At 44.7% G+C, this 72089-nt stretch overlaps 1 protein-coding gene across 1 annotated transcript; it reads right to left on the minus strand.

Moving 5' to 3' along the window:
- Nucleotides 1–3947: 3947 nt before the first annotated feature.
- On the minus strand, nt 3948–46694 carry LOC144506156 (cell surface glycoprotein CD200 receptor 2-like). Its single transcript, XM_078231996.1, has 6 exons — nt 46553–46694; nt 43535–43855; nt 18776–19045; nt 15803–15841; nt 12452–12547; nt 3948–5250 (listed from the first exon to the last, which is right to left on the minus strand). Exons 1-6 carry the CDS (start codon nt 46623–46625, stop codon nt 5153–5155), a joined length of 897 nt encoding a protein of 298 aa, XP_078088122.1. The 5' UTR covers nt 46626–46694; the 3' UTR covers nt 3948–5152.
- Between the last annotated feature and the right edge of the window lie 25395 nt (nt 46695–72089).

Below are 72089 nucleotides of genomic sequence, written 5' to 3' on the forward strand. Positions count from 1 at the left end.
GTCACTCAGCATAAAAATCAAAGAAAAGAAGAAAAAAATAAACTCGGCATTCGCACAGTATTTACAATAGTGTATTTTTAATCTTACCATAGTGCTAGACAGTACTGGAGCTGTTAATTCCTGTCATGTTGCAATGTACTTAAATTCAGTTTTAAATATTCTTTTGCTTAGCAAAGATAACAGCCTTGCAAGAGGCATAATCATCTTCAAGTGACCCATACAAGATCGTGAATACAAACACACTGTAAATGCAATGGTGAATGAACATTTCAGGATGAATTCACAGTCCAGCTGTAATGTCAGTGTGAAGCAGTTTGGCTTTGCACCAACATTGCAGAGGCAGTGTAATTGCAAATTGAATTGGGCATCAGAGCTTAAGATAACAGTGGAAGGAAGCTGATTAGGACTGTTTGGAGGCAGTATTCTCAATCTGCTTTGTCTGTGAGTCGGTTTGGGTTTTAGCACTTAAGATTTCTTGTTCAGCATTAATGCAAAGTAATTTTGGTTTTGCGTTGATGTGAAGCTTATGGAAATGGATGCACCCTAAGCGAAGAATGGTTAAAATTCACATTTGACAGCAAATCAGTGAGACAATTTACATCAGTGCTGTGATACAAAGGTGATGATGTCCTGAAACGTTAACATGGTTTCTCTCCACAGATGCTCGCTAACCTGTCAAGTATTTCAGCATAGTAAGAAGATAAAAGCAAACTACGGCAGATGCTGGAATCTGAAACAAAAACAGAAAACGCTGGAAAATCGCAGCAGGTCTGACAGCATTGGTAGAGAGAGGATTGAGCTAATGTTTCGAGTCAGGATGACCCTTCATCAGAGCTGCGAGAATGTTCTGTTACTATTTCAGATTATCAGCTTCCACAGCATTTTGATTTTGCTTTTTTGATCTTTGACTCAATCTGACTCAATTACCACTCCACCAGAAGTTACAGGCCATTATTTCACTGTATTGCTCCCTATCGAAATGCATCGAGCAGTGTAAAGTTCTTGTACTTGCATGATGGAAACAAAATATGCTCATCTCAGCACATTAGATCAACTCAAATCATCTCAGCACCCTTTTCTGTGACATGATAAGTGTTAATTACTGTCAGTTAACACAGTTGGCACTGAAACATACCAACCAACTTAAGAACAACTTCTTCCCTGCTGCCATCAGACTTTTAAATGGACCTACCATATATTAAGCTGATCTTTCCCTGCACCCATGCTATGACTGTAACACCATATTTGGCACCCTCTCCTTTCCTTCTCCCCTATGTACTCTATGAACAGAATGTTTTGTCTGTATAGGGCGCAAGAAATACTTTTCACATGTATCCCAATACATGTGACAATAATAAATCAAATCAAATCAAATTACAAATGTGGAGTCTCATTCCTCCAGGTTTTAATTGTTGGAGATTTTTTAAAAATCCAGATTTTGCAACAGTATCAATGGTGAAATTTGTAATGATGGCGAGACTGTCAGAATAATTGCAACTGTGAAACTGACAACAGCTTCTAACATTCACCCATGTGCAGTTAAATACGGAAACCCCAAAGCTACTGTCAGTGGCTCCTGCTCCTCATAAGGGTGCACTGTTGAAGTCTCCACCAATGAAAATCCTTAGAAGCCATTTGATTTGAAATGAACTTCCATTTCCATGCCATTTGTATCACTGTGAAACCCTTTGAAGATGTCACATTTTGTTGAATAGGTTTTTAATGGTGTACAAAGCCACAGTTACAGCTGCGCAATCTCTCTGACCCTCTGGAATGGCACATTTCTCCATTTTCACAAAATAATTTCTACACATTTAATATAGAATCATAGAGTCCCTGCAGTACAGAAGGAGGCCATTCGGCCTATTGAGCCTGTACTGGCCACATCCCACCCAGGCCCTATTCTCCGAACCCCACATTTACCCTGCTAATCCCCCTGACACTAGGTTCAATTTAGCATGGCCAATCAACCTAACCCACACATCTTTGGAATATATATTCCAAAATTTGCTTATGCTATTTTAGCTTCTATCTCAATCCCGCGGGTACCCGCAAATCTTCTGGCTGGTCTGGTCCGGAGAATTGCGTGTTGGCCATTTCGCAGGATTCGCGCATATGTTCCCGATGCATGCGCATCTCCCAGATCCAGGGAACAGGCGCAGTCGGGACTGCGCTGGAAACCAGCGGGAAGAGAGGTAAGTGATTTAAATCTGTATTAAATATATTTTAAATGCAGTTTAAATGTCATTATCGGGCCTGGCAAGTTCCGTGCCTGGCCCGATAGCATCTCCCACCCCACCAGGAGTATTTCACTCTAGTGGGGTTTAGAGTTGCTCTCCACATTGGGGGAACTAGCGGGAGACCCTGCCGGAGTGAAGGGGGGGCAATCAGGGCCCCCCAGGGATCAGGCAGCGGGGGGGGGGGGGGGGGGGGTGTCCCCTGGGCATGGGCACCCTGGCAGTGTAAGCGGCACTGCCCAAGGGGCAAATTGCCCATGCCGAGGGGGCACCTTGGCACTGCCTGTCGGGCATCGGGCAGTGGCAAGGGAGCGGGGCCTATTGTGGGCGGGGCCTATGGGTGATTGGTGGGGGTGGGGAGTCCCGCTGCCACTGTATGAGAATTAGTCTGGGTTGGAGGGAGGCCAGCGATCGGGGCGGGCTGGGGGGGGGGAGGTCTGCCTCCCGTCAGGGGGGCCTGCCTCCGGGGTTGTGTTTAGTGGGGGAGGGCCTGATGTGGTGGGGGAGTTTGGGGGATTGCCACTGCTGGGGTGGTGGGCTGGACATCGGGGCGCTCCAGGACTGTGGGGGGGGTGGGGGGGCGGTGGTCGGGCCTGGCCTGGGAATTGTCATGGGGGCTGTGTTCAGGCTGTTGGTGGGGTGGGCTGGAGGGGCAGCACTGCGGGGGTCCCGGGCTGGCCAGCGATTGAGCTGACCAACAAATGGAGAGACTGACCAGATTGGGGCCACTGCGCATGCGCAGAGTTCCAGAGCTGTCAGATTCTGGCGTGCATCGGCCCCGCCTCCCCCCAGGTTTTCAATGATATTCATGATTGGGACCTCTGCATTGCACAGAGTGGGGAGATTCAGGTCTGAAGTTGCACTGAAAAAACAGTCGTGATCTAGACCAGTTTTCTCGCCAATTCAACACTTTTGGGAGAATCGGCCCCGTAATTTCTAATTTGTTCTATGTAAATGTTTCAAAAGTTATGAGGATTAGTTTGATGTTTGTGATGATTTTTCAAAACAATTGACTGGTTAGTCTGCTTGGTGAATCACTGTTGCTGGATGCCGGAAATCCCCTTGGGCTGACACAGAATGTGATTAACACTGGGAAAGGTGAAATCGAGATGTTTGTGGGCAGCATTGATAAAGGTCAAGGCAAGTCTTGATGCTCCGTCACTGACCACAAAATGGGGCAAATGCAGTTTTAGCATTTGTATAAAGGCAAAAACTGAGGATGCTGGAAGGGTCATCCAGACGTGAAACGTTGGCTCTATTCTCTCTCCACAGATGCTGTCAGACCTGCTGAGTTTCTCCAGCATTTTCTGTTTTCGTTTTAGTTTTAGCATTTCATTTTTCTCTTTTTTTTTCTCACTCAATTAACCTAGTCTTTATTCCCTCTCTTTATTCCTCTTCCTGCATTTGAATTGACAATGCATTTATCTACTCTAACTTACACTTCCATGTTTGAACCTTCCATTGGTCATTCCACATTCCTTCAGTATGACTGGTTGAGGAGCAACACAGTAGCTTGTGCTGTTCAGATAGGTCTCGGATGTTCTGTAGAGGATTCTGCACCTTTTCCCTATCACATTGACAGTAACTTGCGAGGAAATGTAGCAAAACATTTGAGTAAACAAGAGCAAGTCTAAGTAACAATGATAAAAATGTTACTCTTAAGTCCTGTTCCAGAAAGATAAGGCTGAGGTGTTCTTATGAAATTCTTTTGTCTACTATTTTAATCATAGAGTCTTTACAGTGCAGAAGGTGGGCCATTCAGCCCATCGAGCCTACACTGACAACAATCCCATCCAGCCCCTATCCACGTATCCCCATGTAAGTGAAGGCACTTACTGAAATATTTGGCACTGGTTAATCACATCATTAAAATAAAGAGAAATTTAATACTTATATGGCATCAGTAGTGAACAGAGAAAACCTCCATTTTTGCACTGAAGAACCCAGTGCCAAGGCTGAAAGACATATTAAGCTACAGAAATTCAAGATAAATTAGAAACACAATAAGTTGGGACAACCATAACCAATGTTCCCTTTCAGTGTATTATCGTGAGTAATTTCTTGAATTGCACATGCCCTAAATGTTTTTGCCCGGTTGTGTATGTTGGCAGTTTAAAGGGGTCAACTTTTGTGTGGCCTCTGGAAATACTTTTGGGTTGTTGCATTGTTTAAAGGGAACATTGACTATAACCGAACAAGAAAGGGACACAAAGAAAGTATTAAGGGGTCCAAAAGGAAATATGAACAAAAACTTGGAAGAGAAAATTGTAAAAGTTTAATAAGTATTTAAGAAGAAGAGAGAAGTTGGGTGAATGTGGGCCCATTAAATGAATAATATGAAAATAACAGTCTTGTTAAATAAATTATTTTGTCTTGACATTAATCCCCCCTCAACTGGAGAGCAAGGATTAGTGGGAAGTTTAAATATTGACAAATTGACCCCAAGATCTGGCCCTCTGGGTCATACAGATCCTAGCAATAGAGATCTCAACTTAGTACGTTTAGTTTTTCTGTTATTTAAATTGTTTCTGTCACTGCTTACCTGTTTGATTTGCTGTAATTATCCAATTTATGTGGAATACTGAGGTCTTTTCATTTTCATTTATTGTCGCATGGCATGTGGGCATAATTGGCAAAACCAGCATTTGTTGTTCACCCTTAATTGCCTTGCTGGACTATTTCAGAGAGCAGTTAAGTCCACTGCATTGCTGTGGATTCCAAGTCACATGCAGGCCAGACCAGGTAAGGAGAATAAATTTCCTTCCACAATGTTCATTAGCTTTTACAACAATCAATTATGGTTTTTTTTGTCACTATTACTGAGACTAGCTTTATATTCCAGATTTTATTAATTGAACTTATTTTCCACCAGGTGCCGTTGTGGGATTTGAGCATTAGCCTGGACCCCTGGATCACTAGTTCAGTGGCAGTTCCACTACACCACCCTTTCCACTCTTCCTGTTAACATTCTGATAAATTGGGTCTTCAGGATCTTGGGTCTGTTTTCTTCTTTCTGTTAAGAAAAGGAACAAACTGTTTATATCTCTTTTATATCAATATTTGCCAGATATGCCCAAAAAAGGTAACACCCAAAATTAATTTAACAACCACTGGAAATGCTAAGCAACATATTGATGGCACATTACTATTGCAAACATCATTGTACATCACCAATAAACAATGACGAGTGTGGAGATAATACTGCCAGATGCAAGCTTTGAGCTGTTGACTCTATGGGCGGATCTTACCAAAAAATAGCAAAGTATTAGGGTCTCTCTGAAAACCGATGTGTTTTTCTCCAGAGAAACAGATCAGTTTTCTCTCCAGATCTTCTGACACTTTGTCAAAAAAAACACAGCTGAGTGTATTTCACGCTGTCGTAGAATCCCTACAGTAAGAAGGAGCCCATTCGGCCCAACGCATCTGCACCGAACACAATCCCATACAGGCCCAACTCCCGTAACCCCACACATTTACCCTGCTAATCCCCCTGAAAATAGGGTCAATTTAGCATGGCAAGTCAACCTAACCTGCACATCTTTGGACTGTGGGAGGGAACTGGAGCACCCAGAGGAAACCCATGCAGACACGGGGAGAAAGTGCAAACTCCACACATACCGTGACCGAGGCCAGAATTGAATCTGGGTCCCTGGCGCTGTGCAGTGCTAACCACTGTGCCACCGTGCCACCAACATATTGAGGGGAGGGGCATTAACATGTTGGTAAAGCCGGCTGCACTGAGATTGGGGTGCCATTTGTAAAGGGCCCCTGATCAAAGCAGAAATAACCTCCCAGCCACCTCAACCACGGAGGTTTCAGGGGCTCCCCCGTCTCCCATTCCTGAGGTCAAAGCCAGCCTCTCTCCCCCCATGCTCAGAGCTGACATCTATTATGGGCATGAACCTGATTACATCGCTGGTGAGGGACGGTGAAAATCAGAAATCATGATCTCACTGGTGAAATTCGCGATTTCCATGTTTCACCAGATTCTGAGCCCCTGCCACCAATACCTTGGACTGAGAGCATGGGTTCTAGATCGCCCCGTATGTCACGGAATGAGATTTCCAGACACAGCGCCCGACTAAAAGAGGAGAAGGAGATGTTCAGGGCTTGCACTTGCATATGCAATAGGATGCCTAATGCCTGTTTGATGAGCTCTTCTTGGGATTGGGTTGCCTTGTATGCAACTGTTGTTGGGCTTACAGCATTCAGCAAATGTTACCAACATGTAACCTGACCGGGGGTCCTTAAAGGGACCACTAGAAGTTGCCACCAAAAGGATAAGCTGTTTGAAAACTACTTTCCTGAATTTGGAACCAGGAAATTTATCAGTTGTGGAATAAAACAAAACATCGCAGGCCAGTGGAAAGTAATTTTCAGGCCTGAGACTTGTGCTTTTTCAATTTAATAGAGGAAATGATATTCATAAGCAACAGACAAGATGAAACGAGAGCTGCAGGAGACCTCAGATTGCATTTCTGATTAAATGTCATCAACTTGAAATGTTAACTGTGTTTCCCTCTCTACAGATGTTGCCTGACCTGCTGAGTGTTTCCAGCATTTTCTGTCTGTAGCTCATATTACAAATTCTGAGATCCATCAACCCTGGATCTCTTCTTACTTCCTGTGACACTGGTTGCATTTTGTTCTCCAGCTGAAAGTCAATTACATCATGCTGGGCCTTTGGTAACATTTAATCTTGGTTTACAGCAATTTACGTCAGCTCAGCATTCCAAAAATAATTAGCTTCTATGTTATCAGTGGTTGAAAGTGATCGACCTTACTCATCTAGCGCTATTGTGGTCTTAAGACAGTAATACAGATAAGCTTATCTAGAAGGATGCTTCAGCAACTCAAAATAACAGACACCTACCCTTAAAGCTCTAGCTATACCAGCTAGAGTCTTGAATATCTGAGTGGGTTTTTGGACATTTTTGAGGATGCCATTGTCAGCAGATTCTGGAAAAGCTGTCTGTTTTAACAAAACATAACCTTAAAAAAAATGGATTCTTTAATTGAACCTTTCCTGCCTATTTCTACAGTGTCTGTAACTTCTGACAAATTCCACAGAATGTCGGTGATTTTATGTTCTTGTCTATTCTAGGAATCTACCCATTGGCGTTTAAAGATTCAAAAAACATGGTCTCTCCAGATAAATGACTAAAACATGGCATGCATAGATTAGACGGTTATCAGGTACATGAATCCATCCTGTGTTGGTCCAGTGATAGGGATGTTATTCTTGGATTCAAAATCTATGGACTAGGAAAATGGAAAACATATTCCAGATTGCAACCAGTAATCCCTGAGGACAAGATCAGCTTAGTTGCCTTATGAATTATGGTGCCAACAATCTCACATATTGGTTTAGGCATGAAGAATGGTCATTGTTGTAAAGTAGCAGAGAGTTACAGATTTGTATTATAGCATTGTAACTGACTTGAAGAAAAGATGAGAAAATAGGCCGTGACCTCTGAGCTCCAGGGCTTCAAATTGGGGTGACTACCCCAAAGAAGCGATGGGGTACCCCTCCTGGAAGTTCACAGGGAAGGGTTTGCAATTGCCCAGAAGTGAAAACTTCCCCTGGGCAATTTCCCTGTCCTGGGAACCATCCGAAAAATGTAATTAACATTGCAAACTTTGGATGAATCCGATTGGGTTACATCAATAGTAATCCAGCATAGGTTAGAAGAGGGAGGCAATGGCCTAGTGGTATTATTGCTAGGCTATTAATCCATAAACTCAGCTAATGTTCTGGGGACCGGGGTTTGAATCCTGCCATGACCTCTGGCGGAATTTAAATTCAATAAAAATAATCTGGAATTAAGAATCTACTGATGACCATGAAACCATTGTCGATTGTCAGAAAAACCCATCTGGTTCACTAATGTCCTTTAGGGAAGGAAATCTGCCGTCCTTACCTGGTTTGGCCTACGTGCGACTCTGGAGCCACAACAATGTGGTTGACTCTCAATTGCCCTCCAAGGGCAACTAGGGATAGGCTATAAATGCTGGCCAGCCAGCGAAGCCCATGTCCCACGAATGAATAAAAAGAATTAGAACTTCTTCTAACTTCTGGGTAACTATGCACAGACCCCCACACAACCCCTGGTCACCCTGTCATAGAAAGGATATTATTAAACTAGAAAGAGTGCAGAAGAGATTTACTAGGATACTACCGAGACTTGATGGTTTGAGTTATAAGGAGAGGCTTGATAGACTGGAACTTTTTTCTCTGGAGTGTAAAAGGCTGAGGGGTGATCTTATAGAAGTGTATAAAATAATGAGGGGCATAGATCAGCTAGAAAGTCAATATCTTTTCCCAAAGGTAGGGGAGTCTAAAACTAGAGGGCATAGGTTTAAGGTGAGAGGGGAGAGATACAAAAGTGACCAGAGGGGCAATTTTTTCACACAGAGGGTGTTGAGTGTCTGGAACAAGCTACCAGAGGTAGTAGTAGAGGCAGGTACAATTTTGTTTTTTAAAAAGTGTTTAGACAGTTACATGGGTAAGATGGGTATAGAGGGATATGGGCCAAATGTGAGCAATTGGGACTAGCTTAGGAGTTTAAAAAAAAGGCGGCATGGACAAGTTGGGCCGAAGGGCCTGTTTCCACGCTGTAAACCCCGATGACTCTATGACACCCTGACTACTCCCCCTGATGGGGCTTCCCCCACCATCCTATCCCCTCAGAGGTCTCTCCACAACCCCCAGTGGCTCACCCCACTCTCCAAGGTACTGCACCCCTCTACAGAAGCTCCCCAACTCACAGGATTTCCCCATCCCCATGGGAGCTCTTCCCTCTCCCCCTCCACCCCCAAAGACTGATGCAATCTGACTCAGCCCCACTCTCACCTCCAACTGCCATGGACCCACCCAATACAACTCTCACCCCCACCCCCTTCAGACCTCACCTGACCTGATTCTACCCCCAACCCATACCCCCACCTCAGGCCCCACCTAACCCGACTCTCACCTCCACCCCCCCTCAGGCCCCACCTAACCCGACTCTCACCTCCAACACCTGCCCCCACCTCAGACCACCTGACCTGACTCTCACCTCCAACACTCACAGGCTCGACCTGACACAACTCTCACCCCCAACCCCAAATCTCACCTCCGGCCCCACCCAAACCTGGCTTTCACAGCTAACCTCCCCCTAATCTAACCTGACCCTATACTCATCCAAATGCACCCACCCCAAGACCTCACATGACCCAACTCTCACCCCAAACCCTTACAGTCACCTCAGGCCCCACCCGACCTGACTCTCACCTCCAACCTTCACAGGTTTCACCTGCCACAACTGTCACCCCTAGCCCCCTCAGGCATCACCCAACCCGACTCTCATCCCCACCCTTCCAAAGGCCCAAACTGATCTTGCACCCTGTGACATAACTGCTCTTCAGTGCTGGGGCCTGGGAATGTGCTGTACTGCTTGAATCTTACCTGGCCTGGATCGGAAGATCAGGCGAGACAAGAAGGAAGGAAAATCAAGGTAAAAAATGAGGAACGGAGTGAGTTCAGGCCAATTGTAGATTTTCCTATCGAAACTTTCCTGCAAGTGCAGTGTGGCTGGAATATAATCAAACAATCTTTCTCATTGCCCCCACCTCAATTTCTTATAGGAACAAAATGCCACATTGTGGGTGTCACCCAATAGATATTACCGTTGATATCTGATTCTCCTGTGTTTTAGAGGAATATAACTTTATGTTCGCGATTAAAGTGTCAAATCTAAATTAAATGAAAACACTTCATTTGTAATCTAGTAACAACCTTAAACTGAAGGCAAATTAAATAAATTTGGGTTAATTATGGTGACAAAATAACCTGTGTTTATCTTTCAAGATCAGAATTGGAAGTTTGAAAGCACTGAAAAATATATGACCCATCTCTGGACCTCTTGGTAGAGCCAGGGAGTCTGGAGAGAGAGAGGGCAATTATATCCATTAGTGATATAAATTGTTCATATGGCTCTCAGAATCAAGTAAGTTGTTTTGAAAGTAAGATAATTAGTTTACTGTCATGGAGAATGGGGTTGGAAGATTTCCCTAGCTTGGAGCTAGGGGAGGAAATTCTACAGTAACCCTCATGGTGAAAGGTTGTTCACATGGTGGCAGGCAGCAGCCGGCACTGAGTGAACTGAGGAATCTACAGTCAGGAAGCTTTAACAAGAAGCTGGTGGGTAACTTAGCCAGATGCTAATTGAAGGATCCCCATAAAATGTGTATCTCAGGTAGTCGCTGGAACATTGGGGTGGCACAGTGGTTAGCACTGCTGCTACCACTACCGGGTACAAATCCGGCTCCAGGTGACTGTGTGTGAAATTTGCATATTCTCCCCGTGTTTGTGTGGGTTTCTTCCAGGTGCTCCGTTTTCCTCCCACACTCCAAAGATGTGCAGGTTTGGTGGATTGGCCATGCTAAATTGCCCTTTGTGTTCAAAGATGTGTAGGTTAGGTTGATTGGTCATGCTAAATTGATCCTTAGTGTCAGGGGGATTAGCAGAGTAAATGCATGTGTTTATGGGGATAGGGCCTGTCCTGTTGTTGTTGCAGGCTCGATGGGCTAAATGGCCTCCTCCTACACTGTAGGGATTCTATGATTTTATTCTATGAACTCAGAGAAAATTCTGGCAGACTACGCCATATCTTTGGGTTGTCTTGGGAAAAGACTTTTATATTCAAGACTTAATAATATATAAAGGAATACTTGGGAGCGGGGATGTAAAATGGGAACTGGTTTTATATTCATAAGTCTTGACAAACTATAGTGTTAAATTAGTCGTGCTTGCTTTGTTTAATTTTTTAAGTGTTATTTTTTTAAAATGTGAAATCCTGTGGCATAGCTCTTAATTATTGGGCGTTAGATTTCTCATCAAACATTCGCTACTAGGATTGTAAAAATATGGCAGTCCACAATTGGGTTTAAGCTTCACAGGGTGGAGGGAATCCAGTGCCTCGAGGGACTTTCATACAGCAGCTAATTAGCAAAAGATTAAACAATTTCCACGCAAGCTTCTGTCATTGGGCCCCGAGGTGCATTCGGAACCCAATGATAGGAGGTTGTCCGAAATGGTGTCAAAGTAGTGTATTTGTTGGCTATTGGAAACTGGTGTTTTCTTTTAACTGAATCTGTGCATTTAAAGTTGTAGTTGCTTAATTTTAGTGCTGCCAGCATGAAAAGTTGCTGCGCTTATCTTTGCTCTTCTAGTTTTGCTGCTGATGTGCCTTAACCAGTGAATGTGATTCAGGACCAGTGTTTCAACTCAAGTTTGCTTTGTACTTTATATGTTCAGTTATTTGGGTGTGCTTACTTCCAAATGTTTTTTTAGTTGTTGCAATAATAGTCAGCTGACAACTTTTCCATAGATAAAAATAATTCATATCGGTTGCCATTTTTTTTCTACAGTCAGCAGCTGTCTTATTGTTGTTCCCCATGATTTATAGAGAAATGCAGTGTTTTTAAGTGGTTACTTATCTATGCACCTGAAATTGACTGCGCATAGGCAGGAGGGCTCTGATCTTGCTAGATTAGCTCATTTGATTATACGTTGCCATTTGCAATGTTGTTAAAAATATCACAGCTTGATTCTAGTTAACAATGCGATGTATCTACTCATTGCTGAGTTAGAAAGCTTGTGCCACAAAATTCAATTGCAAAGCAACCCAGGGGGCTATTTGGTACCAAAATGGTGTCTATGCTGCCTGCAAACACTGCTGGTGTGCGTCTGCCAGCTAATGTTTTGGGTAGGTGGTTCGTGCAGGTATTAGGAACGTGCCTTGGAGTATGCTGATCATGGTAATAGCCAGTATAATGCTGATTTCACACCAACAATGACACTTTTGACGTCAACGCTCTAGTTCATGCCGCTAACACCTTGCAGAGATGAACATGTGTTCAAGACCCCCCCGGGCAAGTGGCAGTGGTTCTGTGGAGCATGGACCTACTGTTCTCTTTGAGAATGGCAGCGTTTGTGATCCTGCTGCCAGTGTCCTTGTTGTTATCTATCAGTCAGCCAGCTCAGACTGCGATCACCCAAATCTAAGGCATGTAGCTATTCAACTGTTGACTGCACATTGTAATGAGTTTACGTGATGCCTGCATCAGAAGAAACAGACAAGGCTTAATCACACATTGTGATCCCCATGATGATTTTGGGGGATTATCTAATTTTTCCCCCTTAGTGTTGTAAGGCATTTTTTTGTGCTTACCTGACTTTGCCATTTTTTTCATTTCTTTCTTGACAATCCAGATCACCAATATAATTGTCCCAGCAACAGCCAAGGCTGAAACACATACTATTAAAACTGCCAAATAAAGAAAAGATGCCATTAACTTGCCCAGACTAATCACAGAAGCAAAGTACTGCAATTGTTGAAAATCTGAAATAAAAGAGGAGTTGCTGGAAATATATAATAGCTGAGACCCTGGACCACTCATTAATCACCTCCAACAGCCCCTTCCCTTTTCCTACAGTACCTTCTTGTGGCCTTTTGTTTCCTCCCTCCAGAGCTTGAAAGACTCCTTCCAGGTGATACAGCAATCTAACTGTACTTCTCTCAATTTATTAAGCTGTATTCACGGCATATGGTGTGGTCTTTCCTACACTAGGGAAACCAAACACAAATTGGGTTCATGCTTCGCAGGACACTTCCAATCAGTCCACAAGCTTCTGGTCATCTGCTATTTTAATTCTCCATTCCACTCCCACTCTGTTCTCAGCCTGTTACACTGAAAGCTTCAAAGAACTTCAAGTAACAGCATTTCATGGGTGGAAGTTTCCCATCCTGCCCACCACAGGAATCGTAGCGGGCAGGACATGGACGACTCAAAGGTCCGTTGACCTTGGGCAGGAATTTCCGGCCATGGGGCAAGCGCGATCTGAAAATCCAGTCCATGTAGCCATTCAATACTTGGCAAATTTCTGGGCTCAACACTGAGTTCAACAATTTCCGATTATAATTCTTCCTCTATTGCAATTGTTAATTCTTACGCAATTCCAAGTTACACCACCTCTAGTTTCATCTTTCATTCCACTGCCATCTTCCTTTGCATTGCACCATCCTTTTGTCATTTAATTGTTCCTGCCTTTCACCATAATACAAACCTTCTTTGTTACTCCTCTTCACCAAACTGCCCCGACCTGCTTCTTTCCCTGCCTCTGTACTTCCTTACAACTTGTTACGTCTTTTTCCAGTTCCACAAAAAAAATCATTGACCCGTAAAGTTAACTCTGTCTCCACAGATTCTGCCAGACTTGTGGAGAATTTCCACGATAGTAACAGAGCTGTTCACCAGTTGATATTAATTTAACGAACTGGACTTTCATCCTTGAAGTGGGTATCAGGAGTTGTGGAAACTCCCAACTTAGCCGCCTGCCTCGGGAGGTGGGGGTGTGGTCTTCAGTTGGGCCAACCAACGTGGGAAAAAGTTTGGAAGCAGCCCCGGGACTGTTGGATGCATTTAAAGGGCCCACCCTGGTGCTGTGGGACTTCATCCCAATTGCACTAAAAATTGAAAAGGCCACCATCCCTAACCCTCAATCCCTTCACTCTCTGCACATTCCCCATGCTCTATCCATGCCATCTCATGCACTCCATCCATTCCCAATGACCCCAAAATTCTCAATGCCAAACTACGCCTCCATTTACCCCCAATAGTCTCTCATGCTACCCATGCCAAAGTATGCCCTCAACCCACCCAGCCCCACATGCCACCCCATTCAAAGCTATTCCCCCCACTCAACCCTATGTCTTCTCATGCCCTTCCTGCCAAGGTATGGTGATTCCATGTTCGCCCAGTTATTATACACTGTATAGAGCCAATGAATCCTACACAGACGATAATATGTGCAAGAAAAGCTTTAAAAAAAGTCATTCGTTGATAACTTTACACTTCATTTAAAAAAATCGTTTTTTCCATAGAACAATTAAGGGTCAATCATCCAGGCCCTTTAAAGTACCAATAGTAGAAACAGCAAAAGCACTTGAAATGTCTTTACCTTATTGAAATGAAAATTATACAATTGACAGCATAGATCAGAGTGCCTGAGCTGTCAGTCAAGCATTGTTTTCCTTGGGGCTTAGGTTTCTCAGTACTCTAAAGGATATCTGGCCTCATTATGCATTCTTGGCTGAGAGCCCAGCCCTGAACCAGCCTACACCCTTAAAGGACAGTGTTAAAGATCGGAAACCACTTGAATGGGGTCAGGAATACCAGAATTGTATCCTGGCCACCATTTGTAAAGGTGATCCACGTCTTCCTGACTCTGTGAAAGTTCAGCCCATCGTGCTTTATTATATTTATTATCATCCCTTAATGAACAGACAATTCCTTTTCATTTTAAATGTAGTTAAATACTAGCAGGGCTATTTCTGATCATTTGTATGAATACATTATCAAAGCTCACACAATAACATTTGACTGACAATTAAACTGTTTTTTTAGTTCAGGATTCCCCCCAGAACCCATTCATTTTAATAAAAATTGGCAAATGCATGGCATGAAATCCCTATCACACTCCTCTGATCTGTGTGTGAGCCGTTCCCCGTGTCGAAATATTTAGGTTCTCCACTTGCAGCAAACAAAATGGTTTGAGAAATTCTGCCTCATTTTCACAAAAGAAGGGAATTACAGACATAATAGATTTGTTAAGATCTGTTTTAAATTATGCTTGATATCATTGCTGAACTAAAAAATTGGGAGAAATTAACTGCCTCCTGACATGATTTACATAAAACACCCACATGAGCATTGAGCCCTGTGGACAACAGCGAGAACTAATTGCTCTGATTAACTTGATTAAAGACCAATCAATAACTCTGGCATTAACAGTATTAATTCCTGACAAGACCATTGTCAACAAAATCAAAACTATCAGGTAAGCTCAATCATTCTATGCAGGTTGATTAGCACTCTGGTTATTCCTGCTTCACATTTATTTCCATAAAATTTGTTATTGAAATCATATTGAATAGGAACTTATTTTGGACCCTGGTTAGGAGCTAATGAAAAACATTTGGAAATATTTTCATAGAATGAATCATAGAATCCCTACAGTACAGAAAAAGGCCATTCGGCCCATCGAGTCTGCACCGACCAAAATCCCACCCAGGCCCTACCCCCATATCCCTACATATGTTTTACCCACGAATCCCTCTAACCTACACATCTGAGAACATCAAGGGGCAATTTTAGCATGGCCAATCCACCTAACCCGCACATCTTTGGACTGTGGGAGGAAACCGGAGTACCCGGAGGAAACCCACGCAGACACGAGGAGAATGTGCCAACTCCACACAGACAGTGACCCAAGCCGGGAATCGAACTCAGGTCCTTGGAGCTGTGAAGCAGCAGTGCTAACCACTGTGCTACCGTGCCACCCACGGAAACAAAAAAAAATCTCTACTATTATCTGAAGATACGTTCTTGGGTAATTTGACTAGTGAATTTTATTTGCAGTGTCATCATCTTGACATTTTCTTCTGTAGCCTAGGCTGTGAATCGATAAAATATAAGAATACTATAATGAATGTAATTATTAAGTAATTTTAAAAAAGTACCAGCCTGAAGCCACTTTCCAAAACTGGTGGAGGAGGGACCTAGAAAAGAGAAAAACATGTTAAAACATATTGTCCTGGTATAAAGGTTAAAATATTATTTCGAAAAATAATTTCCACATTTTTGGAAAAAAAATCAAAAGTTGCATTTATGTAGTGCTTCTTCACAGCCCCAGAACATCCCAAAATACTTTACCGTCAGTGGAATATTTTCCTCGTATAATCATTGTTGTAATGTAGGAAGACAACAGTCAAGTTACACAAGGCAAGGTCCCACAAACAGCAATGTGATAATGAATGGATTATCTTTTTCTTTGTTTTAATGGTTGAGGAATAAATAGTGACTAGGACACCAGGGAAAGCTCCCAGGTCTTCTTCAAAATGGTGCTGTGGGATTTTACATCCACCTCTGAGGGCAATCGGGGCCGTGGTTTCGCATGCACAGCAGCTACAGCAGCAAAATATTCCCTTAGTACTGCAGTGGGAATGTCAACCTGGATGTCAACCTAAGATGGGACCTAACTTCATAACCTTCTGACTCAGAGGGAACAATTCTACTACAGAGCCATGACTGACATTGGCAGTATGCAGTGGAATGGACTTTTAAACGTGTCCCAATGAAACTAGAACTATTGAACAGAGGACATGTTTTATGAATCAGACGAAGAGCCTCTTTTGCACTGTATGATTCTATGATTCTATTAATGAATTTCTGATGCCACTACACCAGAGAAAATCTCACTTCCTGGTAGTACGTGGAAGAAATGCAACCACCCACTACACACTGAATAAAATGCCTTAGATAAATGTATTGCATCAAAATTGTTAAAGTGTACAATGAAGGTAAAATATTTTTATAATCTATCTCTTCATAGCTGTGTGTTGGCTGACTGTTGTGTGTTGATACACAGAGTATCACCCACTGGGTAGCACAGGCGATCTTGACATTCAGTGAAGAGAACTCTTTATGTAGTCAGTAGGTTAAAGTTGGAATTTTTGGAGCTGCATGATTCCACCATGTTACCTCGATACCTCAGGGAAGCCAGCAAGCTTGTAAAGTGAGCGATCCTCTGCATGCGACATGCTACAGCTCATGAACTCAGGTGCAGTACAAGAATGGCATTTGTCATCTGGCGAGTGCAGGCCCTTACAGTTCCATAGCCTCTCCCCCACCATTACTGACTGGAAAGATCCAGTAATATACAAGACAATGGTGAACTCCATCTGTTCTCAGGAGGCTAAGGAAATTTGGCATGTCCACTACGACTCTCAACAATTTTTACAGATGCACCATAGAAAGCATCCTTTCCGGATGTATCACAACTTAGTATGGCTCCTGCTCTGACCAAGACTGCAAAAAACTACAAAGGGTTGATTTGATTTAATTTATTATTGTCACATATATTGGTATACAGTGAAAAGTATTGTTTCTTGTATGCTAGAGAGACAAAATATACAATTTATAGAGAAGGAAAAGAGAGGGTGCAGAATGTAATGTTACAGTCATAGCAAGGTTGTGGAGAAATTTCAACTTAATATAAGGTAGGTCCATTCAAAAGACTGATGGCAGGAGGGAAGAAGCTGTTCTTGAGTCAATTGTGACGTCAAACCTTTGTATCTTTTTCCCAATGGAAAAGGTGGAAAAAAGTATATCTGGGGTGCATGGAGTCCTTATTATGCTGGCTGCTTTTTCGAGGCAGTGGGAAGTGTAGACAGAGTCAATGGATGGGAGGCTGGTTTGCGTGATGGACTGGGCTTCGTTCACGACTCTTTGTAGTTTCTTGTGGTCTTGGTCAGAGTAGGAGCCATACCAAGCTGTGATACATCCAGAAATGAGGTTTTCTATGGTGCATCTGTAAAAGTTGATGAGAGTCATAGCCTCCTAAGGAAGTAGAGGTGTTGGTGGGCTTTCTTAACTATAGCGTCGGCGTGGAGGTACCAGGACAGTTTGTTGGTGATCTAGACACCTAGAAGCTTGAAGTTCTCGATCATTTCTACTTCATCCCAGTTGATGTAGACAGGGGCATGTCCTCCACCAGGCTTCCTGATGTCGATGACGATCTCCTTTGTTTTGCTGACATTGAGGGAGGGATTATTGTCGTTGCACCAATTCATCATAGCCCAGTCCATCATGCAAACCAGCTTCCCATCTATTGACTCCATCTACACTTCTTGCTGCCTCAGAAAAGCAGCCAGCATAATCAAGGACCACACATTCCCTAGACATATTCTCTTCCACCTTCTTCTGTCAGGAAAAATATACAAAAGTCTGTGATTGTGTACCAACTGACTCAAGAACAGCTTCTTCCCTGCTGCCATCAGGCATTTGAATGGACCTACCATATATTAAGCTGATCTTTCTCTGCACCCTAGCTATGACTGCAACACTATATTCTGCACCATCTCCTTTCCTTCTCCCTTATGTACTCTATGAAGAGTATGCTTTTTCTGTATAGCAAGAAATAATACTTTTCACTGTATCCAAGACATGTGACAATAAATCAAATCAAATTGTCAATAAAATCTGTGGGATATTCAATGTAGCTTGCAGCTTTCTTCTTGAGTGTTATGCAGCTAATGGCTTGTTTCATGTAGTGTGGTCTGCTAACACAGTTCCTCAGGAAGTCAAGTGACACAAATTGTATATGCATGTGTTTCCTCCCTAAAATATAGCTCAATGCTGAAGTTATAGTGTACGAGTGGGAATGCCCCATGAAAATTTACCACCAAGATATTTAAACAACAAATTGTTCACTATAATATCTCATAAAACATTTGCAATAACAAAACTCTGGAGTAGAGGATTCATTTATCTAAATAGCTACAGAATTCTTTATTGCCTCTTCAATTTATATTCTGCTAATTATATTATCTATGGAAAGTCTGGTGTATGTTGCAGGAACCTTTGCAAAACCAACCATTGCATTTTCTCATGGGCAGAAGGTCTAGATTAAAAAGATTAGAATACAAACGTACCAAGGGAAATGGTAAGGTTCTGAGCTGCATTAAATGCCGGGTGGTTTACGATGCAGGTTTGCTGTTTTTCAGTGAAGTTGATGGGTGTATGGTAGTGACTTTCCACAGTCACGGTACCATCAACATTGTTCACCAAAATCTGTGTGGTGTTTCCATAAGTATTCTCTTTCCAGGTAATAGATGCGGCTGGTTTGCTCTTTGCAGCAGTGCACTGAACCTTCTTCACACCATTTGGTAAGGAATTGAGATTCAATGAAATAATTGGTGGAGCTGTAAAAATGAGATAAAAACTGTTAAGAAAAAATATGAATGATGTAGTAAGCCCAGCAACTGAGCATTTTTAGTTTGTTTACTTCATTACTTTGGTCTGTTGGGAAAATACCTTGTAAATTGTGTTATGATCCCTGTAGAGACCCATAACTTTTAAAAAAGAGATTTGAATTTCCAATGACCAACTTAAAAGAATCACATTACATGATTTCTAGTTTTAAGACCTTTACTGTCACAAAATAAATTGACCATCATTGACCAAACATTACTTAGCAGGCAACAAATACTCTAAACTATGTACAAATATTCCTTTTTAGTTTCCTAACAAAACCGATAAACCTCGCGGCAGGTTTGTACATTATGCCACACTGTAAGCACAAATGCAGTCTTTACAGAAACCAATCCAAAGTCACTTCCAGCTTCCAACAGGTTAGATTTTCTCCAATTTGCCATGTAATATTCAATGACCATTAAGAGATGTATCCCCCAATCTTTTGAGAATCCCTGAGTTAACTTCCAGCAACAAGGTCCACTCCGGTGGTTCCTTCTACTGGTCATGCCAGGGAAAATCTTCCAGTCTCCTTTAGTTTTCATGGGTTATGTCTCCTTGGCCAGAGAATATGCTCCCGCCCACATTCAACTCGGTAGCTAACAGAGAATAGCCTTTTATTCTTTTTATTCACAACAGTTTCTGTTTCTCCATCTCTTTCTCTCTTTCTGGGATCTCTCCCTTTCTCTCTTTCTGTCCATGATAAGTCTACAATAGCCAGGTCAACTGCTTTGCCTTTAGGCGGAATTACCCCAAAATCACACAGATTGCTGGATCAGTGAGAAAAGCGCTGTGAAACTCGTTAGCTTTACAGATGCCTTTCTTGCCTGGTTAAACAGCATTCTGAAATTTCTAAGTGCTGGTGAGGATTACGCAGCCAGCTGGTTCAGGGCCTAAACATGCCAGCAAAACCAGGATTCTGAAAGCAAGGCACCATTTTTAAAGGGGACTTCAATCTCAAAGTTACATATAAGGCTAACCTCCCCTCCCTGCTAGGATCCCTGCTAAGCAACAGGTCACCCCCCGCCCCCCCCCCCCCCCCCCAATATCAACATCAGGGCACCCCCACCTTGCAGTCATTGGGGCTCTCCCCTCTACCCAGCCCCCACCACACATAAGGGGACCCCCTCCAATGGAGGAGGGTTACTTGACCTACCAGAGGCCCCTTGGCACTGCCCTCTTCTTGTTCCAACTTGGCACTACCAAGGTGCCATGGAGTAATGCCCAGCCTTATCCTTCAGCCTCCAGGTACCTCCGCACCCCCGGCATAGTCATCACGACTGGCGCTAGTGTGATGTTGTGCCGCCGGGCGAAAGGGTTCATCGTGAACGGTTGCTACAGCATTAAGCCTTTTTGATTATATTAAAATTTATTTAAATTCATGGAAATCAGGTTCACGCCCTCACTCTGTTCACACCCAATTTCTCTCAGTAATTTTTCTTTTTGTTTACTTGCATATTATCTGAAATAACATTTACCCAGTACTTTACCCAGCACTTAAGTAGAATATACTACTTAAGTAGTATATTTAGGACAGGTATAAAGAGGTTATAGAAATAAATCTGAATGGCTCTACGAGGCAGAAATAAGAATGTCACTTAAATGTACAAGTGCCTGAGATCAAGAAAGGTTCAACCACTGACCAAAACACTACCACCCTTGCAAAGGTGAGCTTAATCGGAATAGATGTGTGAAATGGAACAGCTATGAATATCCAAATCTTCTTTTTCTTAACAGTCCTCTTTAGCGATCCCTTGGAATCGAGGAGGGCTTGCTTCCACTCTGGTAAATAGTTCATTGAATCATAGAATCCCCATAGTGCAGAAGGAGGCCATTTGACCCATTGAGCCTGCACTGACAATACTACCCAGGCTGTATACCCGTAACCCCACATATTTATCCTGCTAATCCCCCTGACACTGAGGGGCAATTTAGCATTGCCAATCTACCTAACTTGCACATCTTTGGACTGTGGGAGGAAACCGGAGCACCTGAAGGAAACCCATGCAGACATGGGGAGAATGTGCAAACTCCAGACAGACAGTCACCCAAGGCTGGAATTGAACCCAGGGGCAGCAGTGCTGACCACCATGTTTCCCTGCTACCATGGGCCGTTCTTAATAAATTGTTTGAAGTTAAACTATATTGACTATCAAAAGTCTGTCAGAGAGAATCAAAATCTCATCAAGGTTTGGTAAGACTAAAAGCATGGTATGAATAAAATTTCACTAATGCTTGGCGATGACTTCGAAACCGAGAGTTCTACACTTATACCACTCTTTAATTCCTAACTTTTATCTTGAATGACCTGGCTGTTATGTTAAGCTTATGTTCCTTTGCTCATAGCTACCCTCACCAGCGGAAAATGTTGGCAGCCTGTTCTACATCTATTCTGATTTTTATTTCCATTACTATCATTGCTTTGCACAAACACACAAAGTTAGGACCTCATCCTCGGAGATGCAGATTGGCAGCAGCCAGATGAGACAAGTGGGAAATTGTGTCCAATGATGATTACGTTTTGGTATTTTAATCAGATTAACCTGATTAACCCTATTTAGTTATCTGTGGAAATGAGTTTTTGAATTTTTGAATCCATTTGTTCCATTCTGTCCTTCAATACAGCAAAGTGGGTGGAGGCCTTGTGGTAGGTTACTGAGAGGACAGGATATCCATCCTTTGCAATCAACTTGATGGATGGCTCTGTAACAAAGAGTTACTGATTCTTTGATTAAATGTAACAGCTCTCTCTTATGATAAAAGTTGGCGATTTCATGTTCAAAAAAGGAAGCCTCACATATAAGTTCCAGATGCTGATGCAGGTTTGCCATTACTAACTTAGTGATGTGTGGTGCTTTTTTATTTTTCTGTACCCAAGGAATATGATTTGACCCAAATTTTATAGGATACCAGAGAATGTGCTAGGAGGTGGTGTATGAAAAATGGGGTGCGCTTGCAGGAATTACAGCTTTTGCTGACAGCAGCAAGGAAGATGGTGAGCAGCTCACCTATACTCAGGCCAATTGAGACCCCTAAGTAGCAAATTAAGGGTCATTTAATGACCCTCTCCCCACTGCCACAAGTAATTTACCAGACATAGGTGGGCACTTGGCCACATGCAAGCTCTTGGTGGGCATGGGGGATTTGTCTCTCCTCATCAAGCATCCAGTAGCCCATGGTGGTTCCCCCATGAGGTAAGGGCTGCCCTTAAGGTAGCAACCCCCTCATTAACAATCACCCATCCCTTGACGGGCCTCCTCCATTGTTGATGATCCTACCTGGCTGCAGTCCAAGCATTGGTCACTGTTGCTATTGGTTTTGCTGGCCTGAAGAGCTGCCGGCCATCTGATTAGCTCTCAACTCTTGGAGGCAGGACTTGGTCCCTTAAAGGGATGGAGCCCTAATGAGAGGCTGTTAATTGCCTGCTGCATGTAAAATTGACTCAGGGCTCCCCTAACCTGTCAAGACAGAGTTGACCCCATATTGTGGATGGGAGCACAGCCATTTAGCAGTCAAGTAAAATCCATTGCACCGATTCTCCTCAGTGTAAAATTGATTTGCAGCTTATAGTTTACATTTCAAGATTTGTTTGAATGTTGATTCTTCTAATAGAGAAGCACAGGGGGACTAATGTCAATTTAGTGAGCCAACTGCGATAGCAATTGTTTCTGTTTGACCCCTGGCTGATGCTACATTATCAGATGTTGAGTATGTCAAACTACTGGCCAAGGACGAGGAAATCCTTTAGGGCTCTTCAAGCCCTTTTATTTTTCTGAATGTGTGAGAGCAAATAATGTGAGCATACAGCCCAATGGCAAAATAACATGTTGGAGAATGGATGATTTTGATTAGGGACTTGGCAAGATGACACCCAATCTCCTTGTTTCATTCATTTGAATTCTGCTGCAAGGACCCTTAGCCTTTGCAGCACCATATGATCTTTTACTAACCCTTCCAGCACAGCATATGGCATACACCTTCATGACAAATTCCCACTGTGTGCCAAAAACAACTAATTCAGCATTCTCCTGACATAACACCATCCCATGAGCTGGTGTGACACCAAACAACCAAATTTGGAGCATATAGTCCATTGGATGAATGGGCATGGCATTGTGAGAAAAAAAATCAGTGTTCAGCAAGATGGAACTCGCGCCAGAGGCACTTAAAGGGCCGGTCAACATTTTCCAGGTTGGATAGTTTTGTCTTTCTTCAACTTAGCCTGAGTTTATGGAAGCATGATGCAGGATTTAGAGTTACATTTTGGAGGTTGGTGCTTATAGTCGGGGAGGGCAGACGAATACCTGACTCAGGTATATTGTTGCACTGACTGGGTCACGCAACACAGGACACAAAGAAGGAAAGCTCTGCAAGGGTGGAAGAGGAGGAGGAGGGCTCTCCATCAGTGGTTTTCAGAGAGTAGTTGCCCAGGAGCTGGACACTAAGCTGTGTTACCTCCTGCAACCTGATCTGGAGCCTGTCACAGGGTGAGGATGACCCTGCCAGTGGCTGTCAAGATCATCATTGCCCTCACCTTTTACACTTCCTGGTTCTTTTAGGTGGGCTCGGGCAACATTGCTATCATTCCTCACATTATTGCCTATCGTTGCATCTGGGAAGTGACAGAGGCCAAACACACCAGACAAGAGGAATTCTTCATCATTTCACTCAGGAAGGGTAATCGGGTTAAAAGTCACAATGCTTCTCAAGTTGACAGGATTCATAATGGTACATGATTCAGTTTGCACCCATGTAGCTCTGCGGACTCTCCGTGTCAATGGGGAGAGGAACAAGAACCACAAGGAGTTCCATTCATAAATGTGCAGCTGTTTTGTAATCATGCCAAGACCTTCATCCCGGTGAATGCCTACCATCTTGGCCGCATCAACAATACAGATACCCTGCACCAATTGGCTTTCCACACTGTCTTTGGCCCTCCCAGAACTAGAGGCTGTCTGCTGGGGGCAAGGGCTATCCCCTCTCCATGGGGGCCACAGGCTGACCCCCTTATACCATCCTTTCATTTGAGCTGTACAGGCCTTCAATGAGAGCCACTGGGAACTTCATGGAGCAGGCAGTCAGATACCTCAAATAATAGTTGTGCTGCCTTGACTGCCCTCAATGAGCATTGCGGCACAATCCTTCACAGTCTCACCATAATGAGGGAGCAACCATTACTACAGCAATCCAGAGGGGGATGAACAGGGAACAAGGAGGCATCCTGGATCCCTTGTAGCTGAACAAGCCATGAGTTATGAGGCTCTGCTTCTATTCAGACAATTTCTCCAGACCACATGGACTCACCAATCTCTCCTACCCCATCCATCTGAGATTTTAGGTACGGGGCAGGGGATTTAGAGGAGATTTGAGGCAAACTTTTTTGCCTAAACTTTTTTGGATAGTGGGGAGCTGGAACTCGCTGAGAATCCTCACAACATTTACGAAACATTTAGATGAGCACCTGAAATGCCATAACATACAATGCTATGACCCTAGCGATGGAAAATGAGATTAGAATAGATAGGTGCTTGATATCCAGTGTAAACATAATGGGCGGATGGGGCTCTTTTTGTGCTGCAAAATTCCATGGCTGGAATGTTATTGCCATTCACACCGGCGGGATTTTCCCATCCCGCCGCAGTGAATGGAGATTTAGCTGATGTCTGTGGTTTGAATGGCTGGTAAGATCGTGCCCAATGTCTCTATGCCTCATCACATTATCCTCTGGTTCACTGTCCAATAATAAAAGCCATAAACAAAAATCTTTCCATATCACCTACATTCAATTGCACAAACAAAAATTAAATATTAATCCTTGTTCATTCTCTTAGTGTTTTCCTTATGGGTGCCTCTGCCTGGTCTTAGTAGCCTACTCAGTGCTACCCCAGTGGCAGCAACATGGTTGGTAGGAGGCTAACATTCAAGTAGTCAAGCAAGATGCCCTCAAGCAGCTCTGTGCCTTTAAGGCCTAGCTTTGGACTGCTACACCACAGCACAGTAAGAAGTCTCACAACACCAGGTTAAAGTCCAACAGGTTTATTTGCTACCAAATAAACCTGTTGGACTTTAACCTGGTGTTGTGAGACTTCTTACTGTGCTTACCCCAGTCCAACGCCGGCATCTCCACATCATGACCACAGCACAGCCATTGTCAATCTGGGCTGGTTGGCTGAGAGTCAACAACAAGGGCACTGGTGGAATGGCATTGCTCAGAGCATGAATACTGTCACCCTGACAGGAGACAGAAGGTTGATTCTGTATGGTGCCACTGCCACTTCCATAGGTTGGTACCTTCACAGTCCTAACAACCGTCTGAGATCTACAGCAATAATCTCAGAAGTCTGAGTCTGTATGGCAGCAAGTTGGTCTTGCTTGGCAACAAGAATGAATCTCATGCCCTCAGAATGAGTTCCCACCACAACACTGAGCTGTTGGGCTGGATTTAACGCAGTCATTTGTAATGGGAACCATGAAGGCCAGGCCATGCAATTGACAATAAAGTGACAAAACCTCCACTGAAGTGGAGGGAGGCTGGGGTTGACACAGGCTTCGTGGCACCGAGACAGGAAATCAATTGGGCTGATTAATGAGTCATTTGATGTCCACTATTTCTGAGCCCAATGCAATTCGTTGGTGAGTCAGGAATTAACTGGGAGCCACATAGCTTTTCCAAACTTCCCAAAGGTTGTCCAGAAAGCACAATTGGGTTTGCCTGTAGCCTCATAGGGAAGGCCGCTCAGTACCTGTTTGAGGGATCCAACATCAGGAAACAGTTTGTCAGCCACTATACTGCTCTTATTCTTTGACTGTTGTGACCTCTCTCTTGTGACCCCACAACCAGAATTCCCCATTCTGCCCTCACTCACCTCTGGCCTGGGATTGCTCGGCAATCCTGGTCCTCTGATGGTTGCATTGCTTCTGGCATGGATACTTCAAGTTTCTAGCCTCAGGTTTGCTGACCAGAAAATCAACTTAAAACTTCGATTTCAGTACCTCTGTAAAAGTTTGACATCAGTACCTCTGTAAAAGTATAATATCAGTACCTCCATAAAGCTCCAATATCAGTACCCCAATAAAGCCCCAACATCAGTACCTCCATCAAGTTCCAATATCAGTACCCCAATAAAGCTCCAACATCAGTATCTCTATAAAGCTCCGATATCAGTACCTTTATAAAAGTCTGATATCAATACCTTATAAATATCTGATATTAGTACCTCTATAAAGCTCTGATATCAGAACCTCTGTAAAAGTCTGATATCAGTACCTCTGTAAAAGACTGATATCAGTAAGTCTGTAAAAGTCTGATATCAGTACCTCTGTAAAAGTCTGATATCAGTACCTCTGTAAAAGTCTGATATCAGTAAGTCTGTAAAAGACTGATATCAGTACCTCTGTAAAAGTCTGATATCAGTACCTCTGTAAAAGTCTGATATCAGTAAGTCTGTAAAAGTCTGATATCAGTACCTCTGTAAAAGTCTGATATCAGTAAGTCTGTAAAAGACTGATATCAGTACCTCTGTAAAAGTCTGATATCAGTACCTCTGTAAAAGTCTGATATCAGTAAGTCTGTAAAAGTCTGATATCAGTAAGTCTGTAAAAGTCTGATATCAGTACCTCTGTAAAAGTCTGATATCAGTAAGTTTGTAAAAGACTGATATCAGTACCTCTGTAAAAGTCTGATATCAGTAAGTCTGTAAAAGACTGATATCAGTAAGTCTGTAAAAGACTGATATCAGTACCTCTGTAAAAGTCTGATATCAGTAAGTCTGTAAAAGTCTGATATCAGTAAGTCTGTAAAAGTCTGATATCAGTACCTCTGTAAAAGTCTGATATCAGTAAGTCTGTAAAAGACTGATATCAGTACCTCTGTAAAGGTTTGATATCAGTAAGTCTGTAAAAGTCTGATATCAGTACCTCTGTAAAAGTCTGATATCAGTACCTCTGTAAAAGTCTGATATCAGTACCTCTGTAAAAGTCTGATATCAGTACCTCTGTAAAGTCTGATATCAGCACGTCTATAAAGCTCCAATATCAGTACCTCTGTAAAAGTCTAATATCAGTATCTCTATATAGCTCTGACATCAGTACCTCTGTAAAGTCTGATATCAGTACTTCTATGAATGTTCGATATCTGTACTACTTGGGTGTTTGAGTTGGAACTAAGGCATTAATTATTTTTATGACCTAATTTTTCATGACTTAACTATCTGCTATTTATTTGCAATATGGGTACATGAATTTGAATAAAAAATGCCAATTGCACTATAAGAAGAATGAATGTTTAAGGATTATTAATCTTGAGGTGAGTGGAGATTGAGTTTGGTGTCCACTGAAATCATTAATGCAGTGATCCTCCTACTCCAGTTTTTTTTGGTTAATTCTGCTCCCAATAGTAGCAGACACTCAGATGTGTTGACATACTCTCATTTGCGCTAGCAGTGACTCACTCAGGGTGGCAAACTATTTGCTTGTAGTGATAGAGAACAATCTTGTGTTGGCAAGCAGCCTACACATACTGGCAGTCTGCGTACCAATAAAGGCATATGACTTACTCATATTGGCAAACAAATCTCTTGCGTTGGCAGACATCTAATCCTGGTGGGTGACTCCCTAACTCATTTGTGCTGGCTTAGTCCTTCAAACTGATGAAATTTGGATACACTGCTTAAGTAGAGTCCTGTTAGAAACCAGCCAACAAGAATGCAGAAAATTGTTAAAGTTAATATTTCCAACAAATATTTCTTATCTAAATTATGGCTTTGTCCATTATGATGGTGTGTCAGGCTCAGTGCTTATATGCCTTACATTTAAATTTGAGTAAATCTGGCGGGATCTTTTGGCTGATGGTGACCCCCTTGTGGCATGTTCCCCAGCAGTGGAGTGTGCGGGGAACGCAAAAACCTGTAGATGTCGGCAGGACCAGAAGATTAATGGCGGAAAATACGCCTCTGCTGCCGGAAGATATGCCAGTGGGTGCTGGAAAATCCAACCCTTTATGTTATCTGGAAACCTTCAATGATAACATAGATTTTATTTTGTAAAAACCACAGGATAGACTATCGCTGTAACCAATTGATTTTTCAATTGGTCTGTTATACTCGACCAAATAAGCCTTGAAGAAGAAAATTGAAAATGTCCCTTACATGCTACGGGAAGTTGCTGAGCCCAAGAACAGTAGCACAGTGGTTAGCATTGCTGCCTCACAACACCAGGAACCCGAGTTTCATTCCCGGCTTGGGTCACTGCCTGTGTGGAGTTTGCACGTTGTGGTGAACCATCGTTGGTTCCCACCAGGTAGTACTGAGCCAGGGTCTGGCCAGTACTATGAGTCTGTATATATGTTGCTGTTGGGGTTAGGGTTGGGTTGTTCTACATGTTACTGTTGGGGTTAGGGTTGGGCTGTTCTACCTGTATTATAGTTATTATGGTACATCCCAGTCGGGCTTCGCCTCCTGGGAGAGGTATAAAGGTCACTGCTCTGTCTGGGACCCCTCAGTCTGGGATCGTGTATGATATATGGTAGCTCCATTGTAGTAGTTAATAAAAGCCTTTATTTCCTCGAGCATCTTTAGCCTTGTGAGTTATATCGCGCGTCACGTGTTCTCCCTGTGTCTGCGTGGATTTCCTCTGGGTGTTCCGGTTTCCTCCCACAGTCTGAAAGATGTGCTGGTGAGGTGCTTTGACCTGAACAGGCGCCGGAGTGTGGTGACTAGGGGAATTTCACAGTAATTTCCTTGCAGTGTTAATGTAAGCCTTACTTGTGACTAATAAATAAACTTTTAATATTAAAACTCTTCTTGGTGAGTTTGATGGTGAGTGTGCTATCTATCAGGCGGGAGGATGCTGAGTGGGGCCCCAGTGAACAGGCTTTCTGCCCCATCGCTAATTGACACCCTTATGGGCAATTAGCACCTTCTTTCCACCACTGCTAGGGACGGGGTGGTTCACCATGCATGACAAGCAAATCACTGCAGGGTTGCTTGTGGGCTCGTACCATGACCCTTTGCTCCAAGGCACTGTGCACTTGATTGAGGAACGGGGCACTGAGAGCCATCCTCTATCTGCCCTTACTGTTGGCTTCCCGTGAACCCCATCTTGCAACACCCCTCCAGCCATCATTCACTTCTTGACAGGGATCTTGTGATGACACTACACCTCGGGTAGGTGTTGTACCAACTGCAGCCACCACCTCCCTGGTGGCACTGCCAGTCAATGAAAATATCCCTGGGGTCCTTGATCTCAAGAAAAACCCACTGCTGTTGAGTTAAGTGTCTAAGTGGTACATAATTTGGTGCGTCTTCTCTAAAAGCGGCAAAGTATGGCTTCTCGCCAGCTTTCCAGCTATTGGGTGTGACTCCTGTTGCCTCTATTAAATCAAGGCCCCTGTTTCTAAGGCATTGATGACAATCATCCATCCTGTTCTGGTCTCTCATAAACCATTGCCAGAGACACAGAAAAGCAAACACGACTTTCATGTTCTGCATTTCCTACATCTGATTTGAATTCACTGTTGTCTCTCGATGGGGCAGATAGCAATTCAGGCAATGGAATTGAACTTTGTGCTGAAAGGCTAGACAGACTTGTAGCACACAAATTGCACGGAAGCCTCATGTAATGAACCTTGTTGGTCGCTGCATCGGAAATCAACAGCAAGAGGGAGGATCCCACAACTTAATTCACCACATCCAGTAATAAAGGTTCAGCTAATGGTGGTGAAGCTTGGGTAAAGTTTCATGTCTGACATTTAATGTGGATTTTTTGGATTGATTTGGAAGATTTAATTTTTAATTCCTTAGAGGTGAGAAGCTCATGTTGCGAAATTGGTACGGTTTTGCAATGTGCATTTGTGGTTTGCTCATTACATTTGTGAGGACTCAGAAAATCCATCCTGGAATGTAGTGCAGTTTCATCAGCTTTTATACATCGAGCACTAACTTCAGTGTCAGCAATTGTTCTAATTCTCCATTCATAATCCTCATTGCTGTAGCAAATGGTGGATAAATGGAGTTGATATACAGATCAGCCATGATCTAATTGAGTAATAGAACAGCTTTGAGAGATTGAATGGCCTACTCCTGTTCCTGCGATTTCATTTTGTATGCAGCATATCTACTTTTTTGTTTCCAGATATTTAAAATTGTAACTTCCACATTCTGTTTTCGACACACAGAATTAAATTCACGTATGGTTTTATATAAGTGCTTTCCTTCAGGGTGCAAATAGTAACGGTACAGATAGGTCAGTTAGATTGATTAAGGAGAGTTTTCTAAAATATAATCCCTAAACCCAACGTCCTTTGATATGTGCATTCTTCTTGCAGTTCCTTTGTAAAGGTTACTTACGTACCCCTTGGTTTATTAGTAATCAACTTGTGTTATCTGTAAAATGGAGACATTCTTATCTGCAAATTGCATAGCTGTTAAATTTAGATATGAAATGACATTTATTTTCCCCTGACAATTCTGAAAAGTGCCAGAAGGATGCAGTCCATTTTAGGTGTTAATTGGCATTCTAATGAAGCAATATTGAAGATGGCAGCACAGCTTTTTCTGCATTTTACTGGCTGTAGAATTAATAACCACCAGTTTGTTTCTATATTTTTCAAAGTAGTTCCGTCTTATCGTCATCTCCTTTAAAAATCATACCCATGAAAGAATTATGATCAACTTTAACATCCATTCTTTCCAGTACATTTTTTTTAGGTTTATTGAACTTTCAATCTCATTATAATAACAAAGATACTGCGAGGAGAGAAATATCATTGCTCATGCAGAAGTACAATCAGACTAGCATACAAAATCACTTGCAAGGCACATGGCTAATTAAAGTCTGTATAACCAATTTTGCAAATGCCTCCAGTATGCTATCTGAAGACATTATCCAAAGGTTTGTCTTGCCAGACAAATAGGGGCCAGGGAAAATGACAGTTATACTCAAGCAGTCTGAGATTTCCTGGAAAGATGATGCAGGGAGCAAGTAAAGTTTGAGCCCTATTTTCAAATGGCAAGCTTAGTTATTTTCTGGCGTTTTTTTTAATTCATTCATGGGACATGGATGTCGCAGACTGGCCAGCATTTATTGACCATCTCTAGTTATCCTTAGAGGGTAGTTGAGAGTCAACCGTGTTGCTGTGGCTCTGGAGCCACATGTAGGCCAGACCAGGTAAGGATGACAGATTTCTTTCCCTAAAGTGCATTAGTGAACTAGATGGGTTTTGCCTGACAATCGGCCATGGTTTCATGGTCAGCAGTAAATTCTTAATTCCAGATATGTTTTATTGAATTCAAATTCCACCATCCTGCCGTGGCGGGATTTGAATTCAGATCCTCAGAATATTTGTTGAGTTTCTGGATTAATAGTCTAGCGATAATACCACTCGGCCATTGCTTTCCCTTAGTTTATTTTGCTCCTTCATGAAATGTATAAGAGGTTGCAATATTCAACTGATTTACTCCATAATTAAAGCAAAATACTGCGGATGCTGGAATCTGTAACAAACAGAAAATGCTGGAAAATTTATCAATTTTGCTTCCAATTTCCACCCTTCACATGGTCCATCTCTGACACTTCTCTTCCTTGACCTTTCTGTCTCCATTTCTGGTGATAAACTGTCCACTAGTATCCATTACAAGCCCACCCACTCCCACAATTATCTTGATTATAGCTCTTCACACCCCACATCCTGTAAGCCCTCCATCCCATTCTCTCAGTTCCTTCGTCTCTGTTCTGATGATGCTATTTTCCAAAATAGCAGTGTTGTTATATCTTCCTTCTTCCTCAATCGTAGTTTTCCACCCACTGTGGTTGACAGGGCTCTTAACCGCATCCAATCCATCCCCCGGGCCACTGCTCTCACCCCCTCCCCTCCCTCCCAGAACCCCAATGCAAATCGGAGGATCACCTCATCCTCTGATTGGCCACTTTATAGCCTTCCAGACTGAACACTGAGTTCAACAACTTCAGAGCATGAACTCTCTCCTCCTTCACCCCATTTCCATTTATTTTATTTCATTTCATTTCGTCTCATTTATCCATTTTATTATTCTTCTTTCTCACTTCCACTTCTCCATTCTGGCTCTCCTTCTCCCCCCCCCCCCCCCCCCCCCCCCTCTCTTTTAGGGCAACTGCCACATTCCTCAGACAATCCTTTAACAATCTGTCCCTCTGTTCTGCCATTCACGTGTTCTGATCACTTTAAGTACACTGTTAGCACCTTCTCAGCCTTCTGTATCCTCATTTACATTCGCTTTGTCCCATTCCAGGACCAAGCCCCCCCCCCCCCACCACCCCTATAAATCTCTGCTGATTCTCTTTGCTCTCAGCTCTAATGAAGGGTCATCGAGACTTGAAACGTTGACTCTATTCTCTCCCCACAGATGCTGTCAGACCTGCTGAGATTTTCCAGCATTTTCTGTTTTAACTCCATGATTAACTTCAGGGATCAAAGCATTTGTGGACTTTTAAAAAATATTTCTGGATATAAAATAACTTTGCAAAATCTGTGGCATATCCCAGAGAATACATTTCTCTTGATATTATTTCCAATTCTACATTCTGGAGTTAAAGTACTTGGAGATGAAAATCTTTAGGTTGGAAACATGCTGTGCTACATGAAAAACAAATATATTGACATTGCACACTAAAGAGCTGTCTATACCTGAAATCTAACATCACAATTCTGTTAAGGATGTGGGCCAAGACTTTTCTTATCAGATGTTGGCAAGCTCGCAGTCTGTATCTGCATTTACTGTTCATTGCCAAGCATTTGCTTTTTATTTGCACATATTTCCCACACATTTGAGCCTCTTTATTTAGCTATTTTCATGACATTAATGGAGTAAATTTTCACTTTTACCACCTGGACATAAATATTTGGTGAAGGAAAGGAGGAAAATTCAAGTGAGCAAGGCTACACAGCAGAAATACAATGCACTGAATTGTTCTGCCAGTGAAATTAAAGGACAAACATCAGACTCCTTCGGGGGAAATTAGTCTTCATGGAAGATCCTCCTTCCTGCTCTCTCGTAAAATTTGAATGCCCTGACAGTAAATCTGAAATATTGCCCCATTTCTTTTCATTGCTTCAAATGCATTTGTCGGTCATTTAAAGGAAACAGCTGTAAAGAAGGGGAAAGAAGAGCAAAAGAGGCATTGAGTGTGGGTAAGATGAAAGAATGAAACAGATCAGAAGGATTCAGGGAACAAAATGAGAGTATCAAACAAATAGAAGGTGTTGTATGTACATAAATACGCTAAGTGCTGTCAATAAACATTTTGAGGTAGAGGCATAAATTGCTAAGGGGAAATGATAAAAGACATCAACATGACCATGGTAAGGTTCAGACAAGACTGCAATGTGAGCATTACTGGTTCAAAAATATTCATGAGGCACAGAGTAGGAGAAAAGGGAGAAACAGTAAACCTAATGCAGTGTTGATTAAAGATTCCATTAAATTACTAGAACATGAATATTGCTGCAAAAAATAGATTTTTTTGGTCGAAGCATTTCATCTTGCACTCATCAGGACAATTCACAGGAATACTAATGTCAGAGGAAACAGCTAATTTATACTGCCTGAGAACAGAGTGCTGATTGGTTGGCCCGTGGACTCTGATTGATAGAGACATTGCCATGGAGAATGCACCAGTTGATGGTGACTGACAGTTTACTGCCAAGCATTGTTTGAAATTGAAACCAGGGTGCTTGACTCTGATTGGTCAAGGCATTGCCCTGAGGAATGAGTCAGCAAATGGCTGTCACTTATTTTGTTTCGCCAAAACAGAAACAATGTGTGTACCTTTCCTTTCTGTCTGCAAAGAACAGGATCCTGTGTATTCATACATGTAGCTTCCAGTGCACACAAATGCACCACACCACGCATATGACTAACAATCTTAAATTGGTGTCAGCATAGTTCTTATCACATTGAGGATTATTTAGCAAATGTTATCCAATCACATTTAATGTTTATACAGTGTTTTGAGTTTTGCAAGCAAGGGCTGGTTGGGTAAGCACTGCAAACAGTGAAAGAAATGTGTTGTTTGATACAATGCTAGGTATGTAGGTTGTACATTCCAAAGACTGGTATATCAGATTAGAGTTAACAAACAGGACAATGACTGTTACTCCCTGGGAGTATATTATAGTCTACCATAGGAAGAAAATAGAAGTAGAGATAAGTAGATAATTAGAGAAAATGCAGAAACAGAAGGACTTTAATAATGTGTGATAATCTTTCAAGGATAGATTTGCCAGGTTTCTACAATATGTCCAGATTGATTCAATAAGTGGGCATTTGTTTCAGACTGGGTGCAGAATAGTCTGCAGGCAGAGAGCAATGCCAGATGCTGGGGTTCTGAGGCTCAGGGTCTTGGATAAGAAGGGAACTAGACCAGAAGTCTCATGGAGGATGAAATAATAATGAAATACTGAATGCAGTATTGGGAATGAAATAGTACAAGGGGACAAAGTGAAGCAATTAGAAAAAAGTAACTATCAATAAAGAAGTACTATTGAAGCAACTCAGGCTAGGAAAGATATTGGCCATAATGATACACATCATGGAATATCGATGGAAGTAAAGGGGAAAAAAGCAGAGGTTTCCACTGGAGTCTTTCAGATATTCTTAGATAAGGAAACTGGGCAAGAAGATGTACGAGTTGCAATCTCACTCTTTGCTTTGTCACATTGTAATGTTGTTTATGTTGTCTATCAATAGGACAGAAGCACAATTTGCCTTATTTTGCAATCTCCTTTCTTAACTATGTCCATTATATTTAATGTATTATTTCACTGGGTATGGGCATTGCTGGCGAGGCAGCATTTATTGCCCATCCCTAGTTGCTCTTGAGGAGGTGATAGTGAGCTGCCTTCTTGAATCCTACTGCAGGCCATGTGGTGGAGTTTACCCATAATACTGTTAGGGAAGGGAGTTCCAGGATTTTGACCCAGTGACAGTGAAGGCACAGTGATATAGTTCCAGGTCAGGGTAGTATGTGGTTTGAACAGGAACTTGCAAGTCGGGATGTTACCATAGATTTGCTGCCTCTGTCCTTGAAGGTGGTCGAGACCGTGGGTATGGAACGTGCTGTTGAAGGTGTTTTGATGAGTTGCTGCAGTGCATCTTGTAGAAGATATACACTGCTAGTCGTGGAGGAAGTGAATGCTTAATGTTGGATGGAATACCAATCAATCAGGATGTTTTGTTCTGGATAGTGTCAACTTCTTGAGTGTTGTTGGAGCTGCATTCATCCAGACAAAGGGAGAGTATTCTATTACATTCCTGACTTGTGTCTTGTGGATGGTGGAAAGGCTTTGGGGAGTCAGGAGTTGAGTCACTCGCCACAGAAATCCCAACCTCAGGTTTGCTATTTAGCCAGGGGATTTATATGGCTAGTCCCGTTCAGTTTCTGATCATTGGTAACCCCAGAATGTTGATAGTGGGAGACTCAGTGATGGTATTGACATTGAATATCAAGGGAGATAGCTAAATTCTCTCTTGCTGGAGCTGGTCATTGTGAGGCACTTGTGTGGCAGGAATATTACTTGCCACTTATCAGCCCAAGCCCAAATGTTGTCCAGTTCTTGTTGCATATGTACACAGACTGCTTCAGTGTCTGAGGAGTCATGAATCATGTTGATCATTGTAAGTAGTCTCACAACACCAAGTTAAAGTTCAACAGATTTATTTGGTAGCACGAGCTTTCGGAGCATTGCCCCTTCATCAGGTGAGTTGGACCTGTTGGACTTTAACTTGGTGTTGTGAGACTACTTACTGTGTCTACCCCAGTCCAACGCCATCAACTCCACATCATTCTGATCATTGTTCAATCATCAGCAAACATTCCCACTTCTGACCTTAAGATGGAAGGAATGTCAGTGATGAAGCAGCTGCAGATGGTTGGACCTACGACACTACCGTGAATAACTCAAAGAACAAGGAACAAAGAAAATTACAGCACAGGAACAGGCCCTTCAAGCCTGCACCGATCATGCTGCCTGTCTGAACGAAAACCCCCTGCTCTTCCGGCGATCATATCCCTCTATTCCCATCCTATTCATGTATTTGTCAACACACCCCTTAAAAGTCACTATTGTATTGCTTTCACTACCTTCCCTGGCAGCGAGTTCCAGGCACCCACGACCCTCTGCGTAAAAAAGCTTGCCTCATACATCTCCTTTAAACCTTGCCCCTCGCACTTTAAGCCTAAGCCCCCTAATAGTCAATTACCTAGTAGTCCACCCTGGGAAAAAGCTTCTGACTATCCACTCTGTCCATGCCCCTCATAATCTTGTAGACTTCTATCAGGTCGCCCCTCAACCTCCGTCATTCCAGTGAGAACAAATCAAGTTTCTCCAACCTCTCCTCATAGCTAATGCCCTCCATACGAGGAAACATCCTGGTAAATCTTGTCTGTATCCTCTCCAAAGCCTCCACATCCTTCTGGTAGAGTGGCGACCTGAATTGAACACTATATTCCAAGTGTGGCATAACTTAGGTTCTATATCTTGATCGAGTTTTTCGAGGATGTGACGAAGATAATTGATGAGGGTAGGGCAGTGGATGGGGAAATTGAAGCAATGTCTCAGGACTGAGATATTTGACCTCTGACAGCCACAACAATCTTACTTTGTGTTCGGTATGAGTCGAACCAGTGAAGAGTTTTACCTCTGATTCTAACTGACTCCAGTTTTGCTAGGGCTCCTTTGCTAGGGCGCACTTAGTTAAATGCTGATATCAAGGGACGTCACTTTCACCTCATCCTTTAAGTTCAGCTCTTTTGTTCATGTTTGGATCAAGGTTGAGTGGGCCTGGGGCAACCCAAACTGAGCAATTGTGAGCAGGTCATTGTTGAGTAAGTGCTACTTGGTAGCACAGTCGATGACATTTTCCATCACTTTGCTGATGATCGAGAGTAGACTGATAGTATGGTAATTGGCTGGGTTGGATTTGTCCTGTTTTTTGAGGACAGAAAATAGCTGGGCAAGTTTCCACATTGCCAAGTAGATGCCAGTGTTGTAGCTGTACTGGAATACAGCTAGGGACAGCTTGGCAAGGGACTTGGCTGATTGTGCAGCGCAAGTCTTCAATATGACTATTGGAAGTACTTGAGAGCCCATTGCCTTTGCAACATTTAGTGCCTTCGGCCATTTCCTGATATCATGTGGAGTGAATAAAATTGGCTGAAGACTTGACATCTGTGACGTTGGGCACCTCAGTTGGAGGCAGAGATGGATCATCCAGCTGGCACATCTGGCTGAAGATTGTTGCAACTGCTTCAGTCTTATCTTTTGCACTGATGTGCTGGGCTCTCCCTTCATTGAGGGTGAGATATTTATGGAGCATCCGCCTCGAGTTAGTTTAATCGTCCAGCACCATTCACGGCTGGATGTGGCAGGACTGCAAAGCTTGGATCTGATCCCTTAGCTGTGGAATCACTTAGCTTTGCCTATCACTTCTGCTTATGCTGTTTGTCATGTAAATAATCCTGTGTTGTAGCTTTACTATTTTTATGTATGCCTGGTGCTGCCCCTGGCATGTCCTCCTGCACTCTTCATTGAATGAAGGTTGATCCCCTGGCTTGATGGTAATGGTAGTGTGTGTCAAGAGGCTACAGGTTGTGATTGTATACAATTCCGCTGCTTCTGATGCTCACAGCGACTCATGAATACTCAGTCTTGAGTTGCTGGATCTCTTCAAAATCTATCCTATCTGTCACTGTGATGATGCCACACAACAAAATAAAAGGTTTCCTTAATATAAAGATTGCCCCACAAGGATTACAGTGTGGCCACTCCTCCCTATACTGTCATTGACTAAGGTATCTGTGACATTAGATCAGTGATGATGAAATCAGCATTGGGCTTTTCCCCCTTGTTGGTTCGCACACCAGCTTCCTCAGACCAAGTTTCGATGTTATGTCCTTTAGGACTGGGCCAGCCCAGTCAGTAGTGGTGCTTCTGAGCCACTTTTGTTGATGGACATTGAAGGCCTTTGCCTCCCTCAGTGTTTCCATCAAGTGGTGTTCAACATGGAAGAGTACTGGTTCATCAGCTGAAGAGGAGGGGGTGGGAGTGGCAGTAATCAGCATGAGGATCCCTGCTTGCAGGAAAAGGTTGCACATAACAGCTGACACCAATCGCTGATGGTGCAGGGTACTCAAAAAGACACTGGGATTCCCATTTATGTTGATTTCTAGTTTTGAGGTAGAAGTCATTTCTACCTCTTCAGCTCTGAAGAAAGTTCTATGCACTCAAAATGTTAACTTTGTTTCTCCCTCCACAGATGCTGCCAGACCTGCTGAGTTTTCCCAGCATTTTCTATTTTATTATTAGTCAGCGTGGTTCTAGCTTTCTGTCATACACACCCTCTTTCTGCTTCTCTCATCTTGTTCTCCATCTCTTTCATCATCCATTTTCCCATAAGCTTATGATTCTTTGATTTCTCTCTGCTAAATGTTCCCTCCTGATGCTTGATGAACTTGAGCTACCCTATTCCTCAAGATTCACCAGTATGTCTTAACTCATTAAGTCAGAAATGCACTGCTCAAGAAAATTTTCCTACACACTCATCAGAAACTCTTCTGGCTCTGTGTGCAGTATTGTTATCTCAGTTTATATTAGGATAATTAAAGCCCCCATCAACAGTGCTGTATAGTTCTTGCAGTCATAGAGTGATAGGCTGGAACCCTTTTGGTCATTCATGCAAGTGGGGTCATCCAATCCCTCTGACAGTGCACCACTGCCATGGGTTTCATGGCAGCGAGGGCTGCATTTAATGGGAAACCCTGTTGACAACAGCAGGACCAGAAAATCCTGCCATTGGCCAATGGTGGGCTGCCTCCCACCGCTGCAAAACACAGGTTAGCTGTGCGTATGGTAGATAAGTCATTAGGTCCAGAGGCTTATATCCCAAGTTGCTAAAGGAAGCGGTCTTTATAAATGTTCAATAGAACAATCTACTTTTGTTCTCAAAGCCCCTATTTATGAAGTTCTGGATTACATATACGTTGCTAACCACCCTCTCAATATATTCTGCCATCTTCAAGGATTGATGCACATGCACACCCAAGTCCCTCTGTTCCTGCATTCTTTAGAATCGAGCCACTAAGTTTCTTTCTCCCTTCTGCCAAAATGCATCACCTCTGTCTTAAATTCCACCTGCCATTTCTCTGCCCATTCTACTAGTCGATCTATGTTGTATTGCAGATGATTCATATCTTCCTGGGTGAATGGGCATGGAGTGTCATAAGTTGGCATGGAGGGTATGATTAACCATGGGGGCAGGTGGGGGAACATGAGGTGGAAAGGCTTGGCGTGCATGGGGTTTGGGGATTTGCGCAAGGGATGAAGGGATGAGAGCTAGAGGACTTTTTAATTGTTTTTATTGTAACTGGGACAAAGTCGCAAAGCACCGAGCAACTGCTAAAATGCCTGCCTCACCTCTTGGCAATCCCAGTAACTACATCTGAACACTTTCTAGGGACAGAAAGCCCAATCCCAAATAGCAGCCATCCTCCACAGAATGAAAATCTCACCTTTGCAGGCACTTTCCCTTGAGGCAGGCACACTGAGCCTGCATATTGCCCACCTTGACGATGAAAATCGAACCCAAAAGGGGCAATTTTACCATTTTTTTGTTTAAGTGCTGGGTGAACTTGAGACTGGGACGGTTTCAGATCCGTCTTTTGGGCAGGTTTTCAGGCCCCTCCCCCCCAACCATGCACACTCAGCCTGCAAAATTCTGAGCAAGTCTGTTGCTCACTGCAGAAGCCTGTGGGCGGGGCTTAATACTCCAGAACACCTGAGGTAGTGCGCATGTGCAGGCCTCTGATGCTGCACATGCACATTAGCAGTGGCAGGGGCAGACAGAGAAGCAAGAGCTGTCAGGCCCCTGCTAGTGCAGACAAACTGAAGCAGCTCCCCCCTGGAATCGCGGGGGCCCGTGGCCATTGATACAGCCCCTGCCGCCCAGACTGATCGCCGACCCCCTCCCTCCCCACTAATCGCTGCAGAGTGCAGGAGGCCCCCTCTCCCTCCCTCCCTCCCTCCCCTGCGCCCCCCTCCCCCCTCACCGATCACTGCAGAGTGGCAGCAGACCCCCTCTCCCTCCCTCCCCCCACCGATCGTTGCAGAGGGGCAACAGGTCCCCTCTCCTTTCCTCCCCCCACCGATCTCTGCAGAGCAGCAGCTGGACACATGCCCCCTTTACCTTGCCCCCAATGGCCCTGCCCCTGGCATTGCCGAGTGGACATTGCCCAGGTGCCAGTCTGGCACTGCCCAAGGGGCAACCTCCTTGCCCCCGGCATCCCCACGGGCCCTCAAAGGACTCCGGTTCCAAGTCGACTGCTCCCAGTTCATGGGGAGCATGTCTATTCCTCGTTGGCGTGAAACATTCCCGGCGAGGTCATAAAACGGGGCAAGCCCGGACAATTAAGTGCCAGGCTCACTAAGCAGATGTTAAACAGCATTTAAATAAATTAAAATATATTAACCTGCCCGCGCTTTTCTGGCACCCGTAAAATGGCGCCGGTCGTGAAAACCGGCGCCAACTGCGCTAATCACTTTACAGCCCACTTCGCCACCATGTGGCGCCCGAACATGATGGTAAAATTGCACCAAAAGAGTCTGCAGAGGGATTTAGATATTTTAAGTGAATGGACAAAGGTTGGTAGATGTAGCACTATGTGTGAAAATGTGAACTTGTCCACTTTGGTAGTAAGAGTAAAAAAGCCTGCTGTCTAGCGAGCCCGGCGCTCATTTGTCTGGGCTCACCCCCCTCTATGACCTCGCCACCAGCAAGGAATAGACATGCCCCCCCATGAGCGGGGAGTATATTATTTAAATGGAGAGAGACTGCAGAACCCTCTGCTACAGAGGAATCTTAGTGTTCTAGTACTTGAATCACAAGCAGTTAGTGTTCAGGTACAGCAAGTGATTGGAAAGGAAAGTGGGATTTTGTCACTTATTACAAGGGGAGATGAGTATGAAAGTAGAAATGTGTTGTTACATTTGTAAAAGGCGTTGCTGAGATTTTCACTGAGTCTGGGTGCCTTGGAAGCCCTTTAAAAGTGGTAGCCATGATGTAGGGGTGCTGGCGTTGGACTGAGGCGGGCATAGTAAGAAACCTCACATCACCAGGTTAAAGTCCAACAAGTTTATTTGGTGTCATGAGCTTTCGGAGCGCTCCTCCTTCATCAGGTGAATGAGACTTACCTGATGAAGGAGCTGTGCTCCGAAAGCTCATGATATCAAATAAACTTGTTGGACTTTAACCTGGTTTAAAAGTGGTGGTTGGGTCCATATTCCTGGCTTCCTGGCCATATTTGTGGACTGTGTGATTTTTGGGAGGGCCTTTAAAGGGTGTAGGCTGGTTCCTGTCAAAAGCCTACAACCGGCACTCCTGCCTCCATTGCAGAGATAGGCATGTCCTAATCATTGGCATCTTCATGTAGCCAAGCAAGGTAAAGGAATGTGATGCATTGTCCCTCAGAGAAGTCATGAACCCTACACTGCATGAGGGGACCTTTTAGAAAGTAAGTTCAAATGGTTCTCCTGAAGCCCCTGATGCCAAATCACCCCATCCACAAACATTCACTCTCTCTATCACTGTTGCACAATGATAGAAGTATGTACTATCTACAAGATGCACTGCAGGAACTTAGCAACATGTCTTAGACTGCACCTTCCAAACCCACAACCACTACCATCTAGAAGGACAAGGGCAGCAGACACGTGGAAACACCAACACCTGGAAGTTCCCTTCCAAGCCACTCACATTCCTGACTTCGAAATAAGTTGCCATTCCTTCACTGGGTCAAAATCTTGGAACTCCATCCCTAACAGCACTGTGGGTGCACCTATACCACATAGACTGCAGTGGTTCAAGAAGGCAACTCACCACTATCTTCTCAAGGGTAATCAGGGATGGGCAATAAATGCTGACCTAACTAGGGAAGCCCAATCCTATAAATGGATATTTTAAAAATGTAAATGCCAAGCTATGGCACTTCCATGCATTGTATGTAACCAATAAACCCCACAATGACAGTAAGTTGTGTAAAAAGAAAGCTTTAAAAAAGTAACTCATTCACATCTTTCTACTGAAAAAAACAAATTTCACTGGAACAATAAAATTGTTGTTTCAACAAGATTAATCATTGTCTGGGCTCTCAACCATGCATACATAATGAGATCCCATGTGGATTGTGTGGGAGGGCATAGTTTGATGTTTGGAGTATGAGGGATCATGGGTGATGGGTGTAAGGCCATAACTTGACATTCAGAGTGTGTGGAACCTTGGTGGGGGTGGGTGGGTGGGGGTGGGGGGTGGGTGGCATGAATGGTGAGTGAGTGGAAGGGTAGACATTGGTATTGGGACATGAGGGATGATAGGGGGTGGACGGGGCATGGGGAGTGTGTGGGGTTGTTAATAGTGTGAGGGGTGAGGGCTGGAGGGCCTTTAAGTTTTTATTTTAACTGGCATAATGTCTTATAGCTCTGAGGCAGACCTTTTAAACAGCAAGTTTTCACACCAGCAGCCTCTGTTGCTGTCTCCAAAGGTCCTCCCAGGTCAGGTGGCCTGACTCCTGCCTGTACCTAACCCTCGGCAAGAAGACCCTGCCTTTGTGGACACTTTCTCCTGAGGTGAGAAGGCCAAGTCATGAATTTTCCCAATTCCTGCTACTCTCCTCAGGAATGAAAATTTAGACTAACATCTGGAATACTGTGTACTGTTTTGGTTTCCTTAGCTAAGAAAGGATATCACTGCATTAGAAGCAGTTCAGTGATGACTCATTAACTGATACCTGGGCTGAAGGGGTTATCTTCTATGGATAGTTTGAGCAACTGAGACCTGTATCCATTGGAGCTTAAATGAAAGAGAGGTGATCTTATTGAATCGCATAAGATCCTGAGGGCACTTGACAGTGTGGATGCTGAAAGGATGTTTCCCCTTGTGGGAATTAGGGGACACAGATTGCAATTAAGGGTTCTCTCATTTATGTCAGCGTTGTTAGTCTGTGGGATTCCTTTCCTGAGGGAGCAGTGGAGGCAGGGTCATTGAATATTTTAAAGGCTGAGTTAAATAATTCTTGAATGACAAGGGAATTAAAGGTTACTAGAGATAGGCAGGAAAGTAGAGTTGAGGCCACAGATCAGCCTTGATCTTATCAAATGGCAGAGCAGGCTTGTGGGGTGGAATGGCCTAATCTTGCTCCTAACTCTTGTGTTCTTGTGTATTAAGGAGTCTTCTTTAGTCTCAGTCTTAAATCATGTAAATACCTTCAATTCATTAATCATATCCTTCTTATGAAAGAGTGCTTCCAGTATATATTTAAATTGATACATAATGCTCCATTAATTTTGAGTAATAAATTTAATGTTTACCAGGAAGAGGGTTTCACTAGTTCCGTGGCGAGTTTGATGGTAATCTTACCTATTACAAACAGAGAAAAGTGGTTTCGAAAAATTCCCTGGGAAGCTGTAATTTCGCACGTATAATTTCCTTCATCAGTCAGTTCTACAGGCTGTATCTGAAGACAAGTTCCATTACAAGGTGAAACTGTTAGTCTGTCATCTTTGATGTTTTTAAACGAGCCATGATCATCATTGTAGGTTGCAATGTCTTGGGATTTTCCTGTTATTGATCGACTCCATTTGATCAAATTAATTTCTTTGGAGAACTGATTAATCGAGCAGTTTAAATTGATCTTGTTGCCTAGGATGGTGGTTACATATGTAGCATGTACTCCATTTTCTGCAAAGAAAAAGCAGAAGCTGCATATGAAAATTACTTGCAAAAATCAAAATAGTTAGCATCAGAGGCAAATTCGTTTTAATCTTAGACTAGGACAAAATAATCTTCAAGCGCCAAAATTCAAATATTTTATCCAAATTTAATTCACTGTTGTTAAAAATATTGTATTCACCAACACCATAATATCACAGATGAGGTTCATTTAGTGGATACATAAAGATTAGTAACCTATTCTAATTATTGCTAAGGACACAGATGGTGACAATTCAATACAAATTGTGAACCATTTGTTCAAAGGAACAGAGGCTTTCTTGCATTGTTATGGGACTTTTCACCACATAACAAATTATAAAGAGCAGGGGAAAAGTTGCATTAATAGAAGTAAGTGAGCAGAGTGTTTCAAATAAATGTACGCATCATTCAAATTCGCACCATTCCGGGAAGCATTATAAACCAATTTAGACATGAACTCAAAATCCACTTGATCATCAGTATCCTCTTAACTCATTATCATCCATTATTGTACATGCAATCTTTCAGATACAAGGAACCCATGGGTTTAGCAAATACATACACACACACATATCTATATAATTTATATATATATATTATATATACTATCACATCTCCCTTCATCAGCAGTCTGGCAGTTTAAATGGAATACTCTCATTGGTGAATATGCAACTATCACTTTAGGTAACAAATTAAAGTGAGCTATACCAACTCAATTGATAACTTCCTAAAATAGTAGCAATACAACTAAACGTTATTGCACATCATAGATTGTTTAAATACTATTGATTTAAAATGAAATGTATTCATGATACAGAAGACAAAATATATCAGTACCCTGTTAGGTACACTTCTTAGCAAGAGTTTTAACAACACCAGGTTAAAGTCCAACAGGTTTATTTGGTAGCAAATACCATTAGCTTTTGGAGTGCTGCTCCTTCGTCAGATGGAGTGGAAATCTGCAGATTTCCGCTCCATCTGACGAAGGAGCAGCGCTCCGAAAGCTAATTGTATTTACTACCAAATAAACCTGTTGGACATTAACCTGGTGTTGTTAAAACTCTTAATGTGTTTACCCCAGTCCAACGCCGGCATCTCCACATCATGACTACCAGGTACACTTCTTATCCAGCAAATAGGTTCAGCCAAATCATGTACATATTTGGGAGAATATTATATGGGGTGTATTTGTTGGATAAATAACGCATCCAATGAAATACTGATTTATTTTCTGTCTATATTAAGATTCTTGTTGGCTCTTTGAGAAATTTCTTTTTTTGTGATGTGTAATTGGAAGCAGCTTAAATGGTTGTCAAAATGTCTGTTGTCCATAAATGAAACATGGTACACATAGAGTAAAACATCATGTGAATAGCTGGAGGCTGTTTGTGTGAGGTGCAATTGGTGATCAGATTCGAAGGCAGTGTGAGCTGCAGCAGGCTTGCGCTATACTTTTTCCTTGCTTTTGGAAGCAGAAAATGGTCCCAGGTGCAATATTAGCATGAGGTTTGAAATGTTGCACCACACTGGAGTGCGATGACATCTTTTTTTTTCTCACAATAATCTCCATATCAATTGCAAGACTCTAAATTAACCAATCTACACTACAAATTGCATTCTTTTGCCAAGATTTTGCTTAAACCTTTTTTTTAAGTGAAGGCAAAGTCTAATTCAGTCCAACAATTATCCGTTTTCTGTGTATCCCAAAGTTATTAAAGACCAAAATATCATACACAGATGCAAGCTCGGTGGAACTGTTTCAAGAAAAACAAATCAGGCTCATGTTTCAGAGAAATCTAACTCTGTGGTTCAAGTGAAATCATTTTCAATTTTAGAATATTTCCTGTTTTTGTCTGAATGCCAGATTACACAGGTTGTATGTTAATGATGAACTAAACATCTACCTACACAACTTTATTCATCTCCACCTTTATCATTTCTAAATAAAGCATTTTAGTCGGGGACTAAACTGCAATAAAAGTATATGTTGGCTTTTCTATCGCAAACAGATTCACTTCAAAAACTGTAAATACCAAATTACAAGGAAAGCATTACAACTTCACTATCCAAAGCATCATAGAACGATAAAATGGTTACAGCACAGAAGGAGGCCATTGGGCCTATTGTGTTGTGCCAGCTCTCTCTGCAATAGTCGCACTCCCCTTCCTTTTCTCCACGGTTTGCAATTGCAATTTTTTGCTCTTCAAATAATTAGCTTTTCTTATTTATAAAGATGAATTCCATTTAAGAAAAAGAAGATACACATTCCACAAGATCTCAATGGTTATGCAATATGGAATTTACCTTACAAAACTAATCAGGTTTAATTCTCAATCCACCAAGTGGGCAAGTATGATTTTAAAAAGCGGTGCACTAAAGCATTGAAAATAGGATATTTCTTTTAACAGGAAAGTTCAAAAGTGTGAAACGTTTGAATGCAGGATCATAAAAATCTGAATTCAGCGACTGAAGTAGCTGTTTACAAAGGACAAGTATTCGATAACAGTTTGACTGTCATATAAGAAAGCCTTTGAAATCAAGACTCAGAAAATATTTTGTAAATTAGTTAGCTTTGAAAGGAATAATTGAGCAAGTAATCAGCGTACCGGTTTTTCAATGGAAGCGGTTATAAAACTGATCAAACTTAAAATTTAAAACTTTGAAAAAGGTAAAGAGATACTATACCAAACCAATAGGCAGTTATGAAAAAAGGCACAATGATAGCAGCTTTCATATTGGTATCCTGCAAGCCATTCATTTCCGCATAAACAACATATCTTGCCAGCTACCTTCTCTGCAAACAGTTTCCTTGATTTCACATTTATGCAGTTGGCTGCCTTCAAACAACATACAAAACCTTTGGAGTCAGCAAGATTTGCATCTTACACACATAACTTCCTCTCGTGACAAGAAGACACTCAATTAATGAAATATGCAGTTCTTACACCTGGAACAGTGCATAGAGAAAACCTCACCATGAAAGATGGTTCTGAGATTAGAAGGTCCTGGACTGAGAAAGAAAATGATTAGAATTAAACCATTGTGAGGCAAGAATCACCTTGGACTGGAGAATGTAACGTCCCCTTAAAGGACAGTGCAAAGTATACCCATGAAGTGCGTTTTCAGTTATACCAAAAGAATAAAGGAAATGTTATGTTTCATGGTTTGAACCATAGGTTGCCTACAAATATAGTGGGGATGGTCTTACTGGCTCTCCATGTCAGTCAACGGTGTGGTGAGAGGGAAAGACTTGGGTTCACCCCCAGTTTCTCGTCGCTTGCAATCTTGCCAGCCCTGTTTTGCCGGCTATATCAGCCTTATGTCCAGAAAGCGCGCGAGGCTGATTTCAATATTAATGGCATGATTAGCATGTATTAACAAGCCCTGGATGCTATCGTACGGCTCACTTACCTTAGCCCCCATTGCTGGTCACCTGCACGGATCACAGATGGTCCCCATCAAAGGGAACCAGATGTGATGGCCTTGCTGGTGGGACCAGAGGTCATTGAAGCCCCTGGTGGTGGAGGGCAGGGCCGGGCAGTGCCGATGAGGGGGAGCTCCATTGCGACTGGGAAGGGGGTAACTCTGTGGGGGGAGGGGGGGGGTGTGGATTGACAGGCCGGGAAAGTGATCAGGGAGGTGGGGGGTAGTCAGCTGGGGCAGCGATTGGCCAGGGCAGTGATTGGGGATGTGGGGGCAGCAATCGGCTGGGGCACTGATTGGGGTATGTGGGGCAATTGGCCAGGGCTGCGATCGGGACAGGAGGTGATGTTGTCCGGGGCAGCAGTTGGAGAGGGGTGGGGGTGGGGTGGGGTGGGGGGGGGGGGGGTGAGGGGGCGAGTGATGCCTGTGGGGGGGGCTGGGAGGTAGTGATAGATCACATAGTGTACACAATGTACTGGGAGATTGGGGTGCCTGCACAATGGTGCCCCTGGAGCTCAGCAGCCAGCTTTACATGTGAGCTGAGGCTCCACCCCCTCCCCTGGCGAGAAATGTTTTATGACTCCTGTTAATGCACAGAGTGCCACAAATACCTGTCACTTACCTCACTGGTAAAACCGGTGCGAAAACCTGTTTTCCTGCCCATTCGACACATAATATTTTTGAGAATATTCTACCCAGTGTTTAGTCAGTGTTTAATCTTGTTATGGTAAAAATCTTAAAAAATAAAATCTTGCTGCATCAACGTTTCAGCCATTGGCCGGAAGTTGGAACTTTAAAAAAAGTTATCTGTCTGCGGAGATCAGAACTGGGGTGAAGGAGGGGGATGGACATTTTTGGGACGAGGGAAGAATGAACATTTTTGAGGGGTGAGGGAGAGGGCTGAACATTTTGGGTGTGAAGCGTCCATCTAAACACTGTGCAAGTCAATGAACTGAAAACAGACCCTAAAGGGCATCTCTTCAAGTCAGAAAAGATGCAGTGGCTTTGTTGGAATTACACTTTCTACTTGGCCTCCTGACTCTGTTTGTCGCTGGCTTCAAACTGGAGCCAGAGCTAGAAGGTACAAGGGCACCAGATTAAATGGTGAGTGGGCAATTTCAATTACAGTTACCAGTAATGCATCCGCTCTGCTGCTGACTGGAAGATCTGAGTCATTGAATTAAAATGTCAAACCAGGTCCAGAAAGCAAAATGGAGAGATCAAAAAAATTGGATTAAGACACAGTGAGAACAGTTTAAAAAAATAAGCATTTTACCTGCCTTAAATCTCCAACAATAATTGAAAGTTGAAGGAATGATTGTCTGCCCTTGTAAAAGTTAATTCCCAGTGGTACATATCATCCCATTAAAATGGTCTTGAAATTGACGAGGCCTATTTTTTCCTCATTGGCTTAATGCATGTATATCAGGTAAGTACAGCAACTTCACACTTTGTCTCTTGGGGAGTGTAATAATCTTGCTGAGGCCAGTCTTCTGTTACCAATCACCCTTTATTTACAGTGTGTTTGAAATGCCATTCAGCGGCTACAGAGTGCAAGTCAGCCCCGAGAGTTTTGACTGTTGGCCTGAGTGGAGCCAACTAGTTTTAAATGCCCCCTCCCCCCCCTACTGCTCCTTCCTATTGGACAAGCCTACACTCGACTAATAGGAAAGCTTGTGTGCTATGAGGACCATAAGGAGATCTATTGACAAACCCCCATGGCCATCATAACATTCCTCCCACCTCAAGTCCATTTCTTTCCCTGCACCTCCATCATGGGAGAGCCTTTCGTGCTGCTCGGCAATCGGCCTGAGGTCAATTGGAGGCAAGACCGGATCAGGAGGTGTGAAGCGGGTTGGAGACTTCCGCTTTCAAAGGGAGGGCCATAAAGCACCGACACTGGTTCTCCCTGAGGCCTTGCTTCATTTGGGGAGCCGGTCTCTTCTGCTTCCATCTCAGAATCTGTGTCCTCATCACCCGGAGGGGCAGGCGTATGAAACGTAGAAACATAGAAGATAGGAGCAGGAGGAGGCCATTTGGCCCTTTGAGCCTGCTCTGCCATTCATTATGATCATGGCTGATCATCCAACTCAATAGCCTAATCCTGCTTTTTCCCCACAGCCTTTGATCCTATTTGCCCCAAGTGCTATATTCAGCAGCCTTTTGAATACATTCAATATTTTGGCACCAACTACTTCCTGCGGTAATGAATTCCACAGGCTCACCACTCTTTGGGTGAAGAAATGTCTCCTCACCTCCATCCTAAATGGTTTACCCTGAATCCTCAGACTGTGACTCCTGGTTCTGGACTCCTCCACCATCAGGAATATCCTCCCTGCATCTTCCCTGTCTAGTCCTGTTAGAATTTTATAAGTCTCTATGAGATCCCCCCTCATTCATCTGAACTCCAGCGAAAACAATCCTAACCTAATCAATCTCTCCTCATACATCAGTCCCACCATCCCCGGAATCAGCCTGGTAAACCTTCGCTGCACTCCCTCGAGAGCAAGAACATCCTCCTCAGAAAAGGAGACCAAAACTGCACACACTACTCTAGGTGTGGCCTCACCAAGGCCCTGTATAATTGCAACAACACATCCCTATTCCTGTACTCGAACACTCTTGCAATGAAGGCCAACATGCCATTTGCCTTCTTTACTGCCTGCTGCACCTGCATGCTTACCTTCAGTGACTGGTGCACAAGGACACCCAGGTTCTGCTGCAAACTCCCCTCTCCCAATTTACAGCCATTCAGGTAATAATCTGCTTCTTGTTTTTGCTTCCAAAGTGAATAACCTCACATTTATCCAAATTATACTGCATCTGCCATTGATTTGCCCACTCACACAACCTGTCCAGATCATTCTGAAGGATCTCTGCATCCTCATCACAGTTCACCCTCCTACCCAACTTGGTAACATCTGCAAACTTTGAGTTGTTACATTTTGTTCCCTCATCCAAATCATTAATATATATTGTGAATAGCTGGGCTCCCAGCACCGATCCTTGTGGCACCCCACTAGTTACTGCCTGCCAACTTGAAAAGCATCCATTAATTCCTACTCTTTGTTTTCTCTTTGCCAACCAGTTTTCTATCCATCTCAATAATAATTCCCCCAATCCCATGCACTTTAATCTTGCATGATAATCTCTTGTGCGGAACTTTGTCAAACACTTTCTGAAAGTCCAAATATACCATAGAAGAATCATAGAAACCCTACAGTGCAGAAGGAGGCCATTCGGCCCATCGAGTCTGCACCGATCACTATCCCACCCAGGCCCTATCCCCACATATTTTACCTGCTAATCCCTCTAACCTACACATCCCAGGACTCTAAGGGGCAATTTTTTAACCTGGCCAATCAACCTAACCCGCACATCTTTGGACTGTGGGAGGAAACCGGAGCACCCGGAGGAAACCCACGCAGACACGAGGAGAATGTGCAAACTCCACACAGACAGTGACCCGAGCCGGGAATCGGATACCATATCGACTGGTTTCCCCTTGCCAACTCTACTAGTTACATCTTCAAAGAATTGAACAGATTTGTCAAGCATGATTTCCCCTTCATAAATCCATGTTGACTCTGACTGATCCTGCCACTGCTTTCTGAATGCTCCGCTATAAAGCCCATGATAATGGATTTGAGAATTTTCCCCACCACCGATGTTAGGCTTCCTGGTCTATCATTCACTGTTTTCTCTCTACCTCCCCTTTTGAATATTGGAGTGACATTAGCTACCCTCCAATCTGCAGGGACTGTTCCAGAGTCTATAAAATCCTGGAAGATGACCACCAATGCAGCCACTATTTCGAGAGCCACTTCTTTAAGTACCCTGGGATGTAGATTATCAGGCCTGGGGATTTATCCGCCTTTCAATCCCATCAATTTTCCCAGCACCATTCCTCAACTTCTATTGATTTCCCTCAGTTCTTCCCTCTCACTGTTGCATTCTCCAACATTTTTGGCATTTGATTTGACCGCGCCTGAAATGGGAGCAACAGCCATTTAAATGCATTTGAATGCATTTAAATTGAATTAATGGGCTGCACACCCAACTTTACCAGCATTTCCCCCTTTACCACCATTTTCGCCAATCCTGAATCGGCACGAAACAGACATGCTCCATAGAAGTCCGATTCAGGCGCTCCATAAGTGAGAGTTAGTGAGGAGGTAAGTGCCTAGCATCCGACAGCTCTCTGCTGCTCACGGACGTCTTTTCGTTGCGGCCATTTTCTTTCTCAGGTCGGTGGTAGCTCTGCGAGGGTGTGTGTGGGGGGTGGGGGCTGTTGCTCCGATGTCTGACTTGCAGCATGGACCCGGGTCTCAGCACTGACCTCGGGTCTTGCAGTGCTGCTGGGTCCCAGCGCACGCAGCTCACTTCCAGCTGAAGGATGTGCACAAAGCAAATTGCACTGCTGCAGCCTCTCAACTTTTCAAGGAACTGTGATTATGGGGAGCATGTGGCTGGGGGAATTGGGGGGGCTGTGATTGTGGGGAGCATGTAGCTGGGGGAATTGGGGGGGGCTGTGATTGTGGGGAGCTTGTAGCTGGGGAATTGGGGGGGCTGTGATTGTGGGGAGCATGTGGCTGGGGGAACTGTGGGGGGCTGTGATTGTGGGGAGCTTGTAGCTGGGGAATTGGGGGGCTGTGATTGTGGGGAGCATGTGGCTGGGGGAATTGGGGGTGTGGTTGTGATTGTGGGGAGCATGTGGCTGGAGAAATTGGTGGGGGGGGCGCTGTGACTGTTGATGTGCTAGGGGCAAGCAGCGTTCCTTAAACTTTACATGTGTTCCCCTCCATCTCCACCCCCCTTCAGAGTGACGAGATGGCTTTTGTGATGCAACTGATCGATCTTGCTGTTCTTTTGGTTGCTGCTGGAGCTGAGGAAGAGGAGCTGGAGGAAGAATTGTGGGCACAGGAGGCCCAGGCCTTACCACTTGCAGGACCGGAGGGAGACGACCACCAAAGGCAGGAGGTGGCCGCTATTCACCCAGAGGAGGGGCGCTGGAGAAGAAGGGAGCAGAGACTCCAGCAGTTCCGTGCACGACTGTCATTTGAACAGATGTTGGACACCATGTGCCGCCAACGTCTCCACCTCTGAAAAGAGACAGTGCAACATCTGTGCAACCTGTTGCAGGACCTGAAACCTAGAGGTGGGGTGGTGGGGTGGGGGGGGGGGGGGGGGCGGTCTGGTTGCACCCACTCTTGGTGGCTGTTAAATTGATGGCCAGTCTGAACGTTTATGTGCCTGGCTCCTTCCAGACCCCGAGCGGAGATGTCTGTGGCATCTCCCAGTCAGCTGTGCACACGTGTGTCAAGCAGGTCACAGAAGCCCTGTATGCCCAGTTGGGCAGTACGTCAAATTTAACCTGGACCAGGCCCATGAGGAAGCCCAGGCTGCAGGGTTCGCAACCATTGCGGGGATGCCTAATGTGCAGGGGGCCATCGACTGCACACACGTCGCCCTCAAGGCACCCCTACAGAATCCACAGAGATTCATCAACAGAAAGAGGTTCCACTCCCTGAATGTTCAACTTGCGTGCGACCATAACATGAACATTATGCACGTCTGCGCAAGACACGCTGGCAGTGTGCACAACAGCTTCATTGTAAGGAGCTCAGACATCCCGGAGGCATTTGAGGAGGAGCCTAGGCTGTGGGGGTGGTTTGTGGATGTTATGGGTTACCCGCTTCGGACATGGCTGATGACGCCTGTATGGAGGCCTGTGTCTGAGGCGGAGACCTGCTATAATATAGCCACCCACGCGATAGTGGAGAGGTGCATTGGGCTCCTCAAAATGCGATTCCGGTGCCTGGACCGATCTGGTGGGGCCTCCAATACAGCCCAGTGATCTCTTCTTACATAGTGGCCGTGTGCTGTGCCTTGAACAATCTGGCTCTGCAGAGAGGTGACATATTGGAGGAGGAGGAGGACGTGGAGGCTAACCAGCTGGGCATCACTGGGGAGGATGACCAGCAGGAGGAGGTGGAAGACGAGGAGGAGGAAGAAGAGGAAGAGCACGCTGTGGAACACCAACCAGGCGCTGGAGGGCTGGCAACCCAAATGAGGCATGCGAGGGCGGCAAGGGTGGCCCTGATCACCAGGCCGTTCACTCGCTAGGGGTTTATGTCTGTGGGTTCCATTCCCGCTCCCCCCCCTAAATTCCTTCTATATCCTGCAACATTGCCACACCAGAGTGGTGGGCCTGGGTACTCTGTGTTAGTGAATTTTTTGGTAGGCAGGCGGGTGATGGCGACTCACTAAGCACTGTTATGATGATGCCCTTGTGCAAACTAGTCTGACTCTTACCTGAGCTCTGCATGCACGCTGGCACCTGGGTCCAAGTCTGTGTAGTGGGTAAGGGATCTGAAATCTCCATACAGGGCCCTGGGCGGGTGGGGTGGGGGATGGGAGGGAATCATTCATGGGTTCTGAGGAACCAATGGCTTCCTTTTCTCAGTGACACAGCACTGAGGGACCTCTCCAATTGTCATCAACATGAAGCATCCCCCCAGTGATCATCTATGGAAGAGGATTCCTATTCGAGACAAATCTGAGACAAATTAGTCACAGGTGGGTGGCAAAAAAACATTTAATTGCAATAAAGGTGTTTAAATAAGATGTTTGTAAGTTTTAGGGCAAATCCTCCATGGGATAAGGAAAATGGCCGACTGGTTGTCAGGGAACCTTCACAGCCACATGAATATGCAAGAGGCTGGGAATAACAAGAAGGTCGAGACAGGGATAATCTAATCAACAGGAAACAAAGGAGAAACCATGACCAGCAGACAAGAAGTAAATAGCCCAGCAGCGAGACAATGAGAACAGAGATCATTCCATCCACAGACAACATCAATGACTCATCTCGCTGATGGGATTCCAATCAGGATGACTCAGAGAACATTTAAAAGACATTAAAATGTCAATTAAGGCTGTCGGCCCTTTTGTCCCAGTCAATCGAAACTATCAATGATCAGATGGGGCGGCACGGTAGCACAGTGGTTAGCACTGCTGCTTCACAGCTCCAGGGACCTGGGTTCGATTCCCGGCTTGGGTCACTGTCTGTGTGGAGTTTGCACATTCTCCTCGTGTCTGCGTGGGTTTCCTCCGGGTGCTCCGGTTTCCTCCCACAGTCCAAAGATGTGCGGGTTAGGTTGATTGGCCATGTTAAAATTGCCCCTTAGTGTCCTGGGATGCATAGATTAGAGCGATTAGTGGGTAAAATATGTAGGGATATGGGGGTAGAGCCTGGGTGGGATTGTGGTCGGTGCAGACTCGATGGGCCGAATGGCCTCTTTCTGTACTGTAGGGTTTCTATGATTTCTATGAGAAACTGTTTTGTGTGAGAGAATCATTGCTTCAGGTTTTAAAAAGGGACAAGCAAAGTTTGGGCTCTCTCTTTTCTCTTCGGACCAGCATGGCAGCACTCTTCACTCTCTTCTCCTGTTCCTGCCTCTCATTCGTCTCCAGCACGCAGCCCGAAGTCCACTGAGCAATTTAAACTAGGATTGTGAGTACCCTCCGGTAATTCGCGAAGTTCCCGAGATCATCATAGTGGATGAGGCTTTGGGGAAAGGGGGGGCTTTTGCATGCACTTTTCATAGTTTAAGACACTGGTAAACTTGTGTAAAGTAAGCATTCCGTTGTGCCCGTTTTAGTATTCCTTCCATAGCTATAGTCTTATAGAGCATAAGGCATTGTGTGCTGTTTTCCTGGTGTTTGGTGATTGACCTTGATGTTTTAACAAATATATATATATATATCTTTGACTTCCATTGGAGTCCGTTTTGATCTTTTCAATTTCTCACCAACGATCTCTGACCAAGTCACAATATTAAATATCCCTTACCATAATTCCGGAGTCTAGAACTGAGGGTACCCTGGGCGCTTCGAAACCGCCCACTCAGGAAAGGCTGCCAGGTAGTGGATAGGCAGCAGTTTCCTTTTCTCTCTCTTGAGAGCGCTACTCTAGTGAAGTAGGCGCAAGGTGGCCGTTGTTCCATCGGCGAGAGAGAGAATCACTCGGGCATTGGTGGGGTTTGGGTAACGGCGAACCAAACCTAAAACTAGCCCAGTGGAGTTAAAAAGGGGATCCCGCTACACGTTCTAACATAAAAACTTGTGAACAGAAAAAGTTAATGTGCTTAAATATCTTTCTAACTAGTGCAGCCCTTCACCCGTGCCATCTCAGTGCAACTACAACTTCCTAACCTTACGTGGCCTACCACTATGTCTCAGTGACTCCCCAGAATGTACATCGCAGATGAAGGGTGCCAGCTGCCTATCTCGCCCCGTTGCCTGTGGTGCGCGTGATGGACGTCCTCCGGAGGCCCTGGACCTTGAGGGCCCTGGCCTGCTTCCAGGTGTCTGGGATGCTTACATGACACTATCTTCATCCTGTTGCCCCTGAGATGCCCCGGTGTCAGAAAGCAGGGAGTCAGAAGGTGTTGCCTCAGCCACAATCTCCTGGCTGGAAGGCCCCGGCATGGGCTCGAGCCCTTCCTCCTCCCTGGGGATTCCTGTGGGCCCCTGGGTCACTCCGTGGCATGGCAGTGCTTCTGCAGTAAGCTCCAGAAGCTCCAGCGTAACCTGGCACTGCCAGTCCTGGAGGACCACCTGTGTCCTATCCATAGTGGTTGAGCCCTCTGCGATGACCACTTGAGTCAGGGGCCACCTCTCAATGGCTGCAGCAAGTGTCCTCTGAGACTGGGCGATGCTCTGCAACCCCTCAGCTATGACCCTCTGAGACTGGACCACGTTCTCAAGGGCTGCTGTCATAGCCGCTGTGTCTCAGTGCTGTCCCACTGGGTCTCCTGCAAGCTCTCGAGCCTCTCAGCTATGGAACACAGAATCCCGGGAAGCCTGTTCAGTCCCTCCGCTGTGGCCCGCTGTGACTCAGTCGCAGCCCTCTGGGACTCTGCTATGGCCTGCTGTGACTCGGTCATCACTTGGAGACTGCCACTCATGGTGAGGATCTCCTGCCCCAGGCTTTCCATTGCAGATGCCACCCTTGCAGTGTTGGCCTGGGAAGCACACAAGACAGGCAATAGCTGGTCCACCTGAAAGCTCTGGGACACCTCCCAACAGCCTCGCAGTCGGTCCAGTGTGGTCGTCAGCCCCTTCTGCATTCCCTGGCTCTGTTGCTGCATCTCCAGCAGTTGAGGGAGAAGTGATCTCAGAGGACCAGTATGTAGCCTTGGGCCCAGTTGAGTCCTCGCCTCCGGCAGGCCCCTACATGGCAGAGGTCTCGGATGGTCCCTCCTCCACCTGATGTACATTATCAGATGTGCTGTGCTCACCACAGAGCGATCCAGAAGCCTCACCACTAATTGGACCCATTGACATGTCAGTATCTGGGATGGTGAGTTGTGAGGTGGAAGCTGACGCCAAAACTGTGCCACCCTCGGAGGTCCCTTCACCCATATCCAATGTGAGGTCATTGACTTTTTTCTGGCATTTCTTCGCGGTTTGGGGGGCCACTGCCCTGGTACTGACCGAGGTGGGGACTGCCTCCCAGGCCGCATTTCCATCAGCCCCCCGCGTCTGCGTCCTCCTGGGGGGAAGAGGGTGTCCCCAGGTTGCCCTTAGAAAATCAGGCGGCTGGTTGTGCGCACATTTTGTGCAGGAACTTCTGCCTGCCTGCCTGTCCATTCTTGAGTTAATGGAGCTGCCCCTCATTAGGGCAGATCAGCTGCAGGCAGTTTGGCAGAGCATTCCAGCAAGTTCCATGCAGTTTGCTTGTTAGCACTGAGGGGAAGGCAAGTGAGCACTTGCAGGTGTGCTGATGGGGAATGGGGGATGGGATAGTGGATCGGTGCCTCAATGATTGGGGACAGGGGAGGAGAGAGGGAGGTGTCACAGAGCCATCAGAGTCTGGAGGAGATGGAGACCTTGTGCGGGAGGGTCCGGGGTGGGGATGGGGGGCAATCACTCTGCCTAATATCTGTAGAGTGGAGGGGGAGGGTGGATCTCTTTGCCTGAGATCGGTGGGGTGCAAGAGGGGTCCACTGCCACTGCCTGAGATCATTGGGGGGGAATGGGGATCCGCTGCCACTCTGCCTGAGATCGGTGAGGGGAAGGGGGGGAGGGGGAGGGGCCCAGAATCATTCTGGGTGGTGGATGGGTGGGGGGATAAGGGTGTGGGGCAATGTCTGTGGGGCCCAGGGGGAAGCATTATCTGGCCCGGGAGCGATGTGGTAGGGGAACTGCATTCAATCATTTTTTTTTCTGCGCACGCGCAGTTGGAGGTGCCGATCGGTGCTGCAGAGTTTTGGGCACGTTAAGCCCCGCCCCTTCTGCAGCGCGATTTGGACTCGCTGATATTTTTGCAGGCAGAGTGCGTATCGGGGCGCCAGAGAATGGGCCCAATTTTACCATTGCGCTGCGCCCGTTTTCGGACATGAAAACATGGTAAAGTCGGACGATTAACACAATCTGTGCCTGCATCCGCGCAGATACCCACTTTATCAAGGCCCAAAAATGGCCGCGATCCAAATCGCACCCGAAATGGGCACAACGGCGATTTAAATGCGTTTGCATGCATTTAAATTGAATTAATAGGCTGCCTGCCCAACTTTACCAGCAATTCCCCCTGTACCATCGCGTTCGTGCATCCAGATTTGGCGCAAAACAGACCTGCTCGGCACAGGTCTGTTTTGGATGCTCCAGCTTCTGAAGAGGTAAGTTCAGAGATTCCAGCAGCTCTCTGACTCAAATCGGGGGGGGGGGGGTGGTGGTGGAGGGTAGGCGGGCCAGATCATTCTCTGATGGCGAGGGCATGGGAGAAGGGAGGCCCGATCATTTTCTGGTGTGGGGGGGGGAGAGGAGGCATGTCAGATGTATCTCTGGTGGGAGGGAGAGAGAGGACAGATCGTTGTCTTGTTGAGGGGGGAGGGAGGAGGGCAGAGGGAGGCCAGTTTGTTGTCTGGTTGCGGGGCGGGGGTGGGTGGGTGGGTGCAGAGGGAGGCTAGATTATTGTGTGGTTGGTGGGGGGGGGGGCAAAGGGAGGCCAGATCATTCTCTGGGGGGAGGAGGGGGAGACGTGGGGGTAACAGGGTGGACCGCTGCCACTCTGCCGGCAATCGGTGGGGAGGAGGGGGCAAGGGGTCGCGATCGGTCTGGGTAGCAGTGGGGTGGGTTGATAAGGGGGGCAGTTACGTTGTGGGGGTGAGGCGCTGTCTGTGGGGGCCATTTCTCCTGGGCCGATTTATCCACTTTTTACGGCTCGGGAGCGATGTGACAGTGTGCGTTTTTCAATTTTTTTTCTCACTGCGCATGCGCAGTTCAAAGCTCCGATCGTTTCAGGCAAGCTAAGCCCCGCCCACAGTGCAATTCAGACTTGCAATATTTTTTTCAGGCTGTGTGTGTATGGGGGCGCCTGAGAACTGGTTTCCAAGTCGGATCTGAATTGCGCCCAGGTTCAGCACTTAGAATCAAAATGGTAAAATCGGGTCCAATGGGTCAAAAAGTCAGATCTGAAACAGTGCCAGGTTCAAGTCCGCCTAGCACTTAGAATCAAGATGGTAAAATAGGGCCTCTGGTCTCCGTCATTATGTTCCCTTTAAGCTTACTTTTGTACTGTATTTTCCCCTTCTTAATCAATCCCTTGGTCCTTCTTTGCTGAATTCTAAACTTCTTCCAATCCTCAGACCTATTATTTTTCTTGGCCAATCTTCCTTAGATCGGGTACTCTCTCTAATTTCTTTTGTAAGCCATGGATTGGCCATCTTAACCATTTTGCTTTTGTGCCAGACAGGAATAAACAGTTGCTGCAGTTCCCCCATGTATTCCTTGAATGTTTGCCATGCCTATCCACTGTGATCCCTTTAAGTAACTCTCCCCAATCTATCAAGGCCAACTCACGCCTCATATCCTCATAGTTTCTTTTATTAAGATTTGGCACCTAGTCTCCGAATCAACTACTACACTCTCCATCTTGATTAAAAAATTCCATCATGTTATGGCTGCTCATCCCCAAGCGGTCTTATACAGCTAGATTGGGAATGATTCCCTTCTCACTACACCGCACCCAGTCAAAGATAGCCTGCTCTCTCATTGGTTCCTCCACATATTGGTCAAGGAAACCATCCCGCATACACTCCAGGAATTCCTCCTCTACGGCATTGTGGCTAATTTGATTTGTCCAATCAATGTGCAGATTAAAATCACCCATGATCACCGATATTCCCTTATCACATGCATCTCTAATCTTGTGTTTAATGCCATTCCCAACATCACCATTGCAGTTTGGGGGTCTATATATGACACCCACTCAAGTTTTTTGCTCCTTGGTATTTCTCAACTCTACTCATACAGACTCCACGTTGTCAGAGCTAATATCCTTTCTCACGATTGTGTTAATTTCCTCTTAAACCAGCAGTGCCACTCCACCACTTTTTCCTTTATGCCTGTCCTTCCTGAATATTGAATACCCTGGGACATTCAATTCCCACCCCGGTCACCCTGCAGCCATGTCTCCATAATCCCAATTATATCATACTCGTTTACATCTATCTGCGTGATTAGTTTATCCACTTTATTGCAAATGTTCCACGCATTAAGGCACAGAACCTTTAAGCTTGTCTTTTTCACATTGTTTGTCTCACTCCCAATAATTTTTTCTATAACCCTGTTTGAACTTTGTCCTTGGTTTCTCTGCCTATCGCTTTTCTTATTCATTTTTCAACATTTTGTTTTTGTCCTTGCTCCTTCCTTCTCTGACTCCTTACATAGGTTCCCATCCCCCTGGCATATTAGTTTAAACCCTCCTAGCAAACAGTCCCCCTAGGATATCAGTCCCAGTCCTGCACAGGTACAACCCATCCAATTTGTACAGGTCCCACTTCTCCCAGAACTGGTTCCAATGCCCCAGGAATCTGAAACCCTCCTCCTGACACCATCTCTTCAGCCACGTATTTATCCGATATATCCTGTCATTTCTACTCTGACTAGCATGTGACACTGGTAACAATCCTGAGATCACTACCTTTGAGGTCCGATTTCTAAACTTTCTTCCTAGTTCTCTGTATTCTGCTTTGAGGACCTCATCCTTTTTTTTAAACCAATGTCGTTTGTACCGATGTGTACCACAACCTCTGGCTATTCACTCTCCCCCTCCATAATGCCCTGTACCCACTCTGAGACATCTTTGACCCCAGCACCAGGGAGGCAACATACCATCCTGGAGTCTTGTTTGCAGCCACAGAAGTGCCTTATCTATTCCCCTTACAAGTGAATCCCCTATAACTATTGCACTGGCACACTTTTTACCCCTCCCCTCTGCAACAGAACCAGCCATGGTGCAACGAGTTTGGCTGCTGCTGCTTTCCCCAGAGAGGTCATTCCCTCACCAATATCCAAAGCGGTATATCTGTTTTGCAGGGGAATGGCCACTGGAGAGTCCTGCACTACTTGCCTATCTCTCTTGCTCTGTCTGATGGCCACCCATTCCCTTCCTGCCTGCAGAGTCTAAGCCTGCGGTGTGACCATCTCTCTGCACGTGCTATCCACGATACCCCGACTCATGGATGCTCCATAGTGTCTCTAGCCGCCGCTCCAGCTCTGAAACTCAAGCTTCCAGGAGCTGTAGCTGGAGACATTTCCTGTACACATGTTGATCCAGGGGATTGGAACTGTTCCCAGCCTGCCACATGGAGCCAAGAGGAGCAAACCACAGCTTGGAGTTCACCTGTCATGTCTTACCCCTTTAAATTAAACTCTTGAAAGATGTTTTGTTTCAGATTATATCCAATTCTCTGGGGCCCTTCTTTCCTGCTCCACGTTACTACCGAATATAACATTTACAAATTATAAACCACAGAAATTACAGGGAAACACTATTGTAGTGTAGAATAACAACAACTATAATGCCAAGAGAAAAAAAGAAAAGAAAAAAACTACTTACCAGTCACCAGCCAATCGCTTACCTGCTGGCTGTGGCGACACGGTTCAATTTCCTTCCACCTCTCACTTGCCTTCGAGCCTCCCTCACAGGTCCGCCTCTCCCAAAGATGAGCACCTCTTTCCCCTCGGCACCGAACTCCCACTCAGCCCCAAATTCCCGATGCCCTCACTCTGGCTGAAACTCACTCCGGCTTCAGTTTCTCTCCCACTAGTGTGCACAGGCTCACTGGTCGTGCGTTTGCTAAAACCACGGCCTTACATACAGTTGGGGTGACTCTCACACCAGTTTAAAATTCCTAAGTGTTCACACCTATTGAGGCCCTAATCGGGCTTCAATTGATTGCCACTTAGCTAACTGGGTCAAGTTATAGCTGTGGCTCGACCCTGGTAGTGGTCGTCCCCATGGCTGGTAATGAGACCTGCAGTAGCATGGGCTCTCAAGCCCTGAGAGGGTCCAAGTACTTCCTGACAACTTTGCCCCGCACTTAGAAGACATGGGTCTTGTTTATTTTATTATGATCGTGCAGACCCAATGTTCAAAACCGGCGACCTCGTACATGTGAGGCTGTCACTCACGTGTACCAGGTCGCCGGTTTCGAACGTTCTCTCTATCCTTACAGAATCATAGTTTTTCTTCTGGTTCTCTTGTTGGGACTCCACCCTTCCTGCCAGGTTTCAGTCGGCTTAATCTTGTCTGAAGCCTCAGTCCCATTAACAATTTCACTGGGGTGCTTCCTGTCGCTGTTTGAGGGGTAGTCCTGTGGTGGAATAAAAATTGTGCCAGTTTGGTCCCTATGGACGCAACAAGTTGTTTCTTCATCCCGAGCTTAATGCACCACCCGTTCAGTCAACCCATTTGATAATGGGTGATAGGGTTCTGTCCTAATGTGTCTGATTCCATTAGAAAGCGTGAAGGTCTGAAACTCGGTGCTTGTAAAAGCATTGTTATTGTCAGAGACCAGGACTTCAGGTATCCTGTGCATGCAGAAACTTTATTGTAGTTTCTCAGTGGTAGCATAGGAAGTAGTGGAGCCCATATGACGTATTGCAAACCATTTGGAGTGCATGCGACCATAATTAAGAGTAAGGAGGTTGAAGGCGGTGGGGGACGGGGGGTGGGGGAGGTAGTTTTGATTTTCTTGGCATGACTCATACTGTCTGACCAAGTTGGGGATGTCTGTATCAAGACCGGACCACCATGTGTAGCCCCTTGCTAGCACTTTCATCTTCAAAACCCCAGGGTGTAATTCTCTAAGTATCAGACGTCGCCCTGGGCAAGGGACAACTATGTGGGAAGTCCAAAAAATGATGCCACCCTCAACACTGAGCTCATCTCTCTTCATCCATTTCAACTGTCCTCTGAATCCCCCATGTAATATTATATTATTTAATTTAGATAAGACTGAGTCCTTTTGCGTCCAGGCCTTGATTTGCCTTGCAGATAGGTGTCCAAAACACCTCTTCCACAACTGGTAGCGAAGCCGGGCACATGGGCAATTGCCAACGACTGTGTATTGGTGTTAGCTATCTGGGTCTGAGGGCAGTGCTCTAGGAGGTATTCAGAATTCTCCAGTAACAAGGCCCCGTCCTGTATGCGAACGGAGGCAAGGTGATGGGGGGATTGCCTTGTCTTCTTTAAAAAGTCCCAGCAAAGCTTTATGATAGTTAATATGAAGAAGCGTCTACAATAGATATATTGATGGAATTTGTTAACACTGAAGGCAACTACCAACCCTTCTTTCTCGATCTGAAAATACGTGCGCTCAGCGTCTGAGAGGGTCATAGATGCGTATGCAAAAGACTTCTATGTTCCATCTCTCCAGTGATGCGCAAGTACTGCCTCAACCTCATAAGGAGAGGCATTGCATGTTAAAATAAGGTCCTTTTTGGACCAATATAATACAGGACTAAAGTTGCTGTTTAACACTGCGATGCCCCCCAAGAACACTTTTGATGTTTCCGTAGTGGGTGGGGGGGGGGGGGGGGGGGGGGGCATCAAAGAAGCTAAATTAGGAATAAACATCTTGTAATAATTCACTATTCCCAGGAAGGATTTAAATTCTGAGGATTCCTTGAAGTTGGCACCACCTTAATAGCCCTCACCTTGTCTTCCACCAGATGAAGGCTCTTCCCATCAACGCAATAGTCTAAATAGGTCACTTGCTTGCAAGACACAAGACCCTTTTCAAGCATACCCCGACCTCTGAAAATCACTGTAAGACCTCTGTCAGGTTTGCTAGATGTTCGCGTTCCAGTGTTCCTAGAATCAAGACATCTTCCAGGTACATCGCTACCTGAGGGTAACCCTGGGACTATGTTCTCCATGACCCATTGAAAAATGCCACATGCAGCTGAGATCCCCAAAGAGCAGGCAAGTGTACTTGGATATATGTTGGGCATATTAATTGTCATGTGCTTTCTGGAAGGCTTGTCCAATTCAAGTTGGAGATACGCATGGCTCATGTCCAAATTCAAAAATATTTGACCCCCAGTTAACCTGGTGTACAGGTCTTCAATCTGGGGCATGGGACATCTGTTAAGTTTAGGAACCTTATTGCTGGTAAGCTTATAGTCTCCACAAAGTCGGACTGACTTATCCAGCTTAAGGACAGGAACAACAGGTAAGGCCCACTCCGTGACCAGCATGGATCCTATTATGCACAGCTTCACCAGGCATTCCAGTTCCGATAATATTTTTTTCCATTAAGGAGTATGGAACTGGTCTCACTCAAAAATACTTAGGAGTAGCATTGGGGTTGATGTAGATCTTAGCTTTGGATCCCTTTATTTTTCCAAGGCCTCCTTGGAAGAATTCGGGGTACCTATTGATGACTTTATGCAGTCCCCCCTACATCCAGCCTGAAAATCTCCAGCATGTTCAGTCTGATGTGTTGGAGCCAATCTCTCCCCCTAAGGCAAGGTCCTTATCCCTGTACATTGATGAGGGGAAGTCAAGCTGATTGCTGACTGTAAGTCACTAGGGTTGCCATGGTGTCCTTTATCTGTAATGGTTCCTCCATGTAGGTGGCAGTGTGGTTTTTTTGTTTTCTAACTTCAGGAGCTAAATACGAGCTCAATGCTAATTGTAGGTCTGCTTCCTGATAATGGAGACTGCAGGGTCTGTTTTTAATGGGTGGCCATTCATTAACAACTCCACGATTATGGGGGCAACCTTTGTCATGGAGATGCAGTCTAATTGCATTGTTCCTGTTCCTGGTTGTGGGTCTACCTGCAAGGCATGGTCCGGTAATGGTCTTGGCCTTTTTTCAAAATAGCACACGTTTTGACTCTCCCTATAATCTTTGCCTCGGTGATGGTCTTCGGCAGAACTTGCAATAATCCGGCGTCTGGCATCTGCAACCTTCTAGAATATGCTCCCCAGGAATCCGAAGGCTGTCCCTGACCTTCCTTGATTGCCTGGTGCTGCAACTTGGGCTCCACCGCAGTAAGGGATTCTGATATATTTACCAATGCTATTGCTCTCAGTTGAGGGATGGACATTGCATGAGACCCCTCTTCCCAATTGGAGGACACTGTTATATGACGTCCCCTGTAATTCCTGAGCTCCTTTCTCTGTATTCTCCAAAGATAGAGCTATCTCAATGGCCTTCTTTAAATCAAAGTTGGGTTCTGCCAATAATATTTGTTGGACTGTCCCATTGTTACTTCCACCGACAAGTCTATCTCACAACATGTCATTCAGGGATGGCCCAAATTCACAGTGCTCTGATAATTTTCGCAACCTGGTCAGGAATTCAATGACAGATTGCATAAATAAGCATATCATGAGGAAAACTGGGTATATTAGAAAGCACTATCAACATTTTTCTGCATAACAATCACTTGACAGTTGCTTTTCTAACTCCGGTGGCTCTGAGAAGGAGTATGTCCATTCTTCCTGAAGATATTTGTGCAGCATTTGGAAGGTGATTTCACATGAGTTTTAATCCAGTGTCTGATATACATTGCTGTTAGTGGTTTCCAGCTGTGACTTTGACATTACAAGAAAAGTAATAGCAGATGCTTCTGGCAAGCGATACAATGCCTGCTAATACAGTTAAGTACTATCAGATTGAGTGTCTACAAAGGAATAATCTGGTTACAGCCTCCATTCTTCATTGCCTTAATGATATTAAATCTGTTGTTTGTGATGAGGGTTTCTGGTAACATTTTAAGATATATCAATTTATTGAACAAAATCTGTATCATTTGATGTTCACTAGAATATAATTTACTGGCAAACAGACCTACAGGAGTGCTATAGCATTTCACACAGCTTCTTTGCAAACCTAATTCACCCTTTCAAGTCAGTCAGTATGCAGTTAGGGAGACATATTAACGTTAATGACGGCCTATAGATGGTGATTGTTACATTCTTGGGCTTCTAACTTTGAATTTTTTTCAGGGTCAGTACCTCAGATCATCTCTTATATGTCCTCACTCCTTATGGCCTGAAATGTACCTTTGACCGAAGAAAATAAAAAAAATGGAAACAAGAGTAAGTCAAATTACCTCTCAAGCCCTTGCACTGATCTTCAATCTGAACTCTACCTTCCTGCCCTATCCCAAAATCTCTTGATACCTTTCCATCCAAAGATATTATTATTAGCTCATTGATGTAATTCTTGAATACCTACACATTAATATTTTAATAATTTGTAGCAAACCCAGGGACCAAAAGGAAAATCGTCATTACAATTTTTGGGTATGGCAGAGACTCATGGGCTGGAGAAAGAGAAAGGTAGAGGGTGAGGAAAGTTACAAGGATCCAGAGGATTGAAAAATAACAGAGGCTGTCAGAGCAGAATTAGAAACATAGAAACTAGGTGGCACGGTAGCAAGTAATTAGCACTGCTGGCGCACAGCGCCAGGGACCCGGGTTTGATTCTTAGCTTGGGGTCACTGTCTGTGTAGAGTTTGCACATTCTCCTCATGTCTGTATGAGTTTCCTCCAGGTGCTCTGGTTTCCTCCCATAGTCCAAAGATGGGTTAGGTGGATTGGCTATACTAAATTGTCGTTAGTTTCAGGGGGACGAGCTAAGGGAAGTGCATGGGGATAGGGCCTGGGTGGGATTGAGGTCGGTGGAGACTCGATGGGCCGAATGGCCTCCTTCAGCACTGTAGGTTTCTATAAGAAAGGGTAGGCCATTTGGCCCTTCGAGCCTGCTCCAATATGATCATGGCTGATCATTAAATTCAATATCTTGACCCCCCCTCCTTTTCTCCCATATCCCTTGATTCCTTTAGCCCCAAGAGTTATATCTAATTTCTTCTTTTAATTACACAATGTTTTGGCCTCAATTACTTTCTGTGGTAGTGAATTGCACAGATTCACCACTCTCTGGGTGAAGAAATTTCTCCTCACCTCACTCCACTCAAACTATGACCCCTAGTTCTGGAGTCCCCCACCATCTGGAACATTCTTTCTGAATCTACCCTGTCCAACCCTGTTAGAATTTTATAAGTTTATATGAGATCCCCTCTCACTCTTCTAAACTCCAATGAATACAATCTGAACCAACTTAATCTCTCCTCATATAACAGCCTCTCTTAGTCTGTCCTCAACTAAAGTGAAAGGAAACAGCTGTATTGTTCAGATCAGTGGCCTAACTACCTGAAGGAGGGGAGACAGGGGAAGGAGAAGGGAGAGCAGAAAGGAAGGTGAATCAGGGAGCAAATGAAGAAGGGGAGCATGGAAGTGGGTAGGGTACGGGGAAGATGATGAGAGTTTGAGGCCAAGACGATGGTGACTGGAGGGGATGGAAGTCTGAAGGAAGAAGATGATGAGGAAAAGAAGATGCCGGAATGAAGGGGATTAGGATGGTTGGAGAGGTTGAAGGAAAGAGAGAGGAAATAGGGAACATGAAGAGAAAGATGAAGTATTCAAAGATTTTAAAAAAGGCACCAAGGAAAATTATTTGAAAGAAGGTGGAGGATTTATAAATTTAAAACAACTTAAAACACAATGGGAGAAACAGTACCATATAAAGAAAACAAGGTTGGTAATGGTGAAGATGAATGAATTCAATATATTGGGCAGAAAATTGATAAAATTAACTAAATAGTAACGTGGAGATCATTTCTATTTCATCCACCCGATGGGAACAGTTATTGTTGGTCACTGATTTTCACCTTGTCCAAAACTGACAGAGGTTTGAGGCACGGCGTTAGGTTAAAATTAGGGCTTTGGTGTTAGTTACTTGGAAGAGCTGTTACACATGAGTAATACTAATCAAGTGAGCAAAAAGGTTCGGTTAACAATATTGGGCCTTCACAAGGGGAATTGAGAGTGGGGTTTCAGTGGTGCAAATTAGTTAAATAAGGATCAGGACACTTTTCGGAAAAATGAATGAAAAGTTCCAGGGAATAAATTTAACAATAGTGGGGGCGATTCTCCCGTTCCAACCCACTAATTTTTTGGTGGGTCAGGATAGGAAATTCGTGCGCGCACCTCCCACCGCCAGATATCCGGCACGGTCAAGACCACGCAGGAAACCAGCGGGACCATCAGGTAAGTACTTTAAATCTTATTTTAATGTAATTTTAATTTAATTATTGGGCCTGGGACTGAATTCTCTGGGCCTGATAGCATCTCCCACCCTGTCAATACAAATTCACTCCGGGGTTTATAGAAGCACCCCTCTTTTGAGGAACTAGCGGGAGATCCTGCTGGAGTGAAGGGGGGCAATTGGGGTGCCCCCAAGGGGTCGGGTGGTGGGGGGGTGGTGCCCCCTGGGCATGGGTACCCTATCAGTGCTAGGCTGTACCCTTAGCACTGCCCAAGGGGCAAAGCGCCCATGCCCAAGGGGCACCTTGGCATTGCCCACCGGGCAAGAGATAGCACTATGGGGCCTAGGGACGGGGCTTAGGGTCAGCTGGGGGGCGCGGTCTGGGGGCGATTGGTGGGGGTGAGGGATCCCGCTGTTACTCTGCATGGGGATCGGTCGGGAGTGGGGGGATTCCAGCGATTGGGGTGGGCTGTTGGGGGCTCTGCCGGGGGCAGGGGGAGTCTGCTGGGTTGGGGGGGCGGCTGGAAATTGGGTGTGCTCCGGGACAGGAGGGTGGTAGGGGCTGGCCCAGGAATGGTCGTGGGGGCTGTGATGGGCCGTGGGGGGTGCCGGGGGGCAGCACTGCGGGGGTCCCTGGGATGGCCAGCGATCGAGCTGTCCAGCAAACCAGAGACTGACAGATCGGAGCCACTGCGCATGCGCAGAGGCTCAGAACTGTCAGATTTTGGCGTGAATAGGCCCCCCCCCCCCCCCGCTTTTAATGATAATTATGATTATGACCTCTGCATTGCACAGAGTGTGGGAGATTCGAGTCTGAACTCCCACTGAAATAACAATCATGATTGACACCATTTTTCCCGCAAATTCAACACACAAAACGTTTTTGGAAAAATTGCCCCCAACATTTAGAACAGTGCTACCCAAATTCTTTTCCAACATGACTTAACATGACCCCAGATATCAGCAAAGACAAAGCAGCATAGAAACATTCAATGTATATTGGTCAATTTTGTGTATTATAGATCAACATATCATGATATATCATATAAAAATGGGAATCTGTGTTTTAGAGCACATTGTAAAAATGTTTTTATTTTATGATCTCATGTGGGTTTTAGTCAAGCTCCCCGTGTTCCCTGATGACAGCAGACTCAGTGAATCCCCTCTGCCCAACTCCTGCGGGCACAGTCACCAGAATTCCACCGCCTCGTCCGCCATGGAATCAGAGCAGGCGAGGGGCGGACAACAGAAATGTCCATTGACCCCGGGCAGGAATTTCTGGTCTTGCTCGATGTAAAGCCATAAAATCCCACCCAGTGGGCGGGATCTTGAGCCCGGACTCTCCGTATTTCAGAATGCTGAAGAGGGCTCAAAATCTGCCAAAAAAATGGAAATCTCGCGGGTGCGACCACAGTTTCCCATTTTCCTCTCCCCACGCCGGCAACGTAATCAGATTCACACCCCTAATGGTGCCAACCTGGCAATGCCAACCTTGAGCAGGTGGCAGTGCCAGCATTGGACCCTATGGGGGGATGAGTCTCACCGGTGGGGACTCTACTCTTTGTGGTGGGGGGGGGGGCGGGGGGAAGCAGACATTGATGAGTTGGGGATGCTGGCGATGATGGGGGTGGGAATGGGAATGTCGGTGATGATCATGGGTCTGGATGAGGATGCTGGGGATTATCAGTGGGATGGGGAAGACTCCTGATAATGCCATGGTTGGTGAGGGTGCGGGGGGTGGGGGGGGAGGGGGCAGACCGATCTCAGTGGAGTCAGTTCGGCTCTAAGAGTCTCCGCCTCACCAGTGTGATGGTGCAAACCACACCCAACCTTTTCCTCAGATGGTAAAGTGACAAGATCTGAGAGAACAAAGATCAGTGAAGCCGAATAGTTTCACACCAGTTTTCTCACCAGACTGACACTTTGTCAAATTCTGGTAAGATCACCCCCATTGTTTGCAATTCTCCCATTTTGAGACTAAGTGCAGTAGCAGGTAGCTCCAGCAGCACCTGTCCCGCCGACCAGAATGGCGGGATCCCGCACCAGACTCTGTGGCTTGGAACCTTCCAATTATACACAAGCAAGTTCCCCTCAGGCTCACCTACCTGATTCATCTACCTGCCCTTAGCTGATGGGTTTAAAGATCCCTGTGCCATATTGAAATACGGTCCAGCATATTCATATCACTCTCTCCAGCCCACCTGTCTTCACTAGACCTTGCAACCCAGAGAGAAAAGAATAACAGCCTCAAGAGGAAGGCAGCACCAGCTTTCAGCACCATGGCCCTTGAGGTCTTATTCAGGGAGTGCGGGTCCACCGACAGCAACCTCACATCTCCAGCCTGGGCTGCCACCTGCCCACGGAACACCATCCAGTACAGGAAGCGGAAATGATCTCATCTGCTCTCCCCTAGGGTAAGTTCTTTCTCAGCTCCCTTTGGGACGAGTCGGCAGGCTGACTCTGCCTCTACTGCCGATCTTGGGGCTGCAACAATGCATTATGGTAGGGTTAGGAAAGTTAATAAGTTTTGACATCACCTCGGGGACAAAGGTGCTCTATTGGTGTGAATAAATAACACTTTTTGAAAACCATTCCATGGGTATGTGAATATAATGCTCAGATGAAAGCATTTTGGTTTGGATTTTTGGAATCCTCTTATTCTGAGGTTCAGCCTTCATCATACTTGAGTGTCCCTTTTAAGATTAACATTCATGTGATGTCAACCTCAGTGCCACTTGGTACTTATGTGTTGTCAGGGAGATGTGGAGATGTATTGAGAAAAGCTGGGACAAGCAATTTGTTTGCAATTTTATTCGCTTGTACAAGTCTTCAGCAAAATGTCTCTCTTTTCAATGATATTCAAGTTTTGGAGTCATAGGCCGGAAGTTTACCGGCACACCCGCCCCAGAATCGGGGCAGGCGAGGCTAAAGGAAAAGAATTCTCCATTGGTCTTGAGCGGGGTTTTACGAGTCTCGCTCAAGCGAGGTCGAAAAATACCAGCCATAGAGTCATAGAGGTTTACAGCATGGAAACAGGCCTTTCGGCCCAACTTGTCCATGCTGCCCTTTTTTTTACCACTAAGCTAGTCCCAATTGCCCATTTTATTCCTCTATACCCTTCTTACCCATATAACTGTCTAAATGCTTTTTAAAAGACAAAATTGTACCCGCCTCTACAACTACCTCTGGTAGCTTGTTCCAGACACTCACCACCCTCTGTGTGAAATAATTGCCACTCTGGACCCTTTTGTATCTCTCTCCTCTCACTTTAAACCTATGCCCTCTAGTTTTAGACTCCCCCATCTTTGGTATCTTTCTGTACTACCAAGTGACTGTGAAGAAAGACTTGCATTTATATATTAACTTTCATGTCTCTTCGAAGCATCTCACAGTGTTTTATATGAGGTGCATTACTTTGATGTGCAGTGACTCTGTTGTACTGACAAGTGTAGTAGTGGTTATGATCCCCCCAGAGACCAATAATTTTGAGAAAGTTAATTCAATTTCCAGTGGCTGACTGGAAGTATCACACAACATGATTTCAATGTTAAGTGTTTTACTTCAATAGCTTATAGAATAGAATCCCTACAGTGCAGAAGGAGGCCATTTGGCTCATTGAGTCTGGACCAACCACAATCCCACCAGACCCTATTTCCGTAACCCCACATATTTATCCTGCTAATCCCCTGACACTAAGGGTCAATTTAGCATGGCCAATCAACCGAGCCTGCACATCTTTGGATAAATAAACTAAAAGCAACATTGTTCAAACAATATCCAGTAGGCAACAAATACTCCTAAAAAACAAAAACTATTTTCCACGTAACTGTTAAAATCATCGAAGATCCGCCTCCATTGTTATACTTTATTCTGTCCTTTAAGTGGACACTTCATTCTCCGGGAACCAGTCCAAAGCTACTCCAAGCTCCCAAGGTTTGCTTCTTTTTTTTCTTTCCAGCCAGATAACTCCTAATTCTGAAACTGACTTTCATAGTGAGGGACAAATTGAAGAGTCTTGCTTCTAGCCAAGCTAGGCAAATCTTCCAATCTTGTTTGAATTCTCACAAACTTGGTCTTTTCAATCTTAACCTGCATTTCATGGTATGACCAACAGGGCCAACATTTTCTCTGCTTAAGGTGCAGTGCCTCCATCTCTCTGGTCTCTTTTTCTCTTTCCCAGATTCTTGCAATCTGACGAATCTGTGAATTTTAGGGATATCTTAATTAAAAATAATCTGATCCTACAATGGCTTGTTATGGACTCTTATACCAATCATCATCTCCCAGGACACTAAGGGTTAATTTAGCTGTCCAATCAACCTAACCCGCACATCTTTGGACTGTGGGAGGAAACCGGAGAACCTGAAAGAAACACAGGCATT

This window comes from Mustelus asterias, chromosome 17 (genome assembly GCF_964213995.1).
Source record: "Mustelus asterias chromosome 17, sMusAst1.hap1.1, whole genome shotgun sequence".
NCBI lineage: Eukaryota > Metazoa > Chordata > Chondrichthyes > Carcharhiniformes > Triakidae > Mustelus > Mustelus asterias.

Bases quoted from the DNA above. Each gene is read 5' to 3' on its own strand.
- LOC144506156 (XM_078231996.1), bottom strand. From the start codon at position 46,625: ATGAATGGCTTGCAGGATACCAATATGAAAGCTGCTATCATTGTGCCT. The intron at 43,856-46,552 runs GTATAGTATCTC...TTTTCTTTGCAG, and splicing joins CATAACTGCCTATTGGTTTG to AAAATGGAGTACATGCTACA. The intron at 15,842-18,775 runs GTACGTTTGTAT...TCTCTTTTCTAG, and splicing joins GAACCTTACCATTTCCCTTG to GTCCCTCCTCCACCAGTTTT.